General features: G+C 49.3%; 3 protein-coding genes across 3 annotated transcripts; 2 read left to right on the forward strand and 1 right to left on the reverse strand.

Moving 5' to 3' along the window:
* Positions 1–13,715: 13,715 nt before the first annotated feature.
* Positions 13,716–23,002, reverse strand: SLC2A10 (solute carrier family 2 member 10; the record flags this gene model as incomplete). The annotated part of the gene is made up of 8 exons (XM_084271515.1): positions 13,716–14,089; positions 14,697–14,832; positions 15,410–15,532; positions 16,491–17,867; positions 18,703–18,712; positions 19,627–19,765; positions 20,047–20,582; positions 22,889–23,002. 8 exons carry the CDS (start codon positions 23,000–23,002, stop codon positions 13,993–13,995), a joined length of 2,532 nt encoding a protein of 843 aa, XP_084127641.1. The 3' UTR covers positions 13,716–13,992.
* A 2,958-nt stretch (positions 23,003–25,960) lies between these two features.
* On the forward strand, positions 25,961–27,430 carry TP53RK (TP53 regulating kinase; the record flags this gene model as incomplete). The annotated part of the gene is made up of 2 exons (XM_084271540.1): positions 25,961–26,291; positions 26,818–27,430. The coding sequence occupies 2 exons, from the start codon at positions 25,961–25,963 to the stop codon at positions 27,294–27,296; spliced, it is 810 nt and encodes a 269-aa protein (XP_084127666.1). The 3' UTR covers positions 27,297–27,430.
* Positions 27,431–33,542: 6,112 nt separating this feature from the next.
* Positions 33,543–60,518, forward strand: SLC13A3 (solute carrier family 13 member 3; the record flags this gene model as incomplete). The annotated part of the gene is made up of 13 exons (XM_084271698.1): positions 33,543–33,653; positions 43,791–44,056; positions 44,396–44,559; positions 49,333–49,399; positions 50,111–50,296; positions 51,736–51,861; positions 54,162–54,257; positions 55,999–56,103; positions 57,084–57,181; positions 58,423–58,535; positions 58,876–59,037; positions 59,376–59,513; positions 60,111–60,518. The coding sequence occupies 13 exons, from the start codon at positions 33,543–33,545 to the stop codon at positions 60,294–60,296; spliced, it is 1,818 nt and encodes a 605-aa protein (XP_084127824.1). The 3' UTR covers positions 60,297–60,518.
* Between the last annotated feature and the right edge of the window lie 430 nt (positions 60,519–60,948).

Genomic DNA, 60,948 nt, shown 5'->3' on the forward strand with positions numbered 1-60,948 from the left:
GCACCAGCAGTGCTCAATGCTGGCATTGTGGGCAAGGGAGACTGGCTGGTGACTCTCCAAGGTGAGGCAATGCCCAAAAATCAATGTGGCTTCCTGACTGGAAACAAGCACATGTTGGGAAGGCATCTGAGCTGCAAGATGAGGCTTGTCTTTCTCCACAGGCAAAGCGGTCAGTGACCCACAAGTAATTGGTAAAGCAACCGTTGCTTTCTCCTTTCAGCTCTTTGAATCTCACCTCTCTCCTGAGGAGGAGGAAGCTGCAGGAACTTGCTGGCACGCAATTATCTGGGCACACAAACGCAAGCTGGCTCCTGTGCATGGTCTGAAAGCTGGGCACAGCGCACTTGTGTGTTAAGGAAATGGAGTGGATGCTGCCTCAGGCTGTTTATTGCTCAGTCCTGTTGGCAGGTACAAAGGATCTCTGCAGAAGCCATCCATCACTGGAGCTGTTCCCTGCAAGCACAATGCGGTTAATGGCAGGAGCTGTGTCCTGGTAAACACAAACAGGAAGGCAAGCACAGCCTCCTGGCCGCAGCTGCCTGCAGGCAATCCTCTTATTTGCTTTGCTTTGCTCTGATTGCTTCTCTCTAAGTCAGCTAGATCAGTCTATCACCAGAGCCTTTCTTTCTTCCCAGTGCCTCCAGTGGCACTAAAGCTAAGTCAATAGAAATGCAAAACTTCTGTCGGTACTTCCTCAGTCTGATGAATCTTGAGAACTCTGCTGGGGTAGCTTGTTGGTTTGCATAACTGCTTAACTATACCGTAAAGTGAGGTTTATGTGATGGAGCATGCCCATTAATAAGTTGTCCTGCGGTGTAAAGCTGCCGCTGTTTGTTCCAGCAAGTAGGGGGAAACGAGTCTCCCAACATTTTCCCATGGCAGAAAGGTGAGGGGTCACGAGGAGCTTGTTCACTAACATCCATAGCATGGGAGTGTGCAATCGATTTGATCTGCTGTGCCCTCACCCCTGGGCTGGGACACAGGAGGGCAGGGCAGCACTGGAGCAGAGGGGACCAGGGCGCGTCAGTGGCGAAATCAGCATTCACTTTGGGTAAGGTCATTTAAAATCCAATGCCTTGCAGAAGCACTGTGCAGTGGTAGAAAATAGCTCCTTTTTTAAGGTCCTGATTCAGCAAATTGCCTGTGAGACTTCTGCCTGTGTTCTGCGTAAAACCCATCCCTCGCTGTGCTGGACCATTGGGCTTGACATGTCTACCTCTGCTGGAGGCTTCCTAAGGCTTCTTGTTACTGAGAGCAGTTTTGCTGAGAGGTAACCTCCAAAGGCAGCTAACAGAGAACTAAACTCAATGCACAGCGTGCACTAAGCTGCTCTCAAGGCATTTAAGAACCAGTGGCCTTTCCAGGCTTTCTCCTATCACTGCTGGTGGATTTGACATTCTTAGCAGAGCCTTTGCAACCCCTTTGCTCCAGTGTGTCTGTGAACAGCAACAAATACAATAATTATGGAATAATTATTATTCAACTATTTATGCTGGAGAGTTTTTCTTTCATAAACAATGGTGGTACCAACTAACCAACAAGGCATGTGTGTGGTTGTGTTACCGACTTCTGCATGTGGTCACAGCTTCTGCATGTGCAGACTGGGGTGGCTGGTGCGCAGGGAAAGCACCCACAGTGTACCTGCAACTGCTGTGATCCCCTCTGCAAATCCCAGCCCCCTTTGGAGGAGGTAACCCTACACTGGTGGTGAGGGGGACTCGTTGCTGCCACTCATTTAGTAATTAATGGCTTCTGAGCTGTTCCAGTGCACTCCTGGGTTTGCAAAGCAAGCCTGGGATACGCTGTTCTGCACCAGGAGGAAAGTGCACCCTCAAACTCACCATATTTCCAAACAGTGGTTCTTGGCCTGATGGTTAGAAGGGAAATAGGGGTGCAGCATGCTCCCACACTCCCCAATTGTTTAATTAGGGAAGCTTTAGGATGACAGCTTTCTCTTTGGAGCAAAAAGTGTCAGCTTTGGAAAGATGCTATTCTGGCACAGATCCCTGCAGGCAGTCTGCATGCACCTCACAGGTGGCCAGGCTGGCAGCAGGTGGTTTCCTCACATGGGTGCTGGCTCCCAGGCAGCCCCAGCTCGACCACTGCAGAGCCCTCAAGCTACTAACTGGAGCATCTCTGCAGCACCACAATAGATTGCTTCCTTACTGTTTGCTTTCCAGAAGTTTGAGAGATTTGAACTCTATCCCAAATTTCTCTGCTATAATGCTTGGAAAATGCATTTAAAGGAGGCATTTACTCAAAATGCTGCTCTACAGAAATGGTTCTTTCATCACTTTGCCATTAACCTTAGAATGCTTTTAAGCACTTTGTCTTCCATGGGAATGAAACCGGGGACAATTTCCAGCTACTCAGGACTTTTTCATTTCACCTCATGGGAACTGGTCAAACCCAAGATATCAAACAGAATCCAGACCTGACTGGCCTTTCATCTTCTGACAATTCCCTCCACCCCATTGTTATAGGTCTGCATTCAGAGCCCTATTTCTGAATATAGAGTAGGGATTTTGTGGAGCTCACTGGCATTTCTAGTGCCAGCAGAGTGCCAGGGTGCTGCACTGCAAAGGTAGGACTGTGCTTGCTGTGTCACTTCAAAACACAGTAAGAAAGAGACTTTTAGAAAGCGGTTTGGTACTTTGTCTGTCTTCCAGTGGAAAAAATGGTGTCATATTTGGGGTGACTTGTACCTCTGGAACCGGGTAAAAGCCACCACAGGGTCCTGGCTTTGTCTTAGAAAACATCCAAGCAGTGTGATGGAGTTTTCCTCTCTTCTTCCCCCCCCCCCCCCGCCTTTAATCTTACAGCTACTGTTCAGGGGCTCTGAAGTAAATGGAAGGTGAGGCCAAGGGGAAGGTTGGGTATTTTCTGCGTGATCTCAAGCTGTAATTACACCAGAAGGGTCCCTGTATGGTTTGTCTGCCTGCATCTTAAAGGAGAGGGTGAAGACCAGAGCAGATCCCAGATTCCCCAGTTTTGGGGAAGCCTAGCGCTAAAAGTGCCCTGTGGTTGTTAGGGACGTGAAGTGGCAGATTTTGGGGGGGTGATAAAAGGACGATGCTCAAGGCTGGTATTTACACATGCTTCTCCTGAGTTAGATTTAGACTTCAGAAGTGCAGGAAAGGAGCAGGTCAGTTCATGTTAGCTAACTGTTGACATCCAGCTACCTTACCTGATGAAGGGCCTGCTGTCCCTCTGTTGTCACATAGGACAGAGCGGCTCCTTCCACTGGCACTTTGCAGTGCTCAGAGCCAGCTCACTCCATAGGGGATTGACAGCCGGGACTCATGAGCAACCCTTCAGTGCCAAGTCCCAGAGGGGTTCTGGGGGTTTGGGGAGGGGTTATGCCCACAAAATTCTTCAGTGTTTCAGTGGGAGGTTTGGCAAGCTTGAGCCAAGCAGAGACTTTTCCATCCTTAAGCCGTGAAGCTGTTGCAGTTGCAGCCAGCCATGTTTCCAGATGGGTAACATTCCAGAGAAACAATGATGGATTTGACGCATCTCAAATGATGACAGCAGAGGTGCTGACTCCCCCTTTAATTCCTTCCCTTAACAGACAAGGTCCCTGAACCTGGCCCACTTCACTGACATGCAGAGTGCTTGTTTCTCTTTTGCTGCGTGTCTGGTTGGCTTTGCCTTCCTCCCCCAACTCATAACTCCCAGTTCCTTTCCTGCGGGAAAGATTAGGAAGGATAGGAAGTCGTCTGTGCAAAAAGCATCACCAGCCAAAGTAAATACAGGTCACAAGATTAGGCTTCATCAGAACTTTAAGCCTGGCCCAAGCTAAACAAATGAGCTGTCATGCTTTGGTAAAAGCTCCAGTATGAGTGAACTGGCATGACTGCAGAAACAGTAAAGCAGCTAATAGGTTTTGCAATATGGAAGCTTTAAGTTTTGTTTTCAATGCTGCATTCCTGACAGTCAAGACTTGCACTGAGCTTCAACTGCCATTAATTTTGTGTGTTGGCCTCACTTGCTACTATGCAAACGCACTTCCCAGAGCACAGGAATAGCAGCACAACAGCACTGTGAGGCTGGTCTGCCCCAGAGAGCCCTTATTGCACAGAGGAAAAACACGGGCTGGTAAGAAACACCCTGTTGCAGCTTTGAACCCTTGGTTTCTTGGCTGTTGGTGCTCTGAGACTGAATCACTTAATTCCAATCTGCTTGGAAAAAGCTGTTTGAATATCTTTTTGATGTCCCAATATCTACATAAAAAACACCCTATGGTGATGGACACCATTGTCCAGACATACTGCATATCCACTGGGTAGCTGTTGACAAAAAAGGTTAATTGAACTAATTAAATAGGTGCGATCTCTCAAGCTTCCCTGTAAAGAACAAGAGGGTAATTTGCACTGAGAGGACTGGGAATATTTTCTCTCGTATTGAGCAGAGCCCATGTCCATGAGACTGGGGCATTGTCCACTGGCACTGCCATGCATCTCCAGAGAAGTTAATCCCATAGAGCTCTGTGGCTCCCACACCTGTGCAGTGGGGCAGGACACGGCTGCCATGCTGAGAAGTATTGATGCTGTAACCCACACAGAGCTGCAGAGATCCATGACACTTTGATATGTTCAGTAATTACTGGTCATTATAAGAAAACTATAACTATTACAAGAAAAAAATCCAACCCAAGCAACAAGCATTAAAAGTCTTTATGGAACAAAAGCCAGGCTTTTAATAATGTTTTAATGTACTTGACAAACTTTAGTGTGGAGCTAAGGACAACCTCTTGTAAGTGTGCAAGGGTTGAGACAATTTAAAACCCAACATATTTCTCCCAACAGAGACCTTGCAGCTTATCAGGTAACTGCAGGCTGTATTTCGTCCATTTTTAACTGGGCATTAAAAGTCTTTTTGACACTTGCTTTATTCCCCTACAACAAACCCTAACAGCCCCTCCGAGGTTTTCTACAGCCCAATGTGTAAAGTGTAATGGGGATTGTTTTAAAGAGTGGAATTTGACCTGAGAGAGATGTGAGCATTTGGGGACTACTTAGTCCTCAGTAGCACTTGGGGGCTCTTTAGTTTGTGGGGCACTTTATTATTCATTAGTGCTTGGGGACACTGCACTGTACACGTTAGTGTGCTGTCCAGTGGCTTTCTCCATTTAAGCATCACTGTGTTGTGCTAGAGCATATAGACCCTTCCTCCTCCTCTTTTTCTCCTGCTCATGGAAGGAGAAGCTGGTCCTGGGGCTGCTTGGGGTGATCAGGGTGTCCCCAGCAGTGATTATCAAGAGAAAAGAACTGGGGGAGTCCAGTTGGCCACAAACATGGCATGCACAGTTGCAGGGGAGCCTCTGCTGTTCACACAGCCATAAATATGTGGACAAGAGACCAGGAAAGCTGTTCATGCTGGTGGGATTCTCACATAATTCCAGTTCAAAACCACTTGTCAATGCAGACAAGACTGGTCCTTATTTCAGCCTTGTCCTTCTGCTTTTCCTCATTCTTTTGGGAAAACCAGGAGCAAAGATCAAGTTGGCCACCCAAACCAAGTCCCTCCACTCCCTGCCCGTGGCTGCCTCCTGGAGAGAGCCCATTCCCGCAGCAGCCACCACCGAAAGCAGAGAGATGCCGCTGGCAGACTCTCTGTTATTTTGTTTCTGTGAAACAAGCCTGGGGGAAACCATCAAAGTCCTTCCCCCATCCTATGCTGCCTTTTTTTGCCTTTCAGTATTGGCCAGTTGTGGAGATGTGGATGTTCAGCTCGCATGGCCACAGCAACCCTCCCCGTCGGTGCCACGTGGTGAAGGGAACGAGACAGGCTCGGGGATGGTGGTAGGCTTTCTCACTTTTACTTTCCCCCTGAGCTTAAATTATTCCCAGACGTGTGAACTCAGCAAACAAGGATCAAGTTTTCTCCACAAGGCAAGGTTTACTCCAGGCCTGGAATAGTGCCTGAACTTCCCAGCGGTCAGGAAAAAGCTTGCAGGGAACAGATGAGCGATTCCTTTTGTATTTTCCATCCATCAGGAAAAGCTGCATCTGAAAAAATAATAGCTGGGCTGGAAAATAAAATTAGACAAGTCTGAACAAATATGGAAACCATCCCTGACCTGGTATTGGAAAAGAGTCTCAAACGCTAGAAAGGAGAGAAGCAGAGAGGGGGAATGGATGAGTTTTGGCCTCTGTTGGGAATATGGAAGGAATTATTTCATTCTTTTTCCCTGTCTATTTGTTCTCTATGTGGCACTCTGTGTGGTTAGCCCTCTGCCTTTGTCATAAATACATGTGGCAGAGACAAGTTTTTTTCAGAGGTCCCAACCAAACCATCTGTTTTGCATCTGTGGTTTTGCATATGTAAATATTATTATTAATAGTAGCAAAAGCAATCATAGTGGCAGCAGGAATAGAAACACTATTAATAGCCCCAGTACTGACATTTTTATTTGTACTGCTGCAGGAGGTCACATCGTGCACCAGGCCTCAGCTGTGAGTTTCAGCGAGAGCAAAAGGATGGTTGTCACCTCCAAGAGGTGTCGGTGAGCACAGACACCATCATGGGTGTTGCGTCAGGATGGGCACCATGGGATTGTGCCATCTGAGCACGATGATTTCTGCCAGGCCCTTTCTAAGAAGAAATAGCTCCTGACAACTACCAGCTCCTGCTTTTGTGGCAAGGAAAAAAAGATTCCCAGAAGAGGAGAGCTCAGCTCAGCGGCTAGAAAGTACCTGGAGAGACACCTGGAAAAGCTCCCCAGTAAAGGTAATTATGTGATTCCTGCTTATCTAGAGACTGATATTCGTTCTGGTAGGTCCAGGGGCAGGGTGGTGGTTTCAGCATTGCCCAGTATTGCTCCTGAGGTCTCTCTCCCAGCCCAAGTTATCTTGTCTCCATATGAACAACAGGCTTTTCTGGGTGGATGACCTGTCAGAGCAACTCATTCTGCAAACCATTACATTCCTGGTAGCTGGGGAAGACCTTATCTTTCTGTACCTGCTTTACTTCTATGACTGAAGTGACAGCAACTTTCCTTCTATTAATTCAGTAAGCAGCGGGACGGCCTCATGGCTAGGGGACCTGAGGCCAGGGGCAGCAGTGACAGCAAGAAGGCCAGGCAGAGCAGGAAGAACAAGGGTACAGGCTATAGACACCAAACAGGGATAGTTCAGAGGTGCTCGTGCTGGAAGGAACACTTGAGAGGACAGGAGGGATATGGCAAACAGAGGAAGCCCCTGCAGCATTCTAGGCTTGGGTCTAATCCACACAGTGCCTGGACACACAAAGGATCACAAAACACATCTCAACAGCCCCTTCTTCTTCCAGGTTCTCCCTGGATTGAGCCGGTATCTTTGTTCCTCTTTGTTCTTAGACATGGAATGGTTTTTGTTCGGCTTTTGTTGTTTTGCTGGATCTGTAGTGCATTACATAGCCCATCTTCTGGTTTGTATTTTTTCCAGTTATCGTATTTCATGTGTCCTGGTTCCTTTCATCCAGCCCTGTATCCCCCCGAGCAGAGACAAAGCAGGATCCAGTCCTGGAGCTTGCTGCCTTCACAAGCGGGCGAGGGACAGGGACCCCCATCCTGCTCTCCTTTGCTGAGCTGTGGGAGCACATGCAGCAGGGACTGACACTTCTCTCTGGTTTCAGTCTGTCACCTAGATCACATTACCATGACTAGAGCTCAAGGACTGGGTGATGGTATGTGCTGCCCCTCAAACTCTACATCGCCTGTGTACACGCTGGTTTTTAAAGTCAGTCAGAACAGTGATAACGAGCCAAATTATTCAGATTTTGACTATGGTGCACTGCACATAAGTGTGTAGGGGGGTGTTGTCAGTGCTTTTTAAAGGTCCACCCTGACAGTGCATTGTAACTTCACTTAAAACCTTCTACAGTTCAGTGCTGAGTGTCCCTCACCTTGCCACCTTCCAGCCTGTCCCTGTGCAGGCTGCACACCCTGAGATGCATAAAATGCTCCTCTGTCTTTCTTGAAAATCTTTGCAGAAAGACATTTAAGAGACACAAAAAGATTCTAATCAGATAAAAAAAGGGATAAACATCCATTTCCCTTCCCAGTCTGGTTCAGTACTGACCCCAGAGTGCAGCCCTCCGGGCAGTGGCTTTTGAAGACATTTCCTTTAGCAGTGGGGAGGTGATGGGGACCTGAGAGAACACCAGGAGAGATGCAGGGCTGTGGGGACTAGTATCTTGTGGGGAAAGGGCAGCAGAAGTCCCCAAACTGGACTCCTAGCTCCCCTCTCATGAGCTCTCGGTGAGCTGGCTGATAATATGGTTAGCCCCTTGCTATACTCCCAATCCTCTGACCAAAAGAAGAGCTGGAAAAGAGAGATGATAGGATAAGGATCATCATCAAGATGTGCATTGCCCTACTTGCTATATCCCAGTCTTCCTGGTGATCACAGTCTTCCCTGGTCCCAAACATAACTTGGAGGAAATTCAAGCTTTGAGCTTCTCAGGATTAGCTTCCAGTTGTGTTTCAGATACCTTCAGAGCTGGTAGCTGCTCAAAAGTGTCTTTCTCCTCTTGTTGGCAAGGCCTTGAGAGCAGGTTTCCATTTGAGCAGGTTGATTTACACAGTCCCCATGGCAGAGCCTCAGTCACAATTTCATGCTGGTCATCAAAAGCAATGGTCTTCACACTCACCATACAAAGAAGGGGGCACAGCCCCAAACAGCTCTGTTCAACCCCAGGCAATCCCTGCCCCGTCCTGGTTGTGTTTCTCTTATCATTGTCACCTCCTCTGGGACACCAGGCTTTGCAGCATCCTTGTCCCCAGCTCAGATTCTCCTGAAGCCTCTCCCCTTCTATCTTTCCAAGAGATGCTCAACTAACCTTTTCCTGCCCACTTTAAGGAGCAAGTGGTGCCTGTGGGTGGGCTGGGGCTGGTGGGGCTCTCCCAACCGGCAGCAATTATCCAGCAGCTCCTGTGGGGGGGGGGGGGGGGGGGGGGGCGGGGAAGCACAGGGAAGTCACTGCCTAATCCGTCCCGGGGCTGGATGGGTGCCTGGATCATTTCAGCGCGGCTCGGCGCGTTCAGACGATGTGCATGCTCTGCACTGCAACCCGCCTCCTCGGACAGATCATGGCACAGGCATCTGTCACCAAAACCTGTCTGCATGAAAGGCTGTCTGCACAACTGGGGGGAAAAAGAAAGGCATGACAGCACAATTAGTGAGAGCAAATGAAAGGCTGTTTGAAGAGGAGGAGGGAGGAAAGGGGAGAGCTGCATAAATCCCTGGTGAGGTTTTGGGCTTGACATCAAAACCCCTTAACAGTGTATTACTTCAGCCCCCAATGTGGACAGATGTTGAGCTGTGGCTCAAAGGAAGTCAGAAATCTTTCCTTAGAAAAAAAATTGGCTAGGAAACTAAAGAAAATATTGTGAAAGAAAAGGAAATAAAAGCCCACTAAAAAAGATTTATCACTGCCTCAAGCATTTCTGTATCCTCTAGTCTTATGAGGTCTCAGCCTCAGGGGAGAGAAGAAGAGAAACAGCCTGTTGCTACACTAATGGGTCACAAATTTAGAGCAGGGACACATTTGTCCAGTTAGATGGTGATGGAAGGGAGCTAGTTCACCTGGCTGAGGACTCCCCTAAACCACACACGTCTTCCAGTGGCCTCTGGCACCGGCCTGCAGCTTTCCCTGGCACATCCATCTCAGCACCTTTTTTTGCCCACTTGCTTAATTTCGCAAGGTTCTTCTGGACCCCTTTCCCACTGGCAAAACTTTTCTTTCCCAAAAATGCTTCGCACCATCCACAAACCTGGAGATACTGCTGTCCGATCTCTTCCCAACACCACAAATGAAGATGTTGAATAAAACCAGACCCAGCAGGTATTCTTGGGCTACCCCATTGCTAAATCTCATTTGTCCTCAAAACCTGCTGGTTAAGCCCTCTGCTTTGTTACCCACAAGACAGGAGTGTCCTTTAGCCAGGTTTCAACCCACAAAAGGTCTGTCCTTTCAACCCTGTGGACGTGTAAATTAAAAAAAATAACTTTGCCCAAACCTTTTTGAGAATTTCTGTTCCATCTGTTGAGCTCTCCCTATCCCTGTGTGTGCCAACATGTCCCTGGAGTTCTAGCATGCTGGCAAGACACTTTCCCTCCTTGATGCCCATGTCTGCTGGCTCTTTCCCACCATCCGCCCGCTCACTGCTGGTGCAGGCCTGGCCACCCCAGCAGGGACAGAGGTGATTCTTGCCCTGCAGCAATCAGGGTCCCCTCACAGAGCTTAGTTCCTAGATGGGGGCTGCACCAGCAACCTGACAGCCCTTGGGTACAGTAGCCACCTGTAAAGTCACAGTATCTAGTTCCTCTAACTTAGGGGCTGCAAAGAATGAGCTGGGTGTGAGGATCTCCTGAAGAGCACGAAGACCAACACACAGTCACACCTGAGCTGCCTTGTCCTCCTTGGTACCTTACTGCACCTTTGTATTGAGTGACGGCTCCTCAGACAGCTTCTCCTGATATGTTTAAAGAAACTTTTTTAAAAAAGATCTTTGCAAGGAGATCTTCATGCTCTTTTTAAGCTCTTTTCATTTTCTGTCTACACTTTACTTGCTATGTTTTATGGGTTTTCCTTCTCTCCTCATGTGGGAAACCTTTCCACTTTTAAAACGCTGACCTTCTCTCTGTGATACCTCCTTAACCTTAGCAGTGAGGCAGGCAGGGTGTTTTTTAGGACCTCTTAGTTCTTTTTGAGTTGTAGCACATGTTTTACTCAGGCTTTAATAGAGCACTTTTTAATCGCCTCCAGACTCTGTGCAGGCTCCTTGCTTTCTGCCTGTTCCTTTTTGTGTTGTTGTTATTGACTAATCACCTTCTTTTTTCATAGCTCCCTTTCTTGAAATTGTAGAGCCACACACAGGATTTATTTGGTGTGTTCTCTCCCACCACAGCATTAAATAGGTTGTTTTGTGGTCGCTAGCAGAGAACAGCTCTCCCACAAACACCTTGTGAAGCAGGTCCCATGCATCGCTACCCACAGAGCCAGAGCTGCAGTCCTTCTTGCTGCTTCCAGACCTGTTTGGTCCAGGAAACTCATTATTCTACCCAAAACTACCTTTTTCCCTTCCTGATGGATCACTAGACTGGACTAGTCCCTATAATCTCATTTTATGTTTGCTGATTGTTACCTTTAGCCTGATCAGAGATCAGTAACACAGTCCTGGCTCTACATTTTTCCAGCTGGAATCTGGGACCTCCCATCTCGAGAACTCTGTACTGGAATTGGGGTTGTTATCCAGGGAGATCAGAAGGCTGGCATTTTTTGAATTATTTTGTTAATAAGCTTCTGCCACAGGAGCAGTGGTACCTCTAAGCTTTGCCCTTGCTTGTTTTTTTTTTTTTTAAATAATGTTTCTGTGGGTCTGCCTGTCCAACTTGTTTTATTTATTGCAACTGCATCGTTTATTTCCCTGCTGCCCTTTCCCTGGGTGCTGCCCACATCCTCTTCACAAGGAGTGCAAGCCTGGATTTCTACACCCACTGACTTTACTTCAGCTTCTCAGTTAAATGCTCTGTGATGGCTTTTCCCTTTTGCAGTTCCACCAGCCCTGTGATGCAGGTGCAGGACCCTGTGATACCAGCTGGCAGGTTCAGCACGGCCTCCCTAGCAGAAAGCCCTTCCCTCATCGCAAGGGCTGCAAGAGTAGAGGTGGGACTTTGCTCTGCAGCATCTCTGAGGGTGTCTCAGCACCTCCTCTCCACTGCCTCACTCTGTGCAAGCACAGGCACCCAAACCCGGTGTGCTCTGTGCGGTGGGCTGGGCAGCCCCCGCAGATTTTTCTTTCTTCACAGCTGAAGCTGTTGGGTTAAAGTTGCATCCTGTTTTTCTGCAGAAAACAGGAGAGGCAGTCCTCCTATCCTCCTACCCGTGGCTTGCTAACCCCCTTCCCTCAAGGTAACTTGCAGCTTTCTGTACCATCACCCACAGCGCCTGGCGATGGCCGTAGCCCTCTTTGCTGTCGCCAGAGCTAACCTGACCCCTATCCCAACCAGCCCTTCTTGCTGCACCAGCAGTCGTTCACCCTCCAATCCGGGGCCACTCCACCCCTTCTGAAACCCAAGGGTCTCCATTCTGCCCCCCCCCCCCAGCACAGCCTCAGCTGCCTTCCCATTCCCCGCTTCCTCCTGTCTGGGCTCCGTCAAGCCCAGAATCACTGCATGGAGGTGGGGTCGAGGGGGGCCGGCATCCCAGCTCTGTATTCGAGCGGTGAGGTGGGCTGAGATTTTTGGTCAAGGGGGAATGTGTGTGTGAGAGAGAGATACCAGTGCCAGGGAGGCCTGGCAGCACGGGGTGCAGCAGTGCCGGAGCAGCTCCCTGCTGCCGCGCCGGGGAAGGGACGGTGCCGGGGTGTCCCCTCGCGGCAGAGCCGGCGCGGTGCACCCCCAGCCCGCTGCACCCTCAGCTGGCTCCCGGCGCTGGGGTTTCCCCCCGGTGCTATTGGGGCAGGCGGGGAATGGCCACAGCCCTGACAGAGGCTCTGCTGCCCCTTCGCGTTACCTCCCACCCCCACCCAAATATATACAGAGGGGCATGCAAGCATACCCCCTTGGGGTCCACCCCTCTTGGCCAGGGATCCCCTAGGGAATGCACATCCCTGTTACCAATGGCCACAGGCTGCAGCCGTAGTCTGGGGGATGACTTAAATCCCTAGGACAGCACTGATGCTTTGTCTTTCTTATTTTACCCCTATAATCAGAGTTACCCCAGTACAGCTCAGTGTATGTGGTTTGGGGTCTTTTCAGGAAGAGAGCATCCATTTTCTGGTTTAGGGATGCCCTTGTGTGCCTTGAAGTGACAGCAGCTGCAGTGCCCAAGGGACTTCAGAAGCATCAAACTCCAGCTGCAGCAGAGAGGCCGATGAGGAAGGCTGTGGGTGACCCTCATTGCTCAGTGGGAAGAGAAAAGCACATCCAGACAGGGATTCAGGGAGACACCTGACAGCCATGGACTGAATTACAGCCAAGGACAGATCATTCTCAGGTGGTTTGTGGTTTCTCCTTGTGACAGGGTTTTGAGCAATGTGGCTGCATCCTTTGTGTTTGTCCCTGTGGTGTCAACCAGGTAGCTCAGTGTAGCAGTCACTGGTCCCCAAGGAGTTGCAGTTTCAGTGGAAAACCCAAGCTTTTGGACTTGTTTCCTTCAGGTGTTCAAAAGAGGCAAAGCTTGGCTGTTCAGGATACCAGCTCCTCCTCTCACAAGGTTTGCAGAGTGAGCGTGGCTTTAGCAGGGTGTTTTATATGTTAGAAGGAGGGGTGAATTAATCAAGGAATGCACAGTTTTAAGAGGTGAGAATGGCATAGAAGGCACCAGGATATCCCATGTGCTTCTGTACATGCAAACCCTGTTCATGAACGTAAAGCAGCCCCTGTGTACAACAGAGAGCAGCCAAACACATGGGAGATGTTTAGCGTGGGCCTTGGGTGATGAGGCAGGTGAGCTGCTGGGCCTTGATGCTGGGGAAACAGCAGCCCATGAGGTAGCACTTGTGCTGCCTCCACCAAAACAGGGTGTTTGGGATCTGCAGTCGCTCCCATCAAAGACTCTAGGCTCTGACATACATGTTAAAAGGGTGATAATATTAATGTATGTAGCTGAGTGCTTAGTACATTTGTCCTGCAGTACTATCCCCTCTGAAGCATCAGGTATCCCAAAGAACCAAAAAATAACACACCTTGCTTACAGAGGAACCGTGTGGGTGGAAAGCATTGTCAGCAGAAGTTGTGCTTTAATTCCTGCATACAGAACCATTAACTTCTTACATGATAGGAGATACAAAAAAGGCATCAAAGGAAGGACATGTTCCCTGCCTGGAACCTGCAATCCTCCACGGACCCAAAGGACAGCTATCAGCATGTCCCGAGATCTAAGGCACTGCGCTAAGAACCTGCTCTGAGCAGAGGTCACTGGTTAGAGGAGACAGACAGGACCTGTCCGGATGGCACAGCCTGCTCCTCTCCTCGGTGTGATGCTGTGGGTCTGTCGCTGGTTTCATGTGCTGCCAGCGTGTTCCACTCTCTGGTACTGGGCGTGCGTGCAGCTCCCTCCTCTTCCACGTCTCTGCTTAAACATGGGTCCTTCCCACACCCTGCTGAGCAATGGTGAAGGTCAGCTGCAGCAGCTGGCTCTCGCAGGGCGCCAGGGGCTAGGGAGGGGGGGTACAGCAGTTATCCCCCCACAGCCCCCTTTGCATGCTCCCTCCCCTTGGCATGGTGGCCTTGTGGCTGCACAACTCCCTGTGCTCCAGCAATGCTCCCTGATCCTTCGCAAGCAGACTTCCACAAACCCCTCTTGATCTTCCCCAGCCCATCACAGGCTTTGCATGGAAATTACTGGCATGTGTTACACCCAGAGATGTCTCTGCCCCAGAAGGATCAGTCCAGGATTACTCTAAGGATCTCATTGTCCCCATGTGCCTGTGCCATGCTCTCCTCCCCTCACTGAGCCCTGGCTTTTAGCCCTTTCCTTCCCTAGTGTCACCAGAGCCCTCCAGCAGCACGGCCACAAGGCTCAGTGCTGCTCACACTGCAGCTCTCACACCCCATCCCATAGGCCTGCACAAACCTGAGAGCTTCTCAGCAGCACAGACCAGACTTTACAACAGCCCTGAGCTGCTGGGTGCCAGAGACCTCAGGGACTGCTGGTGGATGAAGCACCCAAAACCAGCTCTCATGCTGGTACAACAGCACACATACCGTTTCCTGGAGAACTGCTGGTCTATCTCCTCTAAAGACTGTCCTTTCGTTTCAGGAACAAAAAGATAAATGAATATAACAGCCATCACTCCCATCAGTCCATAGAGAAGAAACATCCAAGAAAAACCAATGGCATCTGCAGGGAGAATCAAGTGCACAAAGAGTTAGTTGGAGGTAAGTCACGTCACGGGACACAAAGGAAGCTGGTTGCCTACTGCAAGGTGGTCACTGGTGCCTGACACAGGCATCTAATTCTGAGAAACCCTCAGGAAGAGAGGGAAGATACTTACCTGCAAGGCTGGGACCAGCAATCAGCATGTGTGAAGGATGGGTCACACCAGTCGTAGCCAGCAGCACCACAGAGTGAAGGAGAAGGCAGCCAAGCTCCAGGGCCCAGCAGTGCCCAACAAGTGCCTCAACTGAGAGCTCTGCTAGCAAGTAGCATTGTAAAGCTACTGGCATGAAAGCTGTGAACTCCATGGGTTCCTGACACTGTAGTACTACCGTACAGCCCAGGGGTGATGGGATAGCTTCTATGAAAAGGGTGGTGGAGGGACTCGGACCAGTGGTATTGGTTCTTCTGCTGTCAGAGGCATCAGGGTCACACCTATTCCAGTGTCAAGGTCCCCGGGTTCAAAACGTCACTTAATCTCCAAACAGCTACCTTCTCTAACCTGCAGAGGGAGGTGGAGGGATGGGGGATGGCCACTTACCAATAAGGTCCAGGAAGGAGAGGCTGATCAGTAAATTAGCAGCCCAGTTAAAGCTGTTACAGAAGGCAAATGCTCTTCCTCTTATCCCAGCAGGGTAGATTTCACTGAGGACCAGCCAGGTCACTGCATGGAGCAGAGAGATCAGAAAGACAGTTGTAAGCATCAAGCAACTTATTTGGGAAACAGGCAAGGAAGATTTCAGCAGGGGTTTTAAAGTCTGGCTTCACCCAATACCCACTGCTGGTGGTGTCAAACATTCATCAATCTCAGTGTCAGCCACAGCAGAACACTTCAAAACTCCCATGGTCAGCACTCCACAGAGGGATGAAATACCAATGAACAGGTCCAGGGAGTAAAGGAGAAGAAAGCAGGAGAGTTGGTCTGTTCAGGGATGGTGGAAGAGGCCTGATATACCTGCTGTCAGGACACGCTCTTTGTAAAGAATGGAGAAAGGGGTAGGATTAGGGAGATGGTGATGTGTTTTGGGCTAAAATCAGAGCTAAAGCAATATATATCTTAAAGTAGTCTCCCCTACTCCAGGGTTATTTTGCTTGAGGTAAGTGAAAGGGTCACTGTCAAACCCACAAAATTTGCTCACTTGTGTTTTTCTTTGAGTTAGATGCTGGATTCTCCCATCATTTTTCAGATAAAACCCCATTGATATTGAGAGACCTTCAAAGATGTTCTACTTCCAGTTCTGCCACTGACTTTCGTTACCACGGAGATGAAGTCCCTCCATCCTCAGCCCTCTATTTTCCTCCTCAGCAGGGTGCTAGGAAGATGAGGTACTGCTTGTGGAATGCTGTGATTTTGCAGTGAGCATGACAGGAAAAATTAAAAAACATTGCAAAGATAGTGATAGGATGGAAAAGAAAGTTCTCCTAGTGCTGTGCCAGCCCTGCAGCTGGAAGAGCTGCAATGCTAGACAGGGATTCAGGGGGCAGAAGGGGACACTCTTCCAGTCCCGACACTGAGATGCTTCATAAAGCAGAAACATAACAAGCCTTTCAAGCAGACTGTGAAGATCAGCCCTAGTCCCATTCTCTGGGTTAGAGCAAGGGAATATGAACACCATACTTACTTGGTCCAAATCCAATGGAGAAGGCGCTCACAAAAGCCATCATGCTCAGCAGCGTAATCCAGTTTAAAACCACGTTTTCTGTCCAGGGAGCACCACTGAAGGGAGGGCTCGTGCTTTCCACTCCCTCTTTTTTGGACTGACCTACCAAGCCCCTTTTCTGGGCAAGTGAAGAATCAGGAACACCCTCTCTGCTTTGAATACTGGCAAAAACATTTGTAAGGCTCCTCACGTCAGCAAAACCAGGACCTGCCTGACTTCTGACAGCACCCAGTGCTGGTGGGATGGGTGACACAGCAGCCTGGGAGGATGCAGGCATCAAGGGGTGCTGGGTGAGACTGTGGGATGCATTGGGGTTTGCGGCTGCCTTGCAGTCCCTGGCCATGGCCAGTGGAGCAATGCGGCTGGTGAGGCCAATGGTGGTGACAGAGATGGCCATCACCATGCAGCCAGCCATGAGCAGCACTCTCCTGCCAGCCTTGTCTGCAAACGCCATCGCGACAAGTGTGGCCACCACCTTTATTGCCCCCAGCCCAACAGTGGCCAGGATTGCCGAGGAGTTGCTCTGGAACCCCACCGAGTGGAAGATTTTGGAGGCATAGCCCAGCACATTGGGCTGCCCAGTGAACTGCTGGAAGAGCACCAGTCCCAGGCCTACTAGAGTCCGCCTTCTCATGTTGTCTCTGGCCCTGAAAAGGTCAAGAAACGAGTAATGTTTCTCCTTATAGGGGTCCCGCTTTGCCGTCTCTCTGTCCTCAGTGCTCTGCAACTGAATGAGGCCCTTCTGGCAGTCTGAGTCCCACGAGCTTAATTTAACAGGGTTCACTGGGAGAAAGAGGATGCTGAGGAACTGCATGGCTGTTGGAGCAATGGCCAGCCCAAACATGTACCTCCATCCATCACCTATGTCTGCGAAGATGTAATTCAGTGCATAGGACAGAAGGATGCCTACGGTGACACCCGCTTCATAGAGAGACACCAGCAGCCCTCGCTGATGAGCAGCCACCATTTCTGAGACGTAGATGCAGCAGGCCATGGATGAAACAGAGATGGCAAAGCCCACAGTCATGCGCCCAATGACCAGCCCAATAAATGACCTTGCCAGTGTGAGAATAAGGCTGCCACCCAACAGGACCAAGTTGCTGACCAGGATCGCTCTCCTCCGTCCGTGCCGGTCAATGAGGATCCCCCCAACCAGAGAGGCCAGGAGAGCTCCAATAAGGAGGGCGCTCACAAGAATTTCTTGCTTGAAGCAGCTGAGGTTAAAGTCTATCTGCAACTGCAGTAGTGCACCAGAGATAATCCCCAGCTCGTATCCAAATATCAGCCCACCCAGGAGAGAGACCACTGCAGACAAGAGAAGGACCAGCAGTGCACGACCTGGAAAACAAGGAAGCAACACTAGGTTCAGTTTTTCCAGCACTCACAGGCAAGCTATCAGCTAGAACAAGCTGGAAAACAACTCTGCTAGGACACCCAAAGCTTTCCATCTACCATGGAAATTTCCCCAAAAGGCCATAGGTCATGTGTGGAGGCATTTGCAGTTATTCACACAACCTACCAGGCCTGCACACACAGCCGCTACCTGCAGCAGCACTCAGCTGAGGCGCAGACCTGGGAAAACAGAACTTTGTTAACACTGTTAAGACTCCTGTTTAAGTGCAGGACAATGATTTGTAGGGCCTGGAGTTGTACAGATGGAACCTCTGTGGTATCCCATGACTGTAATTACAAAACCTGTCCTGGGCAGGAAACACAGCTTCTGCTTTCTGGTTCCAAATTGTTCTGCATTACTGTTTTCATGTTCCAGTGCATGTGGCATCATCAGCTCTCACTGCAGGCTCTGCATTCTCACTCTCCACCTTGGCATTAAAACCACTGCTCACAGAAGTTTATTCCTCCTAGTTAATCCTGCACTCCCAGCGTGACTTTGCAAGGGTGGCCCTGATTTCTTCATCTCTTCTTCCACAGTGCCCTGGATTCCTGAGCCAGACACTGGCCGATCCAGGACCACAGGAAAAACTGAGCTGAGAAGCTCACTGTGGCCACCCCAAACACACGAAGTGTCAGACCTTGCCATATAGCTGAGGATGCAAGTTTAGTAAGTAGGTAAGTTCAGTAAAAATAAGAATAAACATCAGGAAAGGCAAAACAACCCAACCAACCCACTCCAAACAACTATATTTTTTAAAAAAAAAAGGTGCTGGCTGCATACATTTGTCACCCTGTGGAGAGGATGAAAGGGGGAACATGTGTGAACCATTAGTCATGGTACAGCAGGGTAATTGCACCTGGTGTGAGAGGCAGTGCTGATGCAGAGACCTCTGGGGAACAGGAATGACCTCCTCCCTCCAGTTACAATTTTGAAGGCACAGGTAAATTGTACTCATGTAGAGGTTTGTGCTCATTTCCAGCATTTAATACTATCTGTACTTTCACACTGGCTTTGTTCAATTAGAAATACTCATAGTTTCAGTGCACTGTATGAGGAAAGAATGTGAACACAACCACCAGACCATGGAAAACTTTCCTCACACTGCCTAAGGCCTTTTTTCCCCCTCATAAGCTGTGTTTAATAGGAAGTGTCTCTATTCAGCCTTTAATTACAGCAATAAAGGTTATTTCTCAGTGATGGCAATATTTATATTTGTATTTATTCTGTAACCCTCTGCATTTCATTTGTGTTACTTAAGTCATCCCAGCTACCTGCCAGTCCCTCCCATCACGCTCTGTGTGACTACGTGCACTGCTTTTATCACTCCTCCTACACGCTACGCAGATAGTTAGAAAATACATTTGCTCACTGAAGATAAAAGGCTTTGCATGAAGTGGGCATGCCATTAGTTTCAAGCCATAAACTCAATTAAGAGATGATTCCACCAGATGTTGCTGTATTTCTTGGTAATGAGCAGTGATAGGCTATGGATTTGGATTGAAATCTGGCTTTGTATGTAGTCTGTTCTGATGCAGTTGGGGAACTTGAGGACTCTTGAGGTCCTCAGCTGAGGGCAGAACGTTTGCTGGGTCTCATGGAGCTGTGCCAGGCGCTTCCCTGCCTAGGACAAACACCCCCCACCCCCAACACACACACAACTCCGAGGGCTGGGCTCCAGGACTGGGCTGTGTCCGCGCTGCTGACCTGCCTGCGGCCGGGCTGGCTTTTGAACCGCTCCAGTCCCTCTTTGCCTACGCCAATGTCAGCAGGCGCTGCTGCCTCTGGCAAAGCCGCAGCCCTCCCTCCGCGCCCCGCGGCCGGCCGCAGCCCCCGCTGCCCGGCTCTGCTCCCGGGACGGCCCCGGGGCCGTGTCACGGGAAAGGATTTGTCTCGTTACGTTGGGTGTGTGCTGCTGGAAGGGCTAAAACAAATGGCAAGAAGGGGGGCGGAGGTGGGGAGAGATGAACTCCCGGCCTTTAGGAAAAGTTGAAAACTTTTTTGGCTGTTTTTAAAGCCCAACTTTTCCCTGGAGCAGGACGCGCCGCTCCCAGCCCGGCTGCCTCTTCCCAAAAGGGGCCCGCCGCCCCCCTCCCCGCCGCGGCCCCCGGCCCGGCCGGCACTCACCCATGGCGCCGCGGGGCAGAGCCCCCGGCGCTCCGCGGCAGCGGGCGCGGATCGGGGCGGAGCGGATCGGGGTCCGGCGGCCGGAGCGGGACCGCGCAGCGCCACGTCGCTCCCGCCCTGCCTCCCGGCCGGGCAGCCTGGGGCTTGTAGTCGCCCTGCCCGCCCCTCGGGGAGCCGGGACGGGGGGAAAGGGAAGGGGCTGGGGATGTCCCGGGCGGGCCGCCCCTCGCTGGGATGTGCTGCTCGGGGTTACCGGCTGCCCGGCCGCCTCCGAGCAGGCACCGCCCCGCCGGAGATGGTGCGAAGGGCCGGGGAGAAGGAACGTCACTCCGGGGCGATGAATGAGGCTGACGGGACGCGCTCCCCCCCGCCGCACCGTAACCCGGAGCTGGGCGACAGACCGCGCCGTGCAGCCCCGGTTTGCCCTCGCAGGGACATTGCACCGGGGGGTTATCCCGAACTGGTCTGGAAACGAAGACGTGGCAGGGCACGGCTTGGGCTGCTGGAGTGACAGCGCCGTCCCCAGCCTCTGTTACCTGAGCCAGGAGAGGAATCTCCTCTGCTGGGTGCCTGCAGACCCGTCCCTAGGGCAGAGCTCCCCTCAGCGGGGCTGCGGAGCCTCGCGAAAGCCCCCAGGAGATTGGCAGTTTGATGTAGATTTTGGATAGCTGGGTTGCAAAGCCACGGAAAGCCTGTTAGGAAGGAGGGAGCATCGCAAAGCTTGGGGGAAAATAATAATTTTTAAAAAGGCAGTGTGACTGAGTTTGCACGCTCACCTTTCTCTTTGGGAAAGAAAGGACCAGTCACTAGAGCTTATTTCCTTCCTTCCCCCTGCACAGTTCTCCACCAGGCAAGCCATGTCAGTATTCAGCTTTCCTTGCAGTTAACATTCTTCTACTGCTGAGTGGAATGGAAAACTTCCTGCTGGGTGCTGCATAAAAGACCCCAACTGGCACTTGGATGCAAGATATTTTTCTGAGTCTGAGGGTAAGGCGATGTATCCCACAGTCCAGTTTGTAAAGTAAGGGCTTTACAAAGTTTGATGTGCCTTTCAAAACCCTTTTAACATGATGCAAGCATTCTCCCTCAGTGCTGTTCATGTGAGCTGCAGTTGCTGAGAGAGTTGAGCCATGGTGAGGTAAGTGTGCTGCTCAGAAGTTTGCTGTAACCCAGCTGGCTTGGGGACTAGCACAGGGACGATGCCTTGCCACAGGCTTGTGGGTGGGCTTGCACAGCCTTCCCAGGGCCATGCAAAGCAAGTGCAAATGACCATAAACCTGTGTTGTGAGCTGGGATGTGACTGCAGGTAATATTTCATTTGATCCCACAGTTCTGACAGCACAAGCTCCAGCCCAGCGCTCTGTGGAGCCTGTGCTTGTAAAGCTTTTGGCTACACCACCAGGTAGAGCTGGGGAAGGGATATGACAGTGACCATCGTGCCTGTGGTGCCAGCACACCCCCCTGGCAGGGGTGGGTAAACAGGTTGAGTGAAGAATGAGGAATGCAAGATATTTTTGCAAGAACTTTCCACCTCTTAATGTGACACCTAAGAGAAATATTTAAAGAATTATTGTTCACATTACTTATGGGGACACACGTCATGTCTCTGCTCTGCAGACCAGGGGTGCTGACTTTTTTTGCTCCAACCCGTAGTTTTAGGATGCTTGAGAGGGGCAATGACAGACCTCACCTATCCTTTCAGCTTCAGTCTGCTGGATATCTGGCCTGCAACAAGGGCAGCAGCTGATCAAAGGGTTTGGTTTTGTTTCTTCTCAAACTCAGTGAATATTGAAAGAGTTTGGAATCATCTACCTGGTTCACAGATTGAATAGATGGATTGAATAGATGCTTCCCATTCATATTCTCTTTTAAATGGAAATACAAGTGTGTAAAAATACCTCTTGTAAAACCTTGTATCTGATAGGAGCTGATGGCTGCACGGGGATCCCACACTTGGGGAAGAACAGCTTCAAACACGAACACCAGCCAACAGAAACCAAGGGTGTTCATGGAAGGAGCTTTTCAATAGGATTTGCAATTCATAAAGAAGTAGCTTAAATAGCTCTGAAACCGTGCCCAGCTCTCGTGATGCTCAGAAGGAGAAACGACTGCAATTTTCTCTCTTCCCAAGACCGTGCATACGAGGCCAGATGGTGGTTGAGCAGCAGGAGCTACAGCTCTGTGCCTGGGCTCGTGTTCCAAGTGTTGGGAACAGGGATGCTGGGGATGCAGTGTGGTCTTGCCTGTGACCTTTGGCCCCTACAGCTTCTCCCCAGAGCTGAAGCCTATACATTTTGGGTGTGTTGTGTTATGAACCGGGGGAGATGTTGCCCACACGTGGTTCCCCACCATTCCAGGCAGAAGCCTAGAAGGGACCTACAGCCCTCAGCAGTCACTGGGCAAACCCACCCTGGACCACATGATCTGCAATTTGCCTGAGCAACCCCTTCCTTCTCAAACGACCTCAGTGTGAGAAGGACAGGATACTTTTCTCCATGGTTGCTGGACATTTGTTTACCTGCCACCCTGCTGTTTTCTGGAGGCTTCCTGTTCTCTGGCAGGGCAATAAACATGATTAGCACAGACAGCGAGGAGTCGTCCTGGGGAGTAGAGGCAGAGCTTTATGGTATGTTTACAAAAGGCGGCCAAAAAGATGACATCAGTATGTACAGGAACACTGAGTCGATGCTCTGCAGAGCTGGGGGTGATGGTCCTCTGGAAAAAAAGGGGGAAAACTGCTATGATGTACAGCAGGGATAGTTCTTCCTTTGTGTTTTGGGTTTTTTTTTTCCTTTGCAGGGAAAAATCTTCCTTTGCAGTTTTTAAAGTACATTGTTCTTACCATGTCACTTGTAGCTAATGGGCATTCTGGGCCTGCTGAAGTCAGCAGCTTTGTCCCTAAGCTCCATGTGAGCAGGTCTGGAGGGTTTGGGTCATGCTTCATGTCTGCCAACATGTTTCTAGCCTTGCTCCCCTCTTGCAATGCTTTCCTCCTCCTCCCCTCCAGGCCATGTGTCTTGGCAGTGCCATTTCCCCATCTGACCTTTATCTTGCTCTGGGCTGCTGGACATATGGGGTGTGAGGACTCATTCCTGCTTTGCAGCTGGACGCATTTCCAGGGCTGAGCCTCAGGAATGTGCTTCCTGAAGAGCCCAGTGTTTGAAATGGCAGCCTGTGTTTGATAACACAACCTGGCTGTGATTATTCTCTACATCAGAGCAGGAGCAGCTAAAAGAGGCTTTAAAAATCACGAATGAAAATATAAATATGAGAGAGCAGACCATCCTGGAAAAAGGAAGGCATGGTGTTAAGCAACACTCATCACACACTTGAGCACATTTTTTCTAATTACAAGGGACCCTTTGGAAGGGATTTGAGGGACCAAACTGACCAAACTCAACTCAGTTATCAATGATAACTATAATCCAGAGCAGGCACCAGTGATACAGCTGGCAGGGATGGATTCAGCTCACCAGGCACCTGCATTTATTGTGTGCTTGTTTACAGCCCAGAGAGCTTTCTCCTTATTTCTCCAGGCTGCACATCTTTTATGTCATCCTAACCCTGGGGCTTCACTGGAAAGGCACTGGTGCTTGCCACATGTGTCCTGTTTCCATCAGGTTTTAGGGATGCTACCAGCACGGCAGCCTGTGATAACCCAGGGTGCCCCCCTGCATCCCCATGCCTGTCTGCTGGGCAGCTGGTCCCTACAGCCTGCCCAGCCTGTAGCATCCCCTGTCCCATTGAAGAATTAGTCAAGATCTGTAATTTTGACCTGTGATGGGACTTGGCACTGTTAATCCCTGTGCCCACACGCTGCAGGTGGAGGAACCTCACAGTCAACAAGCACCTCAGCTGGGCACAAGGAGCCACCCAAGTCCTGATGTAGGCCAAATTCAGCCTTTTTCCAGTCTTTCCAGCCCTCAGGGTCGCAGCCTCTATCCTTAAATAAGCCAGGGGGTGATAGGAGAGCTGGCTGCAGCACTGCAGCCTGCCCGATGCCACAGGATCCGCAAGGGAGTGAGGAGGAGCCCATGGGATCTGCCTTGGTTTCCATTAGCTTGCTTTGCTGTGCTGCAATTTTTAACTCAATTACATTGTTTGTAAAAGGAGAGTTTATAACTGCTTGTCACCAGGAGAACAAAGTCACATAATTAAACAATTTACCAGAAAGTCTGTGGCTGCAGTGGAAGCCTCTGGGGTGATTCAGTATTCCAATAAAAATACTGGGTGATACCATAAATATTGTAAATGGCTCTAGATTGTTTCCAAGGGCTATGTCAACTGTTTATTGCATTCAAAGAGAAAAGAATAAGTGAAATCACAGGGAAGATGAAATTTAAATAAATAAAATAATGGGGGAAATAAAGCGAAAATATTTTCTTTTGTGTCTTGAAAGCTCTGGAGGATGTTTTTGGCCAGCATGAGAGAAGACTATCACATTTACCAGAATAATGAACGGAGAGCATCTGTGTGCTCATAGGTTATATATGTGTGTCTGTGGGAGCTGTGCATTAGATGCTTAGGTAAAATCTGCCCACAACACAGGGAAAACCTCTTTGTTTATATAATTATTTGTGGCATTTGCAAATTCCAGCTATGGGGCCCAGGAATGCATCTGTTCTGTTCCTCTGGCCAAGCTGCCGGGGTCCTGCAGACCTGCTGTGGCAAGAACAGCCGAAGGAGGATGCCAGGAGTGGGCAGTGTTGAGGGATGGATTACCCCTATCATTGAAATCTTGGGAAGGTTGTTCAAAAGTTGTAACTGAAGCAAGATAAATATTTGCCAGGCACGATCCCACCATGCAGTGACAAGTAAGCTGTGTGGAATGTGTTAATAAAATATAAATGTTCTGAAAAGGAAACAAATGTTGTGGATGAGAAAACAAGGACAGAACGGACTTGCGGCTCCTCAGAGGCAACAATTGGAAACATATTTACATGGACTGAGCTGAAGTCTCTTTTACCCTCTCAGGAACATAAATTGCAGTATGTGCACATCAGCCAGTGAAGTAGTGGGACTTCAGCACACCATAAATACCCAAATATTGCTCCAAAGATAATGAGGTTTGCCCATCTTTTACCAACGTGGAGATGTGATGTTTGGCTCCTTGAGGAAGGGGGAGTCATCTGAAGCACCGTATGAGTGGCCTGTGCCAGCACCTGGGGCAGAAGGTTCAGTGCTGCCCAGTGTGGGGACATGAGGTTGCACCATGGGCTGCCACAGGCTGGCCATCCCCTTCAGCAAACCCTTTCCACCCCCCAGCCATGAACCAGGCAGTGGCAGGGGATCTGCACAGGCTCCAGTGGAGATTTTTGGCACATAAAGTGTTGGGAGCCAGTGGTGGAGCTCTGGTGATGTCCCAGATGATAGATACCCCAGTAGTGGAGCATCCCAATGGTGATGCCCTGGTGATGGAGTCCCGAGGTGATGCCCTGGCAGGCAGCTCTCAGGTGGAGCAGGGAGTGCCTCGGGGCAACCACAAGACCCTAGTTGCCACCTTGGGAAGCTGCACATCCAGTCGGTGGCTTGCCAGCCCTGGGATGCTGCAGGTCTTGCTCTTGCCCTGGCAGGAGCACAGCCCTGGCTGGGGAATGCTGGGGCACAGGTCCTACTGCCCCACCGCTGCTCAGTATCCCCCAGCTGGGCAGAGGCAGGCAGAGGGCAGCAGGACTTACGGAAAGCACAACGAGTGGCTTGGGGAAGAGGCAGCACCCGGAAAAGCACGAAGGATATGGGGCACAGGCACGCTATAGCGAGGGGCCGGGGAGCGGTATAAGCGGGGCCGGGAGGGTGGGAGCTCGGGGTGTTCGTGTGTTTCCGGCGGGGGCTGCCGGAGATTGCCGAAGCGAGTGGGCGGGGCGGGGCAGGGCGGGGGTGATGCGCATGCGCTGTGTGGCGGCGGGGCCCTATGATGGCGGCGGTAGAGGCAGGCGGCGTGTACTCTGGCACGGCCGGCGCTGCGGGCTCTTCGATGGACGAGCCTGAGGCGGGTCCAGTAGTGGACAAGGCGGGCGCGGCGGGCCCTGTGGTGAACGAGGTGCCAGCCCCGCCGCCGCTGCCGGGGTTGCAGCTGGTGCAGCAGGGCGCCGAGGCGTGCGTTTACCGGGGACTCTTCCTCGGGCGGGCGGCGGTGGCCAAGCTCCGCATCCCGAAGCGGTACCGCCACCCAGCGCTGGAGGAGCGGCTGAGCCGGCGGCGTATGGCGCAGGAGGCCCGGTCGCTGCTGCGGTGCCGGCGGGCAGGTGGGCCCGCGGGTGGTGAGGCCGGGCCGGGGGGTGTGAGGCGAGGTTGCCTGGGCGGGACGGGCTACCCTGGGGCGCTGGGTGCCGCCGTGCTCACCAGTATCCCCCAGCTCTGCGCGTCCCGCAGAGCAAGCAGCAGACATTCGCTGGCCTTCCCGCTTCATCCTGAAGGATGCAGGTGGCTTCTTCTCATCCTGGGGTGGCCTGGGGCCTTTTTCACGGTGCCCCCCTAAAACGCAGCTTGTCCTAGGCAAGAAAGCCCCTGTGTGCCTCCCCGGGGAGTCTTGCCTCAGGAGGAGCTCAGCCACTTACCAAGCTTGAACTGCCACCTGGATTGAAGACTGGAGGCTAATGCAGCACGGGTTGGAAATGGGGTGTGTGGGAGCATTCCTAGATGTGGGTTGCCGGTGGCAGGGGGTGATCTCCATGGGCATTTCTAGTTAAGGCTTATATTGCTTGTGTTTTGTGGTTAAAGTTGGAAAATCCTGCAAATTAACAGCATTTCATTTGTTCCTTTTTAAAATAGGGATTCCGGCTCCAGTGGTCTACTTCGTGGATTACGTCACCAACTCCATCTATCTTGAAGATATCATAGGCTCAATTCCTGTTCAAGATCATATTTATTCTGTGCAGCGGAGTGGAAATGACAGCAGTAGCCTCCTTCCCTTAGCAGAGAAGATGGGTGAGCTGTTGGCAAGAATGCACGATGAAGATATTATACATGGGGATCTTACAACTTCCAATGTGCTTCTGCGGCCACCCAAAGAGAAGCTGGACTTGGTGATGATAGACTTTGGACTCAGTTTTATTTCAGGTCTTCCAGAGGATAAAGGAGTTGATTTGTATGTTCTGGAAAAGGCCTTCCTAAGCACTCACCCAGATACTGAAGCTATGTTTAAAACTCTGCTGAAAACATATGCAGCTACATCGAAAAAATCTGGTCCTGTGATCAAAAAGCTGGATGAAGTACGACTAAGGGGAAGGAAGAGATCCATGGTTGGGTAGAAGAGAGTGGGCTTAGGGATGGAGAAATAGTGCCACTTAGGTTCTGCAGATATGGTTATTTATACTCCAGTTGGTTTTCTATCACAGATTGCTATTTTGATAACTGTGGCTTCAAATAAATGAATTTGAATGAGTTTGTGTCATAAAGTAACCAAAGTAATTGTGAGATGGGAGCACGGGCAAGAGAGAAACAACTAAAGGTCACTTATTTCTTAAATGTTTTAATATGTCTTTTAAAAAGTAGTTTACAGAGTTCTGCTCACCTTCTCCATGTGGTTGGAATCGCACCGAATAGTCTTTCTCAGCCTGTGGACTGTGGATTTGTGGGAGGTAAGAGGGACCCAGAGATACCAGAGCTTCTACAAAAGGTAATTAAGGAAAACAAATCTGTTTTTCTTAGCAGACTAGAACAAAGCAATTAAATCCATTAGAAGTCTCTGTGTACATCCTGCAAAGTTTTGGGAGGACTGAATTCCAGGATCTGGGCAATGCTGAAATACAGCACTGAATATAGGTCAGGTTCATTTTCTTCCACTATTAATTCTGGCTTTTTAAACTTGGCAGCTAATAGTGTATCCTTAAGCAAATATAAAAATGGTTAATAAAGAACTAGTTTCTGCTGAGAAACTTGAACTTTAAGTAAGAAGTCTGCTGTAAATTCCCTTTTTTGGGGAGCTATGTAAGGAGGACTGCTTGTGTAGTGATGGCTTGCCTAGGTAGGCAGTTGGTGGAGGTCAGCATCAATACTGGTGGGTTCCTTGGCAGTGTTTTCAGATAACGGTTTAAAAGAAACATTGGGCTTTTCCCAGAGCTCTTTGCTGTGTTGGGCAGCCTCTGTCTGTTGGGAAAGCTCCTCTGTTCCCTTCGTGCTTTGTCCAGAAACGCTTGTGCAGAAGAGGGGGCAAACCCCCCTAGGGATCAGCAGTGTCCATTGCCTCTTCACTGCCACGGACATGACCGCCGTGAAAAGCAGCGCGGGGGTTGTGATGGACACAATTCTCCCTGGCAGGGGAGGGGATGGAGAGCTGCGTCCGAGTTCCGCTTAAAGCCCAGCAACTGGAGCGAGCCGGGGCAAGCGGCAGCCCTCTGGCTGGGCACGGTGGATTGAGCCCGCACAGGGCTGGGACCTCGGGGTGGGGAGAGGGGGGAGAGGAGCGAGGCAGCGGCCCGCGGCTGCGTTTTGGGAGTGGAGGGGCGGCGGGGGCGGAGCGGCGGCGCCGAGAACCAGGAGGCGCTGCGGCGTCGCAAACTCGTTCCGTACGGTGGCGCCTCCGTAGCGCTCCCGCCTTGGTGCGCAACAAGCGCCTCCGAGTCCTGCGGCTGCCAGTTCGTGGCCGCGCAAGTGTCCTAGCGCTGCGGGCTGCCCGTGCCCGGCGCGCATTCACCTCTTGCCAGAGGAGCCGCCTGGGCGAGTGCCCGGCCCCAGCGTGGGGCCCCGGGTTCCACCGCCCAGCCACAGCTTTGGCTGCGGGGACCCCGGAGCCCCTTCCCCCTGCTCCTCGGCAGTGTCAGTTGTTTTTATGGCTTGGGTGCCCAGCCCTGGCTGAGGGGAAGGTGATGGAGCCATGTGTCCATGCGGGGAGCTGTGAGGCTCCGGGAGCTGCCGCTGCTCAGGTTCCTCCCTGCTCGGAGAGTAAACGCAGCAGCCCAAGCAACACATGGCTGGTGGAGACGGTGCTCTGAGGGTGGCCTGTGGGCTGATGGAGCAGGGCCTAATGGCACGGTGGGAGCAGGTGGATGTGAGCTAACAAGGCCTGATCTGAACCCCAAATCCCGGAGGCACTGAGGGGAGGCAGCACGCCTAACCTCCCTGCCCGCCATCCCCCATCTGTACAAACACGGCTTTGACTGTCTCCTGGTGATGCCAGGATTGAGTTCTGTTTGTGAAGCCCTTTGAAGAGGGCTGTTTCTAACTATCACTGTGTTTATTAAGATGCAGCTCTCCCCGCGGGACCCTGGAGTAGAAACAAAGCTCATCGACTACAAGCTTTTATGGCCGGCGCTGCGCCCTGGGATGAAGCCCTGCAGTGGAGCTGGGGTCAGCAGCCTGCAGCTGGGGGTGCTGGTGTGTGGGACTGGACATCTAGCAGGGACTCCTGAATTGGCCTCTGCTGAAATCTGTGCTGCGCTGGTGCATCAGGAGAAAGTGGAACGTTACTGGTAATGAAAACCAAAATGTTTTGCTTTTTCACTGCGTGACAAAACTCCTCCTCATTATGTAAGCGTTAACTTCTTGCACATCTGTGTCAGAGCTTGTTGATATTTCCTCTTGACCAGCCTGATGTGTCTGTATGGGTTGCTGTAGTGAAACTTGAGCGATTGCTGTTTGAGGGTGGAAAAATCACAGCAGGTGCAAATCCAGCAAAGGGGATGTTCTGGGCCTGCCAAGTATCCACCCCACATCTTCTTGTGGCCTTGCTGTATCCCTGGTTGTGCTGGTAACAGCAACTCCTTGGATGAAAACTGTTGATTCCGTGGCTGGGTCTCAAGGCAGGTGGAATTTCCAGTCTGGGTTTGCCCAAGGATAGCTCAGCTTGTTGCTGTGTTAACTGCCAGTGCATCTGCATGGCCATAGACAATGCTGAATTACTACTAATGTGATTTTCCTTTGTGTTATTTATAGAATCAGATTGGTTTGTGTTGGAAGGGACCTCAAAGATCATCTAGTTCCAACCTCTCTGCCATGGGCAGGGACACCCTCCAGTAGGCCATACTCGGCATTTATGTCCAGTACACATGCAGGCTCATAAGGAAAATAGTACTCCTGTTTTGTTGGTGGTTTGTTGGGCAAATACAGTTTCAAGCCACCAATATTCTTTCAGAGTTTGGTCTGACTTTTTAAAAAGTTCTTCCAACCCAGTTTAACTCTTTTGAGTTTAAAAGCCTAGAAATAGAAATAGCAGCACTAGGCTTTCCGAGGGAATTGCTGGGTATTGATGGAGTTGCCTTTTCATTTATCGTGGTGTCTGACCATCATCTGTGATTTCTCTCATGGGAGGGGGCAGCCAGCTTGTGAGGTTGGGGTTACCACCCTGACTTTAGTTTGCAGTAATAACAAGTTCTGGTTTGTCCACTGATGCCATAGGTGCAGAGTTGAATGAAGGGGGTTTGGGGGGGGGGGGTTAAATGTGAAATGTAGACCTATAGGAGCACTAAGAGGAAAATCAGACATGAAAGAAAACACATAGTGGTATGGAAAGAACCAGAAATGAAAATGCTTTGTGTGATCTGGGTATGCTGTTACTGTGACTTTTGGACAGTGGCTGCTCTGGCGCTGGCAGTTACTGTGTGGATATGTAAAAACTGTGCATACCAGCTATATGGTGCAGCTTCTTTGAGTGAACTTCTTTTAGTCCAGGCCTTGATGTCTGCAGGAAATTGATATTTTCCAGTTTTGCAAGATGCAAAACACTGATAACCTTTTGCAAGCCTCCTCTCCCATCAGTGCTGATAGGAAACCAAGTTAGTGCAATAAAAGCATAAAAGCTCATTTGTAACTCAGAGTTCACTGTGTGAGGGTCACTACAGATAAATAGATCCTCTCCCCAGCCAAAATACAAGCCAGGTCTCACAGTGGTCCCTTTGGGCACTATGCAGCACCTCTTTCTTTTGCACACAGCTAAACACACTCTCTAAGTAACAGAGAGCAGCAGCCCTGGAGTGGAAAGAGGTCTGACCCCAGCGCTGGCCGTGGAGCACAGGGAGGGGTTCGGTGAGGGCTGCTGCTGGCGCTGGAAACGGGGTAGGTAAAGATGGAGTTTAGGAGGAAACAATTAAATATTAATTCCTAGCTAAATTCCTGGAAGGCTGAATGATCAGCATGTAGCCCCTGCACAATACTCTCAGCTGTGAAGTGCTGAAGGCTGACCCCAGCATCTACCTGCTGAGCCCAGGGGGCCTGGGTGGGATGGGAGAAGGTGCTGACCAGGCAGGGACGTGACTTGCGTCTCGGAGGGGAAATGTGCTCCTGTTCCCCTCGCCCTCCGTGCTGGCAGAAGTCTCTATCTTCGCAGGAGAAAGAACAGACTGTGGCATTGATGGCTTTTATTATTCTTTTGAAGCTTTTTTTAGTTTACAAGGTTGATTTTGAGAGAAAAAGCTTTGTAGAGCACTTTTGGTCCAGCACATGGCACGGACTACATGCGTGCAGCCATGCTCTGGCTGATGGCTCTGTTCTGTAAGCTGGATCACTTTTAAGCAGTTGCTTTGGGTTTTTTTTTTTGGTGGCCTGAATTTTGCTTTCAGGTCCACAGCCATCCATCTGCCTGTCCTCTCCACCATCCACCACTACCCAAGTGATAGGGCAGCTTATGCTGCCATAGCCCGCTGTGGTGGCATTAATGTGTCACAGGAAGCTTCCACTCAGGTTTTATGGGTTTTCTTTTTTTTTATCATGATAACTTTTTATTCACGTTGCTTAGCAGTTAAAGGAAAGGAAGATATAAATCCCCATAGCTTTCTCTTGGCCTGCTCTGTGCTTTCCTCTGGGCCCCAAGAGAAGGGGTGTTTGCCAACGGGGCTGGGCAGCCGTGGGGCCGGGAGCCAGGCGGATGCCGGATCCTCGCTTTGCCAGCGGCCCCTGGCAGTGCCCAGCCAGCGCTTTTGTGTCTGTTCCGCTATCCCAAAGGAGCTGCAGCAGTGACCCCGCCACTCTTCAGCCCTTGCCCAGGATGGCTGTGGGGATTAACTGGTTTGTTACTATTTGCACAGAATTACATCTATGCCGTTAAGGAGAGGGAGGGGAACAGAGGAGGTGGCTCCTCACCCCGAGCAGAGTCCGTTCAGGCAGGGGAACAGCCCTGGCTCTAATGCCAGCTGTATCACCACACTCTTCCTCTATCATTTCTTGTTCTCTCTGTGCCAGTGGTTCATGGTTTTTATAACCTGGAGAGCTTTCCACAGTCAGGTCTGCTTTTTTATCTGATACATTTGATTGCTTCTTTGATGCTCTAGGAGTGACCTGCCTGGAGGTAACCATTCCCCTGACAGCTGGTTAATTGTGAAAAGGGAAAGGTTTCACTACTGAACATGATTTTTATATATCTTTCATATATATGAGGTCAACTCACACAGGTTTTGAATTTGTTTTAAAGCACTCAAAGGTGAAGTACTTAGGGGGTTATTTTGCTTTCCCTTTTTTCTCCTCACCACTCAGGTCCGTTTAGTGTCCAATTGCGAGACTCCAGGCGATGCAAAGAGCAGAGAGAAAATCCAGTTCCCTTGACTTTGATCTCTTGCTCAACTTGATAGTGCATCATCTGCCTCCTGTGATGTGTGGCTCTGCTCGGATTCCCTGCAGTCAGGCAGACTGGCAACCTCTGCTGTGCACACTGAGATTTACCTTGGTCTGGGGGAGGGGAACCTGTCCAGCCCCACAGTCTCTCCCATTTTCTTTCTGATGACCCTGATGCAGGGCAGAGCTGGCAGGAAAACCCACCCTCAGAGTTGGAACTGGGTAGCTTTTGTGTTTTCTTTTTGACTCATGATTGGAGCATCCTGAACTGTGTGGGTCTGTTAGGGGCAGCCAGGGTGCAGTCATATGCTACTCCCTGGCCTGCTGGAGCTCACACTTGGGTGAGCCAAGGCTTTGCCTCCTGCTTTTCTGCTATTTCCCAAGGCTTGATCCCACTCTGCACCAGTGACCTTTTGTTTGAGTGTGTTCACTTATTTTTAACAAGAAAAAGAAGTGTTTTGCATGACATGCCAACCAACTTGTCCAACCTCTGAGTCACTGGTTAAACCAAATTGTCAAAAGCTACTGCGGCTCCCTCCCTGCTTGCCTCACACTTTTGAGGTCTCACTGATGTGTTTGTGGGCTGTTTCTGCGGGGAGATGGCTGAGATCTAAACCAGATCTCTAAACTGCTGGATTTGGGGGTTTTGCAGCCATCCATCACTTGTACTCACTATTTCTCTACAGTGGGAGGTACCGAGCCTGAGTTCTCAGCACAACCCGGTGCTGTTCTGCAGCCTGCACCATGCTGATGCTCAAACCGAAACAGCTCTTTTGCTGCCAGAGGTTTTGAACCAGTTTCGAAACGGCTCCGGTGCCCAACCCCTCCGGCGGCCGAGCTGCCGCGGCTGGGAGAACCGCGAGGAGCGTGTGTGTGTGCGGGGCGCGGTAATGGGGGCCCGGCCCGGCGGGGCGGGGCGGTCCGGCGGGGCCCCTCCCGGCGGGCGGGGCGGCCGCGCTCGGCTCCCGGGAATAAAGCGGGGAGACGGCGGCGGGAGCGGCGCTGGGGGCGGGATGGCGGCGCTGGGGGCGCTGGTGAAGAAGCTGTGGAGCGTCCGGCGGTTCGTGGTGCTGCTGTGCGCGCCGCTGGCGCTGGTGCCCGTGCTGCTCAGCCTGCCCGCCAAGGTACCCGGGCACGGCTGGGGGGCGCTGGGCGCTGCTGGGGCCGTGGATGGAGACCGCCGGCCGGGGGTCGCGGCTTTGGGGGATGCCCGCTGAGGGGGGGCACGGAACATGGGGTGCAGACTGGGGTGCGCTGGACCGGGACGGGTTTGGGGGGGCTGCAACTAGGGATGCAGAGCAGGGGGCACCAAGCAGGGCATGCCAGTTGGGGGGCACCAACCGGGCTGTCAACTGTGCAGCACGGGCCTAGGGCGCAAGCTGGGGACGCTGATTTGGGATGTGGACCAAGCGTGTGGACCCGTGTTACAGGCTGAGGGCACAAACTAGGGGGACACAGACCGGAGGCAAAGCCTCAGTGCCCTGTCCCACCTCGCTGCTCAGCCCTGCCTCAGCAGTACTTGGCTCTCACCCCTGCTACCTGCCAGGCTTTTCCCACGGAGGGAGGGGTCTGCCAAAGCCTGAGTCTGCCACAGCCCTTCACCCACCTGCAGCCACCTTACAGTGCGAATGGAGGGGCGTCCTGAGGTTACTTTAACTTTTTTAGGGATAGATCACGTGAGCTGTATTTGTTACTCATATAGACATTGGGAGGTGTAAGCACCCTGTGGTTCAGAATGAGCTCCAACTAGGTGGCACCAAGTAGTACTTCTTGCTGATACCTACCTGCCCTATTCTAGTTATTACTGGTAGCTCTCAAAGGGGAGCTGAGGAAACTGAGGCAAACCAGGGCCATGGCCAGCATCACCCAACGAGGAGTTTGCAGAGCTGGCATGGGAGGCAAGCATGGCAAGTGCCCTGGGCTTCACTGGGCTCTGAGGCTGCCCAGTGTTGCCATCCCATCCCCTTTGCTATGGGAATTGCACTGGGTAGTAGTGTGGGTGGGCAGAGAGGGACTCTGCAGAGCTGGAGGTGTCCATGCATCAGGGTTCATGGTGCAGGGTTGGGAAATGCAGGGGACCCATGAGTGCCACCTACACCACAGCGGGAGATTCCCAGGGGACACCTTTGGTGCTGTACCCCAAAAGGCTTTGTGACTAAGGTGTTTGTGGTCTTCTGTAGATGTAGAAAAAGTGGTCTCCTGGTAAGGTTTGAGCTTTGGCATGTGTGTTAGGCTGCACATAAAGAAATCTGTGGCAAAATTTTGGAGACTGGAGGATTTTTGCAGCTGTCCCATGTATGCAGCTCCTGTGCACTAGGAGTTCTGAGCCTTGGGTGGAAGTCCATGGGGCAGTGAAGTCACCAGGAAATTTTGTGCCATTGACTTCGGTATGGGCTGGATTTCTCTCTTACATTCTGACTCAGATCCATTTGAGAATGACTTTGTTTACACCAGAAAATAAGTGATGTTGGTAGTGATTATTAGAATGATTCAGATGCTATAAGGACATGAAGGTGACATTAACTTCTGCCTGTATAGTGCTTCTCAGGTGAAACTTTTACATTCAAGATAGCAAAATAATAATAATAATAATAATAATAATAATAATAATAATAATAATAATAATAATAATAATAATAATAATGATGGAGTGACCACTGCTTTATTTAATGACACCATTTGTTAAAAGAAAATTCTTTGGATTTAATCTCCCTTTTTTTTCCTTTGTGTTATTGGGTGAGCTCTGAAGAGGAGTACGGTGAGTGTTTGCCTCAAAGAACAGAAAGCACATTGCACAAGGGCTTCATTCCTTTGGAGACTGTTCATTCATTCACAGCAGCTAAACAAGTAACTTCAAGTATTTTTAATAATATCGTGTTTGACTTTAGCACTTGTAAAATCATGAGGCTTGATTAGAGGGTGAGGAGCTGCACCAGTGGTTAATGGTGAGAATAAATCACAGCTGAAGCTGTCGCTGCGTGGTGGGAATGCCCTCACTCCAGATGGTCTGTGTGCTGGTTGGAGCGTGTAGTGTTACACAGGCTGGGTGAAGATCTGGGTGTTCAGGAAAGGGATTTCTCCACCTGTATGGAACCACCACCCCTCTGCTGGTGTGGTGGTGCAGTTCACACCCGCTCCACTCTCGCGCTGCGCTGGTGGCACACTCCTGGGTGCGACCCTCGGAAGACCCCGTGTGCAGTCCAGTCTGATCCAACACGGGTTTAGCAAAGAAAAAATAGTGTTAGGAAAGTGAAAGTGCTTGCAGCTGAGAGGGTGGACAACAGTGGAACAGGGAAGGGGAGGCCCTGGCAGAGCTGACTGGCCCGCTTGCGCTGGCGATGTGTTCTTCATTTCCATGGTCACTACGTGCATTACAGTTGTAGCAGTGAGACCGGCCGGTACCAGCGCTGGTCGCTCGGAGAACTCTGATGCTCTCACGGCTGTTACCCAGCACAGCATTCCAGGCACTGCACCCGACTGCAGCTTCACCCAGTTCTCCCGGAGCCTCATATAGGGCTGGACCTGTAGCTGTGACCTTCCATAGAAAATTGTATCTGTTCATGTTCAGGGGTCAGTGATTCATTGTGGTTTCAACACAAGATAGTCTCACTTGTTCAGCAAGAGAGGAAACTTGCTGTTGCATCAACAGGGGATTAAGTACTGACGTCTGGAGATTGCTTGAACCGCAGGGGGCTGCAGGAGAGGAAGGGACCAGGTTATGCTTTTAACCGCTGTGTAAAACCACCAAGGAACAGGTCAGGGCTCAGCAGGGGAGAGAGCTGGTGGTGCTAGAATTTGGAAGTTAACCTGTTGTGTGGTGGAAAACATGTGCCTGCAGCTGCACAGCTTGGGTGTGATGGTTTATCCTAACATGGGACTTGAGGCCAGCCTTGAGTTCTCCTGGGCAGCCAGATCATGAGAGCTGCCTCAGTGGATTGGCAAGCTCCATCTCATAAGGAACTCAACTGGCTGGGCTGTTGCTGGTGTTACTGGGTGGCTGTCCCAGGCAGAGCACCCACAGAAATTGGGCTGGGGCAGGAGGAGCTCCTGGGTGTGGTGAAGTCATTGTAGCAATCCTGATGCTACTAAGTATTTGCACATCTGGAGCATCGGAGAGTTGGATCTGCTGGGTTAGTCAGTGCTACCCTCCCAGGTGTTACAGGAACTAGTAGGAGATGAGAAGCAGGGAGGCTCAGCCCTTACTAGTCTCAGAATGAGGTTTCCCTTGTAAGAAAGTGACGTACAGGCACCTCTGCAGTACTTTGAATGTCCCCACATCATGTCAGCATTTACCTTCTCCCCACTGGGATGCTCAGCAGTTTTAATCTCCCGAGAGATCAGAGCCATAAGGCACCACCTGAGCTTTGGCTTTGAGGGCAGCATTTCACTTGGATCAAGAGACCAAGGAATCATGACCTAAAGTTGATATATCAGAGAATCACAAATGGATATGACTTCTTGGATTGGTGTGTACTTCCGAGCAACACCCTGTGGTTTGTGTGCAATGGGTTTTCCAGTGACACCTCCCTGGATACAAAATACTTTCAGAAGAATCATCCATCAAATCTGGACTGGCTTGTTGCTGATGAGCTCCAACATCCACATCTGCAGGCTGCTGTTAAAACTCTCATCAGCTGTCACCCCATGGTGGTTCTTCTCCAGATCTTTGTGAGTCCCCACAGATGGACAGTGTCAGGGCTGGCACTGGTGCTGACATTGCATTGATGGCTCTTGTTGTAATCTGAAGCCCTGTGCAGGTTGCAGTGGTGGAGAGGAAGGCTTGCATAAATGCTTTTGTCTGCATTCTTCTTTCTCTTGAATAGAGAAATGACATTTCTGCTTTGCTGGGTGGGTTTGCTGAGACCTCAGGGTGTGCTCCTCAGACTGTGACTGGAACAGCGACTCGTGTCTGTCACAGAAAGCAGCGGAAGGAAATGCTCTGTGTGGAGCTGCTTCCCAGGAAATGTTCCTGTGCACAAGGGTCTGTGTGTCACCTCTTGCTCTGGTTACTGCTGCAATGGCTGAACGCTTGTCCCGTGAGTGGAAGTGCCTGCGACCCCACTGCTTGGAGGGCTGTGAATGATTGCAGAGAGCTTGGGCAGGGCAGGAGGGGCTGGAGGAACTGTTCTGCTGGAAGGGGCATGGGGGGCACTTTTAATGAGCTGTGCAAAGAGCTTGTTCCAACAGCTTCTAATGAACTCAATGTCTACAGCCTCTTGGCTTGGTAACAGCTGAGACAGCCAAATCTGCTAAAAGGAGCTCTGAGCAGGCAGAGAGGGCCCAGTGCCTTCAGAAAACACACTTGACTTCCTCAGTGGCCACAGAGCAATTTAAAATTAACTTGGACGTAATGAGTCCTCCTGATTAGAACAAGGAGACTTAAAGAACTTCCAGAGGAAAAATGACACTGCTTGTGCTTGCAGGCAAAGAACGTGAGCTGTCTCCAAACGAAGGCGCTGTGGGGAAAGGGGGTGATGCAAATGTAGGTGAGTGGGGTGGTGGGCTGGGAGCTAAGTGCCCTGGGAGGTGGAGGGGAGCCGGATCCTGTGCTGGAGAGTATGGCAGGAGCCCGGGTGGGCAAAGAGAGGAGAGCAGCCTGGGAGGTGAATGTCAGTGACTGTAGCCTACTTCATACAGGAGGTCCATCTCTGCCATATATGTGCTTGGTGACTTAGGAAGGCCAACTTCACAAAACTGGAAGCAGGGATAGGCTAAAAAGAGATGAGAGGAAGAACTTCAATGAGGAAAGGGGGGTGATAACTGGAAATAGGGTGACAACATTTTACCACGTGCACTGTGAGCTTCAGTTTGGAGAGCAAGCCTGGTGAAGAGCAAGTTCACACAGAGAGGAAGCAAAAGCAGCAATACTTGGGGGAAAAGGGAAGTTAACAAGAGTCAATATTAATTGGAAGCAAAGAACAATTAAAAACATGAAAAGGGTTGTGAAAGTATTGAGGAAGAAATCCCTGGGCAGGGTATTGAGAGTCATGAGTGGTGTTTCAAGTGTGTGGAACAAAAGGAAAGTTACCCATAATACTCTGTCACCAGGTAGGCAATGCAGAAAAAGCCATATTCAATGGATATTTTTGTTCTGTACTCAGGAAAGTGCTCATAGAACAGTCTTACATCATGAGAAGTTGTCTGATAATGAAATAGTTTTTATTGTGACAGTAACTAAAGGGAAATGAAAATGTGTGCATCCAGTGCTGGCCACTGTAAAACCTACAGGTTTAGGCAACTTCCAACCAAGAATTTTATAACAGCTGCCTGAGGAGTTTTGTGAACTAGTGGTTGCATTTCTACAAGCCTCAGGGTAGATGGAGATCACAAGTGCTGGCCAGTCAGATCCGGAGTCCCTGTTGGGAAGAAGATTCTGAGGAAGGATGTGAGATGGGGCTGTGTAATTAGCTGAACACTCCTACCAGACTGGCCACCCACAGCCAAGATATTTGTGTGTATGGACATGTGAAAGTTGAGTAAGAGCAGTGAGGATCTTCTGTTTGCTGAGATTGTGGCTTTCACTAGAACATCCTTCCAGTTTGGCTTCCACAGCTTGGAAATGGCTTTGACCAATTGGAGAAGTCTCAGGATGTGAAGGACTGGAATGGCAGCCACGGGGTGACTGTGGGAGCTCAACCTATTTCTTTCAAAGAGTAAGAAGTCAAGGAGGAACTCGATCACTACCTTGAAGGCACATCCATCCCAAGTGGGGTTTGGCTAAGGGCAGCCCAGGCTAAAGCATGAAGGAGGAGCATATAAGAAGATGCAGAGGACTGAAGCTCATAGGAACATTTTACCAAACTTGTGGTGGGCTCAGCATCATTGAAAGTCTTTGCTTCTTTCTAATCAAGTGCAGTGGATGTAGCTTAAAAACAAACCCAACCCCTGACGTGCTTCACACAGGGTGTGAAATCATCACACTGTGTTGTTTTAGCTTCACAGGCCATGAGTGTTTGAAGATGTAGGGTCTGTTGTTGCCTCCAAGAGACAGTGTGAGCCTCAGACCTCTGAGCCAGGGAAGATTTTTTTCTAAGATGCCCATTTCGGTTTTGTCATTACTTTTTTGTGTCATCTTGGTCAATTTGCCCACTTCCTCTGAGCTTCAGCTGGCCTGGCTGTAACATAGAAAAAATGATTGTTTTTTCTGCCAGCAACAAATACTTCAAGCAGTTTAAATAGAAGTGTCTTACAAGCTTTATGTGTTTTTAGTGTAGGTCCAGAGCAAAGTATCTTCTCTGAAGCTGTTACAGGTTGTGCCCCTGTGTTACTGGCCCCTTTCTAGCCACTCTGCAAATACCCAGTGGGAGCAAAACAACTCTGCTGGCAGGGAGGCTGGTAAACAGGGCTTGGTTTACATCCAGATTACATAATGTTTGCAAGAGCTGGGTTGGTAGAAATCAGATTCACATATTCATCCCATTGGGGGACAGGCAGTGTGAGCGAGATGGCCAGTGGCACCGTCACAGCTGCAAGGTGGGAAGTTTGTGAGTGAGATCCTAAAAGCCATCAGTATTTTTTTGTACTGCATAGTTCTGAACATCACAGATGGGATGTCCCTTTGTGATGGGAATGGGATAGAAGGGCTGGGAAAGTTACTGCAAAAATATCTGTTGGGATTGAGGTCCTGGAGGGGCCCTTTCACTTGCTACTCGTTTGCCTTGTCATAGGGTGGATGGGTGATGGGGAGAGCCTGTGTGGGGGTGACTAGGCTGTGATGACCACATCGCATGCACAGGTGATGGAGAAGAGACAGAGCTTGGCAGTGCTGAGGCAGGGCTTCTTGGAGCGCTGGGTCTGTCTGGTGAGGAGGCTGTGGGCACTGGGCTGCCCAGGAGCTGCCCGGGGTACAAGGTCCTGCTGAAGCTCCTGATGTCCCCTTTCAGGATGATGGCAGGGCTGGTGGCTTGTGCATGCCCATGACTCAGCGCTACGCCTGGGCAAGCCAGTTTGCCTTACCTGACCCACATTCCCTGCCAGCACCCCCTTTCCTTGGGGCACCTCATCTGCCCTTCCAGGAGATGACCTGTTCTCTCCAGCTTTCCTGCCCATGGGAGACTACCCTGTGGCTTGGCTCCCTCCGTAGCTCAGCAGGTTCCTCGGGGTGGAAAATCCCCGATGCTTTCAGTGCAGCTTTTGGTGCTGCAAAGACAGGCTCTGTGTCTGGGGGGGGGGGGTGGGGGGCAGAGGTCGTTCCCAAGGCTCTCAGACAGCACGAAGGAGAGCTGCTCTAGTCCAAAGCCACTGAGCACTTTCCTGGAAATCATTAAGTGGTTATAAAATTAACCCAATCACAAGACCCATTTTAAAGTTCGTATGTGCTACCATTCCCCCCCCTGAACTTTGATAGACTTGTTTTGAAAAAAAAATGACAACCAAGCTGCAGGGAGGTGAGAGAAGTAGAAGGAGCCTGACAGTGACACAGCAGAGGGATTCTAGGATAAAGATCGTGTGGGGTGATGGTGCTGCACGCAGTGGTTTGAGCAACGGTGGCCATCTCCCCAGAAGACCATTTTTTTGACTTTTATTACCATTTATCGACTGTGTACTAATCAAACTTGCTGGGAGCATTAATTAATTAATGTTTGCAAGATATCTCAAAACAAACAAACAAACAAAAACAAACCCAAAAGACTTTTCCATTTGATTCAGAGTTTGGTTCAGTTTTATTAGTGGCTTGACATGTTACTCTGGGGAGTGCCTGCTCCAAATCAAAGTTGCTCATCAAAGTGGTCTCATTCCTTTTTCATGCAATGATTATCCTGCCTTAAGTGAGAAACTGGTGTGATATAGGTACAGTTTGTCCTCCTTTTGGGGTAAAATAAGTTGCATAAGCAGTACCACAGCTTTATTTTTACGTCCTTATCGGATTCAAAATGCTGGGAAAAGCCTCCATGCAGCAGCTTTCTGCCCTGCTGCAGTTTTACCCCTCGGCTTTTGATCTTGCTATGAAGATTAGTTATTAGACTCATGCTGTGTTTCATTCCAGTGTTTTTCAGGACATTTTCCATAGACATAAATATCCCTTACTTCAAATTCTCTAAATCATATCTCAGTGAGTCAATGGAAGTCTTCTCAGATATGCCTTTAGATCGAGGAGTTGTTAAATAGCCTCAGGTGCTCTACCCAGTAAGAAGTGAAGTGTCTTTATTTTGAAGTTGACTTTGGTGCAACTTCCCTTGCAGAAAACTGAGGAATATTTTTGCCAGTGGGAGAAACAAAAATACTATATGGCCTTTAGCTCATTATATATATATATATATATATATAAATTACTATATGGCCTCTGTTCTCATTAATAAGAACAAAGCTATTTCTTTGGTATATAAAAAGCGCCAGAATAAAGAGAAATAATCAGTTGCCATGGGAATAAAATTGCTTCTCTAGCGTGCAAGTGTTTTAGACCAGGATTATTTTTGCAGAGCTGAGCTCTGCCAGGTTCATTGCTCTGGTCCTGCTGGTTGGGAGGAAGTGGAGCCGCAGGGAGCTCATGGGAACTGCCAGGTGCCAGGGCTGAGCCCTGGGAACGTAACGGGTTTACTTCTCAGTGTCTTGCATGTCTGTGCTGGGATCTAAAATTAGGAGTGTGAATGGTCTTTAAATCCAGATCTTGGGAACCTCTTGTGATGTGGTGGCTCCGCGGTGATTAATGTATTAAAAAATGGAAGCGGATTGCTCTCAGTTCCGTGGTGTTTGTGTTTCCACGTGCGCTGAAGCGCTGGAGCTTGACCAGCTGAACTGCTTGTGAAATGCAAAGCTCCAGTGCTGAAATCCCATCAGGAATTCTGCTCTTCTTGCCACTTTTCCAACCCTCACTACAGAGGTATGGAACAGGAAATCTGTATGGGTTTTGGTTGCCTTGGCTTTAGGCACCCAGCAGGGAGTTGGGGTAGGTTCTGCTCTATCAGCCCCCTCAATAACTGTGGTTATGTTTTATCCTCAGTTTGGGGGGCGTGTTACTGGGCTGGTGTCTGCTTTATGACCTTGGGAGTGACCACATTCAGCTGAGGTGTCTGGAGTGAATTTTAGCAGTTGGCCAGGTGAGCTGTGGCTCTGTGGTACCTGCTCCAGCATCTCACTGACTGTCCAAACACTATAACTGGGACCATGTTATCCTCAAAACACTGCTCCACACGTGGCAGGGAGCAGACCCATCATGTCCCCCCCGCAAAGCCCCAGCAAGTGCAGTCCGAGGTGCAGGAAGGAAGAAAGGTAGGTCCAAGTAGAAGGACAGAGGTCCCTTTGAGTAACAATTCAACCTGTTCCACAGACTGGAAAAGGGTGGTGAAATAAAAAGCTCTGTGCCTTCCAAACGACTCTGAGCTGTTATTTATAGTGCTGTGGGCGCTCTGCCCTGTGGTTGCTGACAATATCCCTGTTCAGCCCTGCCGTGACTGAGCCCAGCTCTGCACTGGGCTCCCCCTGCCACCCCAGGGCTCTCCCCTCCTGGGCTTGGAGCCGTTCTCCTGACTTCTTTCCGTTGCTTGTTATTTCAGCCGTGGCTGTCGTGACAAATGGCTTTGGTCTAGTTTGAGGCTCCTGGGTGGATGAATGAATTCACGGTGTGGGAGCACTGGGTTTCTGCCAGCCTTGGCCGAGGCTGGGGTGATGCTGGGCATGGGCTTGCTCCCTGCCCTCAGGAAGCAGTGTGACACCAGGGCACTTGATTTGCTGGTTTCCATAGGGGCTGGGATGGCTTGTCATTGAATGGTTTCTCACAAATCTCTTGGGAGACTCTGCTGCAAGAGAATAAACCTTTCTGTGTGCCTTCTGTTGCAAATGTGAGGACTCAGGACATCGATCTCAAAGCTGGTTTTCCATAGTGATGCGCAGGATGGTCTGTGGAAGTTGGAGAGAAGCACAAACGTATTAAGTATAGCAGTGTCAGATACTGAGACACATAAGGATGTTAGCAGCACTTGCTGTAGCATCAGTGCCTGCTGAGGATTAGCACCCTAATTCAGCATGGATGGGCAGTTCCTGCGCTCCAGGGCTTCCTTGGTTGATGCCCGAGCGCACTGCTACCATGCAGTACAGGCAATTAAGAAGGATTTGGGTTTTGCTGTGGTCTCAGAGGATTAAGTGTAAGTCCTGAACACCTACACAATGTAGAGGGGAAGATGTTGCACTTGATGGAAGTGATTTGGGAGAAATGCTGTATCCCCAAAGGAGTAATTGGTGGATTTTTCTTGTCTGAGTGTGTCCAAGTGAAAAGGCATCTCTGTAATCCCACATCTTACTTTTCTTCTCTCCTCCTTTTGCAGGAAGGAAGATGTCTCTATGTGATCCTGCTGATGGCCCTGTATTGGTGCACGGAGGCGCTGCCCTTGGCCGTGACAGCTCTGCTGCCCATCATCCTCTTTCCCTTCCTGGGGATCCTCCCATCTAACAAAGTTTGCCCACAATATTTTTTAGACACCAACTTTCTTTTCCTCAGTGGTTTAATCATGGCTTCAGCCATTGAGGAGTGGAATTTACACCGCAGGATTGCACTCCGGGTACTCATGTTGGTGGGAGTCCAGCCAGCCAGGTGACTATGGGACCAGGGGGATCTCCCATGAGGCACTTGAGCTAGAGGTGCTTGGGAAGTGGCTCTGCTGTGGTGGGTGGTGATGTGAGTGTCTCCTGTACCATGGGGGCTGTCCACACCCCCTTTTCTCCAGGTTATTGAGTTTATTCAGGTGCTTGCTCAGAGGCCAGCAGAGTGCAAAGGGAATCCTTTGGTTCAGCCCCATGGCTGTGCTCCATCCAACCTTGTTGCTATTAGGGGTGTTATCCCTGCATGTGAGCTTTTCTTCCTATAGCTATAATGTATCAGCCAACTTGCCAAACTGAAGAAATCCAGCTTGTCCTTTTTTCTCTCTTCCAGACTAATTTTAGGGATGATGTTGACAACGTCTTTCCTGTCCATGTGGTTAAGTAATACTGCCTCCACTGCTATGATGCTTCCAATTGCAAATGCAATTTTAAAAAGCCTCTTTGGGGACAAAGACACATCTAAGGAGATGAACAGGGAAAATGAAGAACACCAAGGTAATTGAGACAGGGCAGTAGTATAAGCCAGCTGAGGTCTGCCCTGCTGCCCTATTTCATTGACTTCACTGGCACGAGTAGCAGGTTTCTTGGCTGTGGCTTGATCGCAGTGCTGGTCCCACTTTAATACACACTTCCTGACTGTGGTGAAAGAGTGTTGGCATAAAACTCCCTTTTATCCCACCTCTTCCTTGTGTCACACAGCAGGCAGTGCTGGTGAGTTGCCTGGAAAACCCAAGCAGTGGTGATGCCCAGCCAGCCTGCACCATAACCCTGTGGTGGGCACCAGTCCTTAGCCAGGTCTGTGGGCAGGGCGTTGGTGGGATCTGTAGGATGCCTCACTGTGGGAATAGCCAGAGTGGGTTGGAGGTAGTAACATCTGGGCAGATGAGCCCTATGAAATGGTGTGTTGCTGTGGGGGCTGGCAAGGGACTAGCCAGGCAGCCAGAGCATGGCAAGGGGGAGGACAGTGGTCCCTCCATGGCAGCACACAGGGCTGCCCTGTACCTGTGGACAGGTGGGTTCTGCTGTTGTTTTCCTGTTTGTTCCCCTGTGAAATTGGAGCCTGAGCTGGAAGAGAAAGGGAGGATGAAAGGGAAGGCTGTCAGGTTAAATACCCACTCATAAAGCACTCTGTGATTTCCCAGTTTGATGCTGCTGCTTGGTGTGGTTCCTGAGCAGGTCGTGGACAGGCTGGGCCAGGGGGATGCAGTCAGATAAGGTTTTCCTCCAGCCTTCACTTCCTAGGTCACTTACCAGGAGTTTGTGCTTCTAGCAAACAGTGATGAGAAACAGCAGAACAAAAATTAAGTCCCATTTGCAGATGTTCCTGATAGTTGGAGCAATACTCACAGCTTTTCTTTCTTGCACTAAATAGTAATTTTTCTGACCCTGTAATTTAAAAGCACTGACTTTTTGGTTCCCACTGAGTTCTACAATAGAAGGATGAGTCCCCAAAAGAAGACTCAAAGTACTCTAATAAAGATGTAATTATTCATTCACCATCAGTGTCTAGCAATCATGAGGTATTTGCCCCCCAGGTTGCTTTATCACATTTGCTTTATGAATTTTTGATTGTTCACATCTATTAAAATCAAACCCACTGACCTTGCTGTAATTTCTTATTCTGTGAAAGTGTTGTGTTTTGTCAGTCTGCTTTTAGCCTTCTTCATGCCCTGAAATGATTTGGCTGTGTAATTGTGACTGTAATACAGTAGGGTTTGGGAACACCTAAAATCAGGATCCTTTGTCTTAGACACTGGCAAGTGCGAAATTACTGTCCTTGTCTCGCAATGCTTCCAGTGGTGAGAGCAGCCAGAAGAGGTAAGAGAGCCACACAAGAAGAATGGATAAAAGTAGTGCTTTGCAAATACCATGTAAGGGCTTGTAAAAGTAATACATACAAGCAGAGGAGGAGTTATCTATAAAACGTGCAACATCCAAGACGCAGGTTTTCCTGTAGGCTTTGTTTGGACTTCATGTCACAAGGTAGATTCATCCTTTTCTGAATGGATGAGGAAAACTGAGTTCCTTGAAGGAAGCCCTGAACCTGAAGTCAGTCAAAAGTGCCAAGTCTGATGTTACACCTAGGAGCAGAGACATGAAGGTGAGCTTTCTGCAGGGCATTCCTGCCTGTCGGGTGTCACCTGCGGTCAGGGCTGGTTATACATCTCTGATGTTGTAGTTAGGAGGATTTAGGTGGGATGTTGGGCTTTATTTTGTTGTGTTTTGGTGGGATTTTTTTTTTTTTTTTTCAGAAAAATGTGTACATAGTTGACTTCTGACTGAAGTATAATCTGTGTCCCAAAAAAACCAGGCAGATTTATTTGCGAAGGAGCCTGTGTGTGGAAGCAAATTTTACAGTGGCATATGGTAAAGTCAGGTTGTAAATCTGCTTGGATATGCTTTAATAATACTGTAACAGTGTCCAGGAGGCTAAAAAATACTTAGATGCTTAAAAAATTAAAGCTTATTAAAGAATGTGTAACATGTAAAGGTATTTCATGTTTTTTAATGAAATCTCAACTAGGGTATGAAATTAGCTCTGTGAAGGGCTCTGCCTACACCCACTAGGCCAGAATTAAAACTGTGTCTCTGATCAGTTGGTCACATTTTTGCAGGTGAAAGAACCTCAAGGTTACAATCTGTGCTTAAGGGTGTGGGCAGCATGTTAAGGATCAGTAAATACTCGCATGCTCATGGCAGAGGTGGCTAAAATTTGGTGGTGTGTTCTGTTTATTTTGGTGCTGTTGGCTGCTGACACTGGGATGTGGTTAGATGAGCTTTGGCAGCTGAGGTCCCAGCTGGTTCTGGTTGATCACAGGAGGGTTATAAGGTGAACATGAACAGGCTTTTGTTGACTTCTAGAATTTTTCTCTTGGAAATGGGTTATAGGTTCCCTACAACTCTGACACCTCCAGCCTTAAACCCAAATCATGTGATAGGTGTGTGACAAGCTGGAGCCAGCGGTGCTAGCGAGCCTGGCCATCGCCTCTGCTCTCTGCCCACTGACCCATCGTTGGCACTTGGGCATTTATCTGAGCAGCTTCACTGTCTCCAGGTAAAAATCATCTTCTATGATTTCAAGATAAACTGCAGTTGGTGCTCCAAGTGTTTCTTTGGGTCACAGACCTGGAAATGATGTCTCTAAAGGGGCAGGTGGGAAATGTGCATTATTTGGACTTCTGCCTGCCTTGGCTGCCTAACCCAGCCTGTGCTGGCAGGGGATGGCCCAGCACTGCTGCCTGTACCCCTTGGTGGGTGGAAATACTCCTTCTCAGGTCTTTTCAACTTTTTAGAACCAGTAAAAATGTTATCAAAGCTAAACTTTAACAGGAAAAGCCTTTCTGTCTCTAAGATATATGAGGTATTTGGCTGAAATGGCCACTGAATCCTTCTCACACTGCTCTAATGGAGATGTGTGCAGTGAGGTCCTACCTCAAAGGTCTTTGGTCTCTTCTGGCTTACTGACCTGTAACAACGTTCACTTCCTTTTCACAAGTTTCATAGGAGACGTTTACTCTGCAGCAGCTCTGGCTTTCCTTCGCACGGTTTCCTTTTGCAGACCTTCCCTGAGAGGTAACTTAGATGGTCCTGGCAGGAGGGGATGGGAGTTTGGGCTTAGCCAGGAAAAAAAATGGGAAGAATTTTAAGAGATGGAATCAAATTTGCCTCTTTGCAGAGCCAACATTAGGCCTGAGTGGGACAGCAATGGTAAGAGGCCTTGGGCTGAATATGTTGGGGGATCAGCAGTCAGCCATGGATTAATGTTCGTCCTTCTAATTACATCCTTCCATCGCATCATCATTGGGATGAAAGCTCAGCATGTGTGCATCCAAGCCAATTAACCCCGATTCAGTAAATTAGTGATGTGTAAAACATGACCTTGCAAAACTCCTTGGTTCACTGAGCTGGAACGAGCTCCATGTCTTCAGCACACACATGAATGAGTCCAGAGACTTTGACCACTGTCCCCTCTCCCTGCATTGCTTTTGGTCTCCAGTGCGTGGGTGGATAAAAGAGAATCGTGGTTTGGATTGAGGGGGGGTGCAAGGAAGTTTGGGAGCTGATGGGGTGGCAGTGGCAGGCAATGTGCCCTTCACACAGTGGTCTGCAGAGCCTGGGGATGCCCCCGGACCCAAAACCATACAAAAAGCTCTAGGAAAATCAGCAGACCAGCAGTGATGGGGAAGGGACACCTGGGCTGAAAGGTGGATAAAACTCGGGAGTGCTCCAGTCCCAAGGAGGACTATGGAAGATGGGTTTTAGTGGCACATCTATGCTCCCAACCTTAAGAGGCCAAGCCATGAGCCAGAACCATAAATTCCACAAAGCTTTAGTGTCAGGTCGGGTAAAAAAGAGCGATTGCATTCATTGCATGTCTGTCTGCTGATTTCTGAACTCTCCCACAGGTGTGTGTGTGGTAGAGTGATGTGCATCTCCCAGTTTACTGCCAAGTACAATGCTGGTTGTTCTGGTCAAAAAACACCCTTTTCCCAAGTGCTTCTGATTCCTGCTCACGTTCCCTGTGTGGTGATGAGGAGGACAGTGGGTCAGAGCCTGTGTGAAGTATGCAGGAAGGCCCATGGGAACTGGGAATGTGACAGAGTCCCCCCAGGGTGGCCCTAAACTTGTGTTTGGAACCAGTCCCTCAGCCTGCAGGGTCTGTTGTTTGTGGAGAGGATGATGGGCTTGGGAATGGTCCTTTCTGGAGGTGTGGATTTCAGAGGACCTGGTACAAGGCCTAATTTCCAAATGTGCCCCACTCTCATTCTTACAAATTACAGCTTTACAGTGACTTTGCCCTAAGTGTCTGCAGGGGGTAACATCCTCGTTCCTTGGGGCTGGAGCTCTGCAGCAGGGAGTGCTCCTGCTGACCTTGGGGAACGTGCCTTACAGATACATCAGGCCCAACGGGTTTTCTTCTTAAAAGTGAGCTGTGGTTACCCCCAAAAAACCAACCTACCCCAAACCCATGACTTGATCAGGGACAACCTGAAACTCCCTCTGGTTAGAGGGTCCAACCAGTGGCAGTAGTAAAACGATCAAGTGCCTCTGGGTTTAGGAGGTCAATCTGGGTGCACCAGTGGGACTGGAGTGGTGGCAGGAGGAGACAGATTCATTCATCTGTGCCAGGTGCTCCCAACCCTGTCCCCGTGGCACGAGCTCACAATTCCTCCTCTGTAAATGGCAGCTGTTTCCTCTGCTTCTCTGTTCAAGGAGAATTTTCTAGATGCTTTGAATTGTTTTAAAGTCCTAATCTTTCTTTTTCAGCATCTTTACAGCAGAATAAACTTTACACTGTACCAACTGAGATGCAGTTTCTGGCAAGTACTGAGGAGTAAGTTAACTATAAAGTTTGTATTAGAGAGTTGAGAGAGAGAATTGTCCCCAGAGCTAGACCAAGTTTTAGAAATTTGAAATTCAATCATTGAAATGTGTTGATTATACCCAATGTCCCAATCACTAGCAGCCTGATGATAGAATCCCTCCTCTGTCTGTCCAGCATCCCTCTGCATGCCCAAATCATTGCAGAGATTTTCCAGCCACTCTGAGGTGTCTCCTGCTGGGGAATTGTGCCTTGGTTTTCTCAGGAACATCAAGTGTGTGAAGCTGGTGATGTAAAACCCACCAGGATTTATGCACTGGAGATGGTCCTGGTTTGATAACAGCAATGGGAAGGAAGCATCCTTCCAGGAACAGGTGTTTCTTTCCTCTCGGTGTTATCAAATGATTATTTTTATTTCCTTGAAGCACTCCTGTGGGCTTCATGCAAAGTGCTACAAGTTGCTGAGGGGCTGGGCAAGGCACTGCACCCTCAGCTCCTACGGATGGGTGCTGAGGGTGCTCTGCCCTCCGCAAGGCTGTTGGTCCCACGGGGCAGTTCACCGAGCAGACCCCTCTTTCGCAGTGAGCTGATTAGGAGCCCCTGAGCACAGTGTTAGCTTGGATTTCTAAACACTGGGAATTGTCCGTCTGTCCAGGCTCTGAAGTGGTTGCACTGTATTCAAACCAGGGCTTTCACCGGATTCTCTTTTGGACTGTTTTAAAGCAAAGATCTGACGGAGGAGAAGGAGGTTGCCAGTGATGGTGTCTCAGACTTAAAGAAGGAGGAGGAGTACAAAACCAATATATGGAAAGGTTTCCTCATCTCAATCCCATATGCAGCCAGCATCGGAGGTACAGCAACGCTGACAGGAACTGCACCAAACCTCATCCTTCTGGGACAGCTGAAGAGGTATGGGAGGCCATCCTGGAGACATCTGTAAATCCTGTAAAACAGAGATGTGTTCACCATCCCTGTGGGAAATTCAGAGAATCACAGACTCATGGAACGGTTTGGATCAGAAGGGACCTCCGAGCCCATCTAGTTCCAATCCCCTCCCATGGGCAGGGACACCCTCCACTAGCCCAGGGTGCCCAAAGCCCCATCCAACGTTGCCTTGAACCCTGCAGCTACAGCTTCTCTGAGCACGCTGTGCCAGGGCCTCACCACCCTCACAAGGAAGGATTTCTTCCTAATATCTAAGGTGTATCTCCCCTCCTTCAGCTTAAAGCTGTTCCCCCTTGTCCTATCCCTGCAGGCCTTTGTAACCAGCCCCTCTCCAGCTTTCCTGGAGCCCTTTAGGGACTGGTAGGTGATTGAACTCCCTCAGCCTGTCTCCATAGCAGAGGTGCTCCATCCCTCTGATCATCTTCATGGCCTCCTCTGGACTTGCTCCAACAGCTCCATGTCCTTCTTAGGCTGGGGCTCCCAGTGGTGGGTGCAGTTCTGCAGGAGGTTCTCATGAGAGCAGAGAGGCAGAATCCCCTCCCTCAACCTGCTGGTCACACTTCTAAATATTGGCACATGTTCCCTTCTGTGCTGAGAACTAGTTTGAGACAACGTATGCCTTTCCAGAACATTTTGGGTAGCTTTGTGAGCAGATGAAAGCTGAATGGTTGCATCAGCCCTGGCTGTTAGAAGCAGGTTTCCAGCATACAGAGCCAGGCTGTCAGCCAAACCTGTGCACTTGTGCTTCACCTTACTGATGCTCTTAATGCAGTTGAATTTAATGGGACTTGACCACATGGTTACAATTAATCAGGTAACTGTTTTGATGAACCAGGTGGTGTAGTGCTTAGTTAGCAATTATATCTACTGCTGTATGGTAGAAAGGAAAATAAGGCACCCACAACTTCTGATCTGTTTCTTGGTCATAAAAGATGCCTCCCATGTGCTTAGGAGCAGAAGTTTGTGCCATCCTACATGCCTGCAGGTATTTCTTTGCTGGACTCTACAAGTAGTATGTTCTGGCACCCACAGCATCCCTGTGAGGTTCATGTTCAGACCCTGCAGCAGTTGTTTTATCAGGGTTTAATCCTGGGTGTTCAGGATTATCATTGTAAGAAAGCATCAGCCATCAGGAGAGATCTTTGCAAACCACCCCATGGAGGCTTGAACGGCTGGGCTGGGTGAGCTGCTGCAGCATGGTGGCCTGGGGGGTTGTCCCAGCACAACGTTCCCCAAGTCTCCTAGTGCCTAGGTAACTGCTAATGGACATGGAGGAATAGTTCCTAACTGTACACTGACAAATTCAGGGGATATTTTGCTGCTGATTTCAGATGTTTGTTTACCCTTTCATTGCAGGGCTGGTTTCCCTTCTTGCATTAACTTGATTTTTCCCATTTGCTTAGTTATTTTCCAGAATGTGATGTGGTGAACTTTGGTTCTTGGTTTATGTTTGCGTTTCCTTTAATGCTGATTTTTCTTCTCCTGGGATGGCTATGGATCTCTATCCTGTATGGAGGAATTAACCTGAGGTACGTTTATATTCCCTATACATACGTGTTGTCTGGTTACACCAGCGTTGTGAAATACGTGTCCTCCCCAATTCTCACACTGAATCTACTGATAAGGGTAATCTCATGGAAGGTGGCAGGGTTTCATAACTAATTCATGCTGTAACAAGTCATCTATGTTTCAGAAGCTGCTAATGCAACAGGAGGGTTTTAAAGATATCTCATAGCTGCATATCCTTTATCTAACTGAAATACGTATCCATACAGAATATCTACTACATACTCATTCAAGCATACAATTTTTAAAGGGTATTTTATTACCTCCCTTGGAGGTCTGTGACATACTGTCATTGACACAAGAAGCAGAATCAAACTTTGAATACCAGTGGCTCCCCTGGAATTAGTAGCAAAAAATCTCCTACAACATAAAAAAAGCCAGGATTTGTTCCTGGGGCAGAAACTTGGATTTGGAACAGATTACTCCACAACAGGACTTAATTTTACAACAACGTGTTAATCTGTAACTGAGAATAACATGTTTTTCCAGTAAATCTTTGCTGGATACATGCAACCCCTGGTGCACACTACTTAAAAGGATTGCAGCATCGCCGTGCTGGTTCAGTTGGAGTCCTGTTTCTGCCTACACACTCTCCTGTGTGACAGTAACAAACTCCCAGTCTTGCTTCCCCCAGGGACCATACAGAATTTCTAGTATTTAGAAAAAGCATTTAATTGTTATTTTGAGTTTAAAATGCAAATAGAGGAGGAGGAGGGGGAAAGAACAGGTGTCCAAATATTTACATTGTCTCAGAGACAGGAAAAAAAATCAATGGGAAAGTTTTAATCCAGAAAATGCCAAATGCTGGTCCTTAAATTGCTTGTGGGGCTTCATGGGAGGTGCTGTGGGATGCTCGCTGGCTCACAGCTGCTTAGACCTGCACCACTCTGCATCATGTGCCCTTAATTCCTGTGTCCTACAGCCAGGGTTGGGGCACGGCCCCATAGCCTGCCAGCATGGCCCTGCAGAATCAGGTGAGGGAAAGGTAGCTGTGCTGGCCAAAGCCCCTGGTGAAACATGAAATCACTCGTGCGCTCTGGGAACGTGATGCTTTTTGTTTTGTTTGGCTTGTCCCTGTCACACGGATCCCGGCTCTATTGGGATAGCTGGGCCAGCACAGATACCAGTATTCCCCAGTGGCCAGGAGCCTCGGAAGAGACACTGCAAAGCTGCACGAGTACAGCTGAGGTTCTGCAGGAGTTTGTTGGGCTGCTGTGCCTATAATGACTCGGGGATAGTGGCTGGACTTTCTGTGTGGGCAAGTCCTTGGTGTCTGCAGCACAGTACAGGCAGATGGATATGGCTCCAAGAGCAGGTCGGCTTTGCTTCAATCCAAAAGACATCAGAAGGCTTAGGTATAAGCTGGCTGAGCTGAGCTGAAGCTGCCATCAATAAAAGCCCCGCTGAAAAGATAAGAAATGGAAGGACCAAGTCTGTCTATTTGAGGTTCAGGAATTTGTGAATGATCAACCATTCATCCATCCAGAAGATCCAGCTCCCGTATCCTCTGCAGTGGTGAACGAACTAAGGAAGCACAGGCTCCATGGGGCCTGATGCAGCAGCTTGGGGGTTTTAGGTTTAATCAAGGTCACAAGCAGGGTTAGAAGCCGGGTTCAGTGGCGTGGGATGTGATGGGACATGAGGTGCAAGATATGAATACATCATTTTTATGCACGTACTACAAAAAGTCCAACAGTGTGTGCAGTCAGCATGGCCAGGCTAAGAGGCTTAGCCAGAAGCACATTAACATTCCCAGCCAGTTAGAAATTCCACACATTTTTGTTGATCCTCAGCAGCATCCTGGATCACCCAGGAAATTGCAAGTGACTTGAGAAGTGATTTATTTTCTGTGTCACCCTCTTCCTAGTTATTCTGCCCAAGTAAGTATCCACTAGAGATGAGGAAATCCTGCAACCTTGGGACTTTCACCTATCACAACCCATGCTGGAGGAAACAATTCAGAATAGAAATGAGCCAAAACTTCCTAACCTCTGCAGGGTCTCCATTGTATCAACACAGAGAGAAAGGATATATATATATAAAACTGGGCCTTGTTGCCTGTATCTGCACCAGAGACCTTCATCATTGGTCTTTGTGATCTGAAGGTAATGCGAACTGAGCCACGGGAGACGTGCAGCTCTGAAACTTGCAGAGCAGCCACTGCAGTGCAGCGTGTGTGCATGGGCTGCAGTGGTAAATGCAGCATTTGTTGTGGGTTGGTTATGTTAGAGACACATAAAGATATGATTCTGTTTCTTGGCAGGGGCTGGAGAACAAAAAAGTCAAATATAAGAGCGGATGCAGAAGCCCGAGCCAGAGAAGTGATAAAGGAGGACTACCAGAAGCTGGGTCCAATCAAGTGAGTTACCAAGTCGGGGCTGAAACAAAAAGGAGGCCAAGTGGGCTGCAAATGTCCTGTTGCAAGAGTGGAGGACTGAGGGAAATGGAGTTTGTAACAAGAACAATGGAATAGATGTTTCCCTCAGAGTGTTGGTAACTTGCTGAGGTTTGCTTTTTGCATGCTCCAGTGTCTCCACCTTCACTAGCAGGAATAGCTGCAAATAGCAGCTTGTATGTGAATCTTCTGAGGAAACAAAGTTCATATTATAGAATGGAGTCATGCTGGGCTGTTTAATTACTGCTAGCATTTTTGCTACTCCAGGGACAAAGCCAATCCCATGTGCGTTATGTGCTACCCAACTGGATGTTGAAGGTTTGTACATACCTGTTGTGCAGAGCAGGAAGCATTTGCTGGGAAGGCTGATGACTCATATGACAGATGTGAATCATATGGACTGTGGATATACTCTAAGAAAGCTTAATAGCTGCTCAAAGAATCTATTGCTTTTTCTGAATAACTGGATTAGTCAGGTGAAGAAAGAACAAGACTCTATTAGCTTCTTACTGTAGTTTCTCAAAGCTTGGTGCATATTGCAGTGATGGGGATTATATTTTGGAGAAAGAAGCCAGCAGAAAGAAACATGAATTTTAGCCTTATGAGAAATGCCAAAAATTTTTAACAAAAGGAGAGCAGGAAAAGTTGAGTCTCCAAGACTCAAATCCCAGGTATGTCCAACCAGCCATTGATATTCTGGGCACCCACAGCTAGGGAAGGTTTTGAAGCTGTAGGTCTTGTGGTGAAGTGGTCTGTGTTTCTCCATCTGTAAAATAATATTTTCATACTCACAGCAGTGCTGTGAAGATTCAACGATGTTTGTGTCATGCTATTGACACTGTAATTATTGCTGTTGTGTGGAAAATGGAGTGGTTCTTCAAAGACAATTGTCTGTGCCTGTGCTGTAAATGAAAGAAATTGGTTTACTTGTTCCATTCAGTACATTATCGAGCAGCCTGCAAAATGTCTCTGAAAGAATCAAAGTCCCCCTTTGAGGTCTAGGAGTGAGAAAGTCCATTAAGCTGTGCTCTACCAATTTGATTAGCAACCCCATAACTTAAAATCAATGCAAGTGGCCTCTTCCCAATGGTTTAAATGCCCTTCCTTGTGCTTGGAGAGGTTTTAAACAGTGTTTTGAGGCATTGGCTTGGTTAAATCTTGACTCCACTAGAGTCAAGCCTGATACTTAGCGAATGATGCTGCCACCTCCCCTGCTGTGTGTCACGTGTCTATGAGATACTGTTTAGGTTTTGACCTTGAAGTTGGTTCCTGCTGCCTTGTATGTGATTTAAATCTCAGACATCCTTGTATATGGCTTGGAGTGAAGCCATCCCATCCCCAGATGAGTGTGCCTTCGGGTCACCCCAGAGGGCAGGGGTGTGAGGGCAGTGACCATGAGAAGCTGCTTGGCCCTTCCTCTCTGTTGCAGCCAGAGTCAACCTTGCATACGCATGTTGTGACGTCTGGTCTGGGCATTCCTGATGCCCATCTTGTGTCTCTTTAATGTCTTCCAGTGTGAGATAATAGCAGGCAAATATCAATATTTGCCAATAGTTTGCAACCTGTTCCAATGTTTCCCTGCAGTCATTTTTAGAAATCCAGCCTAACTTCTCACCCAGGCTGCTGCAGCCTGAGCTCAATACCTGTCCTAGCTTGAATCCCCTTTCGCCCCTCAGCATTTTAACTGCATTTCTTCTCATTTTAGGTTTGCAGAACAGGCTATTTTCTTCCTCTTCTGCATGTTTGCTATCATGCTTTTCTCCAGGGATCCCAAATTCATCCCAGGTTGGGCAAGCTTGTTTGCACCAGGGTAAGATTTTATTTTCATTCCACTGTCATTCAAAAGCATTTCCCAGCCACTGTGACTGCCTGGTCTCTGAGTGCATTGCTTAACACCATTACTCAGGTTCCCTGGAATGAATTACACTGAGCTTCCAGTAGCAGAGACAGCTTTATTGTTTCCATCTCCTGGAGGAGGTACATGAAGCCCAGCAGGAAGTTGGTCCACCTGTGGCCATCCCTAGGTTTTTAATGTTGGGAATGCTGTTTCTAGGTAGATTTGCAGTGAATTACTGAATTCTGTATGCAATCCACTGATTGCACTGGAAAGAGAGATGTCAGGAGCTGACCCCAAGTGTTATCCTGTCTGGCAAATTTGTCTCCTCTGTGACATCCATACCTTGGGAAGACAAATGGATATAGGACTTGGGAATGCTAAAGCTCAGAGAAGGTGGTGTTATTTCTTAACAGAAGAGACCTTGTCTTATTATTTTTTTAAAATAATTAAAGCCCTAAATTAAGAAAATATTCCTTAATACAACAAACTAGTTATAGACTTTTTCCTCCTCGTTTAACAGCTCCTACAGTCAAACACACCCCTAAGCTCTTTGCTGGATGGAGCCTGCCTTATCACCTGAGGTCTGAGCAGTTTGCAGAGTTCACACAAATAAGATGGTCTGGGCTCTGCCTCCCCTCCTCCCTACAGTGAGCTAAGGAAACTTGTCTTCACAACCCCCCAGGGACTGACCATGAGTCTGCAGTCAGAACAGCCAGAGCATCGCTGTGGTGGGGATTAGATCTTGGGTTTTACATTTGTAGGGCAGCTTTTCTAGGAGGTTGACAGCACATTGTAGAAATGTGGCTCAACAGGGAATTAAAAAGAAATGAACAACGAGCATTGTTCAAACCTGATGGAAATCTGTAATCTTCTTTGGTAAATCCCTGTTCTCATAAACTTTGCAGTTCCTCAGGCTTGTGCTTCTTACAAGTGTTTCTGCTGCTTTTGGACAGGTTTATCTCCGATGCAGTCACAGGAATCACCATTGTCATTATATTGTTCTTCTTCCCTTCGCAAAAACCTTCTTTGAGGTGGTGGTTTGACTTGAAAGGTGAGTAGGGGACCCCTCCAGGCAGGGGCTCTGCCCTTGGCTGTGCTCTGGCAGAGCAGGCACGGAGCAAGAGCCAAGACTATCCCACCTGGACCTGCACCAGCACAGCAGCTGTGCTGGCCGTCCGCAGCAGTGCCGTTTGATGGTGCAACGTGATCGTACAGGGGCTGTTTTCTGAGGTGCCAGGAGAGGTTCAGCAGTCACTGCCCTGCTGACAATTGCAGAAATGACTCAGTTGCTCATGTAGCTGTCAGAAATGATGCTGTTGTGGGTTGAAGCGAACTGAAATTAGTGTTGATTTACCGTAGCAGACCTGGTTGTGAAACAGAAGTTTGGTTGCTGGCTCCCAAACAGTTCCTGTCCCTCTGGGCAGAGCATGAGCCTCTGAGTAGGCAGGGCTGGACAAGTTGTCCATACTAAAAAATATTTGCCCTTCCTCAGCCCCCAGAATGATACAGAATTTGAACTCCTAAAGCCCAAACTCTCCAGCAGGTTTTGGTACCAGGAGTCTTCTGAAATCTTGGGTCCCTCCTCTTGATTAGTGATGAGATACAAATTTTAATTCATAAGCTGCTTGGAATAAGAGATGGTCTTAAAGTGGAGATGCAGCTGGTGAAGGCCCTTCATGGATGGTGCAGCACCACCTGGGGTCTGTGGGAACAAAATATCAGCTGTGCTGAGTTGTGCATATTTGTTGTGCTCTCTATAGACAGAAGGATGTTATCCTCTGGGTAAAATATGTGTGCCCTTGTCCACCAGAAAATTACAGTCCCCTTAGTGCATCCTTTCATATGACAGAGCTCACTTCCCCTATTTTGAGATGGCCTTTAGGGGAGATGAGCTCTGCTATAAAACTCATCAGCTGATGAACGCCAAGTGGAAAATTAATAAAATCTTCATAATTCACATGGTGGAATTTTTCCTCTTTCCTTGACTCCAGTTGTTGAGGACGATAATTATGTCTGTCACAGAGAGAAAATTAACCTCATACTAAATGTTCCCTCAGGAAAGCCTCCAAGAAAACTTTAAATGCTAGAATTTCTTTTCCTTTTTTTAAGATCTGATACTCATTTAAAGGATCTTTTGATTGTCTCGCTTAAGAGATATATTTTAACCATCAGCAACTCCTGGTTAGTGACCTTCAGCACTGAGGTCAGGCTCATGATATCATTCTGTCAGATGATGACTGATGTGCTCCTCTTTGGGTAGGTGTTTGACACTGGGGTTTTCTCTTCATCTAGCGCCAAACACTGAGACACAGCCCTTGCTGACTTGGAGGAAGGCTCAAGAGACTGTTCCCTGGAACATCATCTTGCTGCTGGGAGGAGGCTTTGCCATGGCAAAGGGCTGTGAGGTGAGCCCCGTTCCACATGCAGTCTTCTTGCCCAGCAGAGTTGAATTTTGTCAGGGTGTCACTTGGGGTTCTCATTTGGTGCTGGCAAACTTGTGTCTGCGGGGTGACAACACTTGAAGGACGTGTTTCTCCACTCCAACTGACAACAGCACACAGCAGAAAACTAAGGAGGTTTCTCCTTTCAAACCCCTTGCTCCTAAATACCCTGAGGGTGCTGCACGTAGGTGCTTGTGTGGGTCGGTGAGGGTTCTGTGTAATTTGCAGTTCTAGGAGAGGATCAGTTCACCTGCAGGGATGCAGGAGCTCCACTCTCCAGCTTGTTTGCTCTTCCCTTCTGCAGGAGTCTGGGTTGTCTGTCTGGATAGGAGGCCGTCTGCATCCCTTGGAGGGTGTCCCACCGCCTGTGGCCGTCATCCTCATCACAATTGTCATCGCCTTATTCACAGAGTTTGCCAGCAACACGGCCACTATTATCATCTTCCTGCCTGTCTTGGCAGAGCTGGTAAGGTAGCCCCATGGCAAGACCAGCTTCTCTCCTCACTCTGCCCCTTGGACGGGCGGGTTTGTGTTCGGTCTGTGCTGGGACAGGCACCATATCATTCTTTGGCTCCCAGGCCTCAGGCTTGTTGAAATCCTTGGAAGCAACAAAGCAAGTGCTGGTAGCATAACATGGACACTGAAGGATGTAATAATCCTTCAGATGCTGGCGAGATAAGTACTTGTTTATCATGGAGTGTGGGAAGCAGCTCTGCACGGTGCACTTGCTGTTTGCATTCTTTGATTCTTCCTGCAATTCCTAATCCCCACGGTAACACTTCTGTCCCTCTCTTGTATTTCAAGGCCATTCGTCTGAAAGTAAATCCTCTCTATTTGATGATACCGGGAACGATAGGATGCTCCTACGCTTTCATGCTGCCAGTCTCCACACCTCCTAACTCAATTGCATTTTCTTCTGGACACTTGATGGTCAAGGATATGGTAAGTTCTTTCAGGTACAGAAAACGCTGACAACAATCTGCCTGCATTTTGGTTAAAAAGGAGCTTTCAGGGCTCTTAGTAGTTGAGTACGTAGTGAGGTGAAAAGACAGAAGCTGGATAGTGTTCTCAGCAGTGTTTGAAGGCACAGGGGTATGGAAGGAGCCTGTATGACATCTGGCCCTGTGAGATTTGGAGCCATCATGACTCCAAATGGTGACAAAGTTGGTCTTGAATGTGCTCAGCATCTCCCAGATCCTGCTCACGGTAGTGTCGGTGGCTCAAATTTCATAGGTTTCTGGGTGCAGGAAAAGTTCCCCAGCTCAGGGAAACAAAGCTTATGAGTAAAGTTAGGCTTGGTCCCAGCTCCTGCTCACATTCCTGAGGCTGAACAGATGTTAATGTTTTTAGTGGATCAAAGCTTGTTAAGCATCTGCAGAATGGCCTTTGTGGCTTAAGAAAGCCTGCTGAAGATGTTGCTAAAATTAACAGCAATTAAGCCTGCCATTTTTATAATGTTTATATTCAAATAGCTTCATGCTTCACATGCTGTAGATGTCTCATCTAAACTCAACAGTTGTCTCTGTATTTCTTTTGTAGGCAAAAACAGGGTTGCTCATGAATCTTATGGGAGTTCTGCTTCTTAGCTTGGCAATGAACACATGGGCCAAGAGCATCTTCCAGCTGGGGACCTTCCCTGCATGGGCCAACATTCATGCAGAAAATGCCACCTCACTCTTGACAGCTGTAGAAAATGTCACTTTAAGTGCACTGAATAAAATATGAACAAAGCCACCCCTGGGGAAGGACTCACTCACTTAGGACTTGGGCATTGGAATCGTCAGAGTATGCACAGGAGGAAAGCCACAGGCTGCTCACGCTCTATGGGACCCTCTAATTTTATTTTTAGAAATACTGGTCAGTGTCACAGCATCCATTTGTTATTTTCTCTGAAGACCTTTCCCCACCTTCCACAGGTACCAGGCAGAGTCTCCCAGAGTCCACCTCTCGTGGGTGGCTGTTAACTGGACGACCCTGTAAGCTTCCAGCATCTTTGTGAGGATGTCTCTTCCCCCATGAAACCCAGTGAGCTTGGTTGCTGTAGCTTCTGATACCCTACCTCGTTTTGGAGAGCAGCCCTGGGATCAGGGTGGAAGCAACTGGATTACTTATGTGCAACCCAATGTGAGTGAGTGTATCAGAACCTGACCAGGGGAAGGCGGTGTGACCAGGTGCTTCTAGCAGGATGTGAAGGACGGGGTCTCGTTACCATCTCATGAGTAATTCTCTCATGGAGGATGAAGACTATTTCTTCAGGTTTGCACGTGAAGGGGTGATTCAGGAGATGTGTCAGTAGGACTCGGTGCATTACTCCAAGCTTTGGAAACAGAAAGGCAACAGTTTGTTTCCAAACATTTTCAGTGTTTTGAAAACCTGG

Source organism: Gallinula chloropus (assembly GCF_964237585.1).
Source record: "Gallinula chloropus genome assembly, chromosome: 16".
Classification (NCBI taxonomy): Eukaryota; Metazoa; Chordata; class Aves; order Gruiformes; family Rallidae; genus Gallinula; species Gallinula chloropus.